We start from the raw sequence: 54939 nt of genomic DNA, 5'->3' as shown, positions 1-54939 counted from the left end.
GGGGGTGTGCCAAGGGAGATCCCGATCAGACGCCTGAACCATCTCAACTGGCACTTTACGTGTATACACTTTAATACGCCATGAGAAATGATTAAGACGGTGTCAGCGCGCTTCAAACTGAGTATTTCCTGGATTGTTTAAGAGCATTTGAACACAAATCCAACATGTGTCGTGATTGGTCAGCTGCGTCTAGGTGAGACAGTTAGCAGGAACGGCTGTGGACAGATGCACGTCCAGGAAAATTACAGTTTTCCACTTTGACATAATGCGGGTGATAATAAGACTGAGCGTACATATCAGTTCAGTTTGTATGCGCTGTCTCCTCCTTTGTCTAGGGACATCTGTTGTTTTCATGTTTGGGTAATGCGCTCAGAAAGATGCAAGAGATACTGAAATCCTGTAACAGACCAGATACTTCCCAAAAGCAAAAACAAAACTCCTTTGACAAGCGTTTTTTTTTTTTCCTTGAGAACTCCTCCACCTTAAATCTGTGATTACTTTAACCAGGTTTGGTTTATTGCAACATCCTGCAGCTGGTGGCACCGAGGACTTTAATCTCATCATTTTTCTTTCACGTTTTTTAGCGCCCGCGGACGATAATCCACTTTGTTCATGGTGACCGCAGCTGCCCTGCTCTTTATGAGAAATATTAACTTCTGACAGCTCGGAGCAAATGACAAGAACGATGCTCCGCAAACAGAAAATCAAATAACAGAGACAGCAGACGGTCGGTCCCCACCTGGCATCAAATTCACGCCATCTGCTTTCATTACCAGAGACTTGGGACATGTGTTGTTGTTCTCTCTCTCTGGGAACTTGACATTTTGAAGGGAGGTGAGGGAGGAGGATTGTCGCCTCACAGAGACTTCTCTTAAAAAAACATTTTAAAACTAGTTTTTCATTTTCTAGGCGTCTTTCTATAATATTTATTTTATTCATTCTCTCAAATTTCCCCTACAAATGTGTTTAAATGCCCTCCACCTGACAGGTGTGGCACATCAAGCTGCTGATTACACAGCGTCATTACTGCCCAGGTGAGTCTTGGGCTGGTCGCAATAAAAGGCCACTTTAAAATGTGCAGTTTTATTTTGAAAAAAGACATTTATTAGGTACTGACCTGAGAGTTTTTATTTTTATAAATTATTTTTATTTATTTAGATCCCCATTAACCACTACCAAGGTAGCCACTGCTCTTCCTGGGGTCCGCTCAAGTAAACATTACATCATAATGCAAGACAATAAAGGAACAAGAAAATGTAAAACAGCCAGTAAAACATTCGATGCAGCTCAAAAATCAATAACGTCATTAAAACAGCAGATAAAGTGACTGAAGAAACAAGTTCCTCATTAATGATCATGTGGTCAGCTGTTATGTAGCTCTGCAGAGTTGCTGGATGTTAGCAGGAAGTTGAACATGTTGTCGTGCACGCAGATCCCAGAGCCATATTGTTTCCGGTTGTCTGCGCCCGTCCCGTTCTCATGGACACCATGTCTCAGTAACACCTTGACAGAACTTCGTCAAATTTGGCACAAACATTCACTTGGACTCAAGGATGAACTGATTCAATTTTGGTGGTCAAAAGGTCAAAAGGTCAAAGTCACAGTGACCTCACAAAACGTGTTTTTTCAGCCTTGTGAAAGCGATATCTCTCCGTAACGTCTTGAGGGAATTTCTTCAAATTTGGGACAAAACATTCACTTGGATTCAAGGACGAACTCATTCGATTTTGGTCAAAGGTTAAAGGTCAGTGTGACCTCACCAAAACCCAAGACTTCACACAGCAATTATGACCGAATTTCACACAAATGGTTCATATTTTATACGACTCTACATGAACAGGGATGAAACCTGAAACTAGTCAGACAAGCTCGAGGTGGTGATTCGAGTTAAGTGTATTTTAATTTGTAAGTTACTCGCAGCAGGAGGAGCTTCACCCCACTTACCCTCGTCACCTCTATATATGTACATACTCTATGAGATGGGACATTAAAACTTGTATAAAACAAAAACATAGGTGAGCGTGGGCTGCCGTGTATCCTCTTCCTCACACAGACAAAACTTCACCTTTTTAACTCCTGTTTCATTTATTTACCTTTTTATTAACCTCTCACGGGACGAATGATTGACGCCTCATCGAATGTCTGCTGCTGTTGCTGTGTTGTCGTCGCAGGGCAGGAATGTAAATATCGTATTGTTCACGTCCACAACATGTGATTCGTGTTTCAGAGTTTCGTCTCGTGGCGTTGCGCGAGGTTTACTGGAGCATCAAACTGTAACCGCAGATTTCTGCAGCTCACCACTCTTAGTCTCCTCTCCCTGACTCACCACCATGTTTGTCTTTGTCTTATTTTCTCTCATCATATCTCACTGTCATCGTCCATGTTAGTTTTTATTGTTGTTTCTTTTCTTTCTTTTTTTTTGTGTCCTGGCACCAAAAGCACAGTTAACTTGTCCTTGTGAAGAATCCCTTTCTACATATGGTTATAATGTCAGCGAACGCCTCACGGTGGCTTCGCCGTAACTCACGGTTCAAAATACAACGTGGTCAGTGTAAATGAAGCGACCTTCAGGCGCCGCGTGTGTGTGCGTGCATCACGTATTTGTCTGCACGTGCGTGTGTGTGTGTGTATCTGTTCCAGTGTTTTGAGTAACGTGTCATAATATTTTTATGGGATGGAGATGCCAAGAAAGACAACAGTGGTGTAATCCCCCCCCCCCTCCCCTGTCAAACACACTTAAAACCTGGACAATGAGAGGTAAACTAGACAACGCTGTACAGCTCTCTTTGTGTGTGTGTGTGTGTGTGTGTGTGTGTGTGTGTGTGTGTGTGTGTGTGTTTGTTGGAGGCTACTTTTAGGGACAAATCTCAGACTAACAGGGACGAAAAGCCGCTTTCTCAACAGGGAGAAAGCTGATTTTCAGGCCAGTGGGTGGGGTCAAGGTGTCCAGGAAATGAATGCACATCTATGTAATGTCCCCAAAGGTGACCTGGAACAATGTGTAGTTGTGTGTGTGTGTGTGTGTGTGTGTGTGTGTACCAGTGTTTCCCCCGGTGATGACATGGTGGACCACCCTGTCGAGGCGCTGTCTGTGTCTGGACTGTTGTTATTGATTTCAGTGTTACTGTGCCAAATACGTTCAGCATGTTGTCTCCGAACCACTTCATTCTTTCCCAGAAACGGTTCTGGAAGAAACAAAAGGTGCATCTGTTTGTGCGTGTGCGCGTTGTTTGTATCAAACTCAATCTCGAGCCAGATAGAGAGATGAGAGGAGTGGAACGTCCGCTGTAATCAGTTCAAGACTGACCACTCCTGTCTGCTCGCGCACGCCGTAAACAAACTGCCCGTCAAGACCGACTTCTGCAGACACGCGCAAAGGTCTGGAAACGACGAGTTCTCTCTTTGCTTTGATCAAATACTTTTTCTTGCATTTGTAGTTGGATGAAATTCAACTCTTGATTGAGTATTTGTTCAGTTATGTTTTACCATATGGTAAAATATATAATATTGTTACTAAGGAACAAGTGGAAAACAGACTGTTTAGGAAATAATGGCGGGTTACCAGAGAAACGACTCAGAGATATTATATAGAAATGGTCACTATCTATGTAAATCAACCAATTACTTAATCATTTTGTTTCTCTTTTTGGGCCCCCACCAGCATCATACTACCAACAACTGCAGTTCCTCTAACGACCACTAGAGTCTGGCTCCAACAGTGAGTCAGTCCCCATAGACTCCCATGTTAAAATGTCCGACTTTACAGCAGAAATAAACACGTTTACAGCCTGGTACAAAAACAGTTTTGGTCTCTACAGCTAACTGTTTATATAACTCACCTGTTTACATTTTTATCAATGCTTAAAGTTATGGAGAATTGAGGGCGTGGCCTCTTTGAGTGACAGGTGGAAACAACTGTCTCCACCTTGAGAATCACTGACTTAATCTTCCCACCTGTAGCGATGCACCTGTCGCTGTGGAGATGCAGCTTCCATCACTGTGATCGGTCACGTGTTTGAAAGGGTTTTTTTTTTTTTTTAAATGAATAAACAGGTGTATTTATTTTATTTGAAAATCCGAGCATTTTGTTTCTACTTCCTCTTTTTCCGTGTTATATTACATTCCCTCCTCCTGTATTTCGTGCTTACCCACAATGCAACTCGACTGACATCACCTGAGGACAGCTCCCTCTGCAGACACTTAGAAAACGCCTGGAGACAAACTTTGATGTGCAATTTTGACTGTTACAAAAAAAAAATGTCCTTCAGAACAGACAGGTTTACCTGCCATGACCTGTGCTCCTGTCTCTCTCCACTGTCAAATAAAATCCCCCCAAAGAATAATCTTGAAATGCGGGACGATGCAGTCAGGGTGACTCCTCTCTTGCCGCCTCGTCGGCGTAACGTCAACACTTTTCCTCAGAGTGAACTGACGGTCATAAAATGGCCAAACTCACTAACTCTCAGCGCAGTTTCCCCCAATGCATAGCACCAATATTCGCTTACCCTCGCTGACCTGCCGCACAATAGCAGCGAGTTAATGTAAGAAGCCTCTGGGAAGCCGGGCAGAGGGGAGAGCGTGTTAATATGAGCTGAGTGCTGACAGCTTGAGGGGGTCGTACAGGCTCGTTACGTGAGGACAAACTGTGGGGGTTTGTGTCCAGCTTCCATAAAACAATATGAGCTTCTCTGTCATTCAGCCTCAATTTCTTCTTTAATAAATCTCTGTCTCTTTGCTGCCTTGTTACTTTTCTTTCTCTTTCTCTGTCACACAGTTTCGATCTGCTGAAAGTGCCCAGATCTTTTCATTCAGTAAAAGTAAAAGTTCAGAAGTATTGTCTTCAAAATGTACTTAAAACTCATTATGCATAACAATGTCTCCTGCCAGTGTTAAAGCTCATCTCAGTGTAGTTTTACATCTCCTCTCTGGAGCTCTAGTAACAACAGGTCAGTGAGCCAATCAGAAGAGAGGAGGAGGAGTCTGAACCTCTCTTCTGATTGGCTAAAGCAGATTTCAGGTAAAAACACTCAGAGAAACCAAATCCTGCAAGGTTTGGATGGTGGGTCCAGGTGGGCGGGGCTTGGTGAATGCTTTGTTGTGACATCACAAAGTTCCAGAAGTCCTGACGGCTGGTTTTAAGGCTCAGTTTCTGAATACAGGCTGTGTGCATTTCTCTGTGGACTGAGGCTTTGATACTTTCACAGTATTAATACAGAACCTAGACCTGATTTATAATAAAAAAGGACAATATAGGACCTTTAAATAATATTATACATTATCATATATCATAAAATAAGAAAGCAAGCTGTGGTCTCACTGAGGCAGGTCACTCACGGAAAAGTTTTAACCCTTTATTGCAACAATACACATTCAGTTTTCACACCTGTAGTTTGTAGTTTTGGGAAATGTTAAAGTACACGACTCAGCTTTTGAACGTATTCTGACATCACATACCTGCTACCATAAAAACCTGTGTTTGATCTTTTTTGCTTTCGCACCAGAATACAGACCAAGGCAGAGTTGGCTCCAGAGTTTGACTGACAGCTTTCAAACAAACGCAGCGTCACAGTTTGTTTTAACAGAAACGAGTCAAGTCCAGCAAATTTTATTTATATACAGTTGCACAATATCATGAATTTGCCTTTTCAGTCTGGTCAGAATTCAACATCATTAACCGTCGCTTTGACTCCCCAAAATAACCATATAACGGGGACAGAAACAGCCTGAGATGTTGTTTAGGAGGCTGAACAAGTGTTAAATGTAAAATGTAAAACATAACTGGAGCTCTGGAGCGTGCAGCTCAGTTTGAGTCTAATGGGTCTTCTCTTCTTACCGCCTGTGAACAGCCCTCTTCCCCCTCTCTTCTTCTTCTTCTCTCTGATCAACCAGTCTCGCCTCCTTCCCCCCCACCTTTCCTTCCCCTCTTCCTCCTCCTCCTCCTCCTCCTCCTTCGTTGTGGAGAGGGTAAACTTTCGCTGCGGCAAAGGAAAACATGGAAAAGGCAGCGCTGCCCTGTAGCTGTCATGATGTCATTGAGTCCCTCTACTCAGCTTAAGTTATCTGGAGCTGCTTTATGACTCCACTCTGTGTGTGTGCATGTGTGTTGAAGAGCGAGAAGGTAGAGAGATTATGTTTGTGTGTGTGTGTGTGTGTGTGTGTGTGTGTGTGTGTGTGTGTTTTACGACAGGCCTGGGGCTCAGTGTGCTTACCTAGCCTAATAAATCCTGACAAGCTCTCTACAATAAGCTGGATGAAGTTTCTCTTTTCTCTCACTCACACACTCCTTCCCTCGGCGGACGGCCTAACCTCTGCGCTCCGCTACATATTATACCTGCCACCTACTGTTTCCTCAACCTCTGGACAGGGGGAACACACACACACACACACACTCACACACACACACACACACTCACACACACACATCAGCACATTACACATGTTGACATGCAGGAGCATTCACACTTGCACTCGCCTGCTTGCACCCACAAACACACACACACACAGAGACACACACACACACACACACACACACATATATATATATATACACATATATATTAACGTATATGAAGTTATTCAAAGTGTAATATTTATTGACTGAGTGGGATTTGGACCCTGCTCTCCTCTTTTCACAGCCAAACCTCGGCTGTAATCACCAGACCAGGAGGAGAACTACTGTACGTGGCCACCGACTGATCCTCAAACCGGCTGAATCATCTGGTCCAACTCCGCCGTGACGCTCGAGGCCGTTTCGCAAAGTGACACAACCTCTTGGCTTGGAAATGTCCCATCAGTCTGAGGAGTCTGCAGGTCGACACTTATGATGCATCAGTCTTCTGGTAGAAAGCAACAGGGCTGGATGATGTTTAGACTCACGCAGCAGCAGCATGGGTGGAAACGTCGTCTGGTCGGTCACCATCTTCACCACCTCAACAACTACCGGATGATTTACATCACCTGCTCAGACTGGACGGATGTTTGCTGCCGCCGGACACACCACATATCGGTGATACGTTTCCACGCCCTGTTCTTCTTCTTTTCTTTATGTCTCGTTAAAGACGTGTCGTAGAGAAGCAGGAAGCCAGAGCTGGAGCCATATTGTCTTGGACACAATATCTCCGTAACACTTTGATGGAACTTGATTTTAATCACATTGATAAACGGTCCGGTGAACCGGTCGGTGAGTCACAGATTAACAGACTAACACTCACACGCTTCGACCAGTGAATCAGTTTCTTCGTCCCTGAAGTGCAGAACAAAAACGGTTTAAAGAGCTTTGCTCCTGCAGCCGTCACTCATGAATCAGTTGTAGTAACACTGCATGGAAGCAATTATTCATTTATTCATTTGTCTGTTTTTATTTATTTACCTCGGCCACATGTTGTTGTCTGTGTAACGCTGATGACTCTTTTTTTTTACCATGAACCAAATTTACCCGCAGGTACAAATAAAGCTAATTTTAACAATCAGTTCAAGGTGAAATATTGTTAACTGTCATCTTTTATCATGAATGAATGAGTGAATGAATAAAAACAAACTTTACCCTCCTTCCTCTTCTTCTCTTCCTCTTTTTCCTCTAACTCTTTGTTTCCCTCTCCTCTCTCACTCCTTCTCATTTCTCTCTCACCTCTGTATTTTTCTCTCACACAAATAAACTCTCTCTTGCTCCCCCTCTCGTCCTCTCTCTCTCCACACTCACACACACACACACACACAGAAAAGCAGTGAGAGATGAAGTCATTATCAGCTCTAATAGGTGACGTGCCAGCTATTTCCACAGCACTGCAGGGAAATAACATGACAGCAAAACAAACGACGCCATTAGTCATACTTAACACCCCCTGTAAATCAACTCTGTGCGTATGTGTGTGTGTTTTCAAGGGGGAGGTAGTGTGTGTGTGTGTGTGTGTGTGTGTGTGTGTGTGTGTGTGTGTGTGTGTGTGTTTTAACAGGTTATTTGCTCCATAACTGCAACCAGTGGAAAATATGAAGCCCACAGACGACTGACACTGTATGATGAGAGCAAAACTTCTCAAGCATTTACACACACACGCACACACACACACACACAAATAAACACACACGTACACAGTGTTGAGGAGTTTTACACTCCGCTCGTGTTTTGCTGAAAGCAGATTATTCACACGCTATGACCAATCCCTGTTAATATTTTCCACTACAGGGCTAAACCGGGCCACAGCCAGGCCGCAGTCACTCGGTAATTTGTCACACCTCGAGCTCCGAGCGCGCCAACCAACATCTATTAGGAGCTTAGTCACAGGGGCCGAGCAGCTCTAGTTATCATCTCACTTTCTACTACAGCGCCTGAACGCAGCGTCGGCTCATTGGCTTCGGGTCAGTGGGGAAATTATTATCTCGGGGTTATGTTACCGCGCGGTTCTCAAACGGTCCTTCGACTCCTGCGGCGAGTCAGGACGGATCGGAAGGTGCTGAACACACACTGATCGGCAGCCGAGCAGTCCCGGCTTTTAAAGTTCACAGGTTTGATTCCCGAGGGGGGGGGGGGGTCTGTGATTTGTTCTGGCTCGGGTTGCCACCTTTTATGTCAAGAAATAAAGGACTTAGCGAAATTACATCATTATCAAGGAGTAACATATCGTGTCACACATTGATTCAATACAGGGAATTTTGCTTTGGTGTTTTCGGTGCATGGCATTAAACACAAGAAAGAAGAAAAGAAATAAAAACAAAGACAAAAACAAGCAAGTACTGCAGGTCAGATAGCTTAAATATAAATACAAAAAAATTTAACAATAAAATACAATATTTACAATAACTAGAATCACCTCCTCGTGGTTGTCTGTGTTACATCCCCGTTTATCCAGAACTGCTGTGGAAAGTCTTGAGTTGTGGCTAACCAAGTGTTTTCTGAGGTCCTTGACCTTTGACCTTTGGTCACCAAAATCTAAGTTCGTCCTTGAGTCCAGGTGGACATTTGTGCCAAATTTGAAGGTGTTACTCAGATATCGTGTCCGCAGGAACGGGACAAACGGACGGACGGATGGACAACCCAAAAACAACATAAAAATGTGCAAAAACTGAATTTACAAACAAATTAATGCAAAACAATGTGCACCAACACACCGAGGCAGCCATCTTTAATCAAGACTCCACGTAAAGGGTCTGTGGTTCGATCCCCAGCTCCCCTTGTCCCTTGACACTGAACCCGGAGTTGCTGCTGCACCTTGTGTGGCAACTTCCTGCCGTCGGTGAATGTGACAGTGTCCAAACAACAGCTAGGTTACATAAACATTCAATAAATAAAGATTCAAATTCAAACATCATCACTGCCTACAGAAAAAAGGAAATATGAAAGCAACAACGGCTCCTTTATGGCAAATTCTACAGGTTTGGAAGGATTTCCTACAAGCTTCTTATTCTACAGGTTCTACAGTCGGTCAGTGGATCCAGCAGGTTGTTTCAGAGTCATCAGGTTCTGTAAATGTGGAACAATACAGCAACGAGTTGACATAAATAAAATATTCTTTTGAATGCATAAGTATTTTTTAAAAGCAAGTACTGCAGTGCTTTAACTTTCACTTGTATTGGAGTGATATCTGACCAGCAGGATCTGTCCTCCGGTAACGGAGCCGTGATCTCCGTCCACCTCTGGTCCTGGATAATCAACTGCAACCACTGACTTCTTTTAAACTCCACAGTGGAGTATTTACCACTTCATATCTCAGGCTCAGCGGGTTTCGTCCATCCTCCTGAAAGAAGTGGCGGTGCGGGGAGAGTCTGCACAGCTTTAGTCAGAGCGAGTGTTAATCCTGCGTAAACTCCCAGCAGCTGGAGCCGCATGTGCACCGACATAAAGCTGGAGAGCTGCTTAAGTGTAAAGAGTCTGATGGGACTGTCAATGAAAACCAGGCTGCAGCTATAAAATGCCAAGCAAACAACGAGCCACTCAGCACTGCCATGACCCCCTACATGCACACACACACACACACACACACACACACACACACATACACACACACACACACACTGGTAGCCATGCTACTCCCAACTAAACAATAAAAACTGAAACAACAGCATTGTTGCGTGTGTGTTGTGCGTGAAGGCATCAGCGTTGACAATGGAAAAGACAGACGCGTTGTGTTACAGCGAGGATGATTTGTCACAGTCTGACAAATGAAAGACTCTGACAGCTGAACAACAAGTGAAGAAGAAGAAGAAGAAGAAGAAGAATGTGTCCGAGCCAAAAGCGAGACAGAGCAGGAAGGAAGTGAGGAAACAGCTCTGCTCACTGTTCCCAGCCAAACACAGCAGAGCATCAGATACAAGACACGTGGCGTTGAACACGGGTGGAAACGACCTGCAGCACCTGAGGCCAAAACCTCAAGCGTCAACACGAAACGTGTCTGAAGGTGATGTCAGAACAGAAATATGTTCTCATCGCTCACGTCTGTCATCACAGGATCTAATTACTACGAGGATTAACGCCACTGTTGGACAATAAAGTCACAATATGAAAAACTTCAACGATTTTGAATTTGCAATTTTACGAGAAAAAAGTAATGTTTCAAGAAGAATGTTACATTTTGAGAATAAAGTTGAAATTTCACAACAAAGCTCTTAACAACACAACAAATATATTTAGAATTATTTATTTTAAGTGTTTGAACTGCTTTTGTATGATGTGGTTTATACAAATTTTGAATTTGAATTTGAAATTTTACGAGAAAAAAATAATATTTCAAGAAAAAAAGTTCATATATTTCAACATAAAGGCCTAATATTTAGAAAATAACGTTGTTATGTGAGTCATGATATAACATCTTCTTCGTCTACATCTACTGACGTGTAAAAAGTTAAACATGTATATATTCGTTTCCCTGACGTGGTCGTCTTTAAAGCCACAAACGTTGCAGGTTTTTCTGCGGCGCTCGTGTCTGAGGGTCGGACGCTGGTTTTGGCCGCTTCTGAAGCTTTAAGTGAGCAGCTACAGTGAGCGGACGCCCCGAGGGTGTGAGTGTGTGCAAGTGCAATTCATACGTGTATTTGTGTACATGCATATTTATATACGTGTGTGTGTGTGTGTGTGTGTGTGTGTGTGTGATTCCTGAGCTCTGGGAGTCTATAAAGCACGCTCTGGTCAGTCACTGGGTGATTATATGTTAGCACAAACTTTACAGAGGTGAAGTCACCTCTTCTGGATTTGTGTGTGTATGTGTGTGTGTGTGTGTGTGTGTACTACAACGTGTTGCCAACACCAACACTGTGCTGGCTGGACTGGTCAACCTGTTGGCTTGTCACTGGCTTCACCCCCTCCCTCCCTCACTCAATCCATCTCTCATCTCATTCTCTCTCTCTTTCTCCCTCTTTCATTCCTCCTCTTTCTTCTTCTCTCCCTTCATTTCTTGCTCTCTTACCTTTTACCCTCCAGTTTAACACAAGTTTACTCTGCAGTGAATCACACAATATTATTTTAGGACTTTATGGACACACACACTTTTTCATCCCATATACATTTCTACATGAGGATTGAATTTATGATCTAAGAATAAAATGGCGGACGGTAAAGACAGAGCGCTGTGTGAATAGGAAGCGGTTTTTAACACAAAAGCTGTGTCCCAGTTAACGTAGATGTGGCCCTTCGTGGCCGCCGTAAACCGCAAAGACTTTCGCTGAAGCGTCACCAGCTGTGCACGCCATCACTGTTACATCACAAAGCGCGGCTCCTGTCGCCTAGCAACCTTGACGACACGTGACTGTTTTTCACAGAAACTTGAGATCTTAAGGCCGTCGGTTCTGAACTGAGCTGAAACTCAACACTTGCATTTAAAAGTGTCATCCACAGGCGTTTGCCTTTATCACCGGGGCGCAATGAATCTTGGGAAAAGGAGGACGCATTAGAAGGAGCCTTCACAGTAGGACAGTCTAGTCGCTCCGCTGTGACGCAATCGACCTTCAAATGCAAACGCATTCAGGAATGAATTGGGACACAGCTGAAGTGTCTGCTCCATATTTAGGTTTGCTGTCGCTATAGGCAACCAAAGCTGCCGGTCACCTGCTTATTGCATCAGCTGCAATTGCGGTAATTTTACAGCTACATGAGAAAACACCTGTTTGCCAGAGGATTATCAGAAGGGTGCGGAGCAGCTGTGACGTGTCTCTTGTCTGGGACGTTGTAAAGCTCCAGCTGATTCTTCACGTTTATGGAACAATAAAAGATAAATAAAAAGTTAACTGAGGTTTTTGCTCAAGGTTAATCCAAAACCACGAGGAGCTGCCACCGTTCTGGCTGTGTGTGTGTGTGTGTGTGTCTTGAGTCAGATCATTTGGATGAAGTAAAACCTGATTGTAGCTGTGTTGTTCACTGTTTCCCTCTGTCATATTGGATGGTTTTTGATCATGATGATTAATTGTTTTTCCCCACAGGAACTGTAATGAACATGTTTCTGTCGTCAGCGAGGAGCTGGTGTTTGACCTCGAGGCTTCCAGCTGGAAACAGATCTGTCGTTGGCAGAGAATCACGGAGCACCTTGGCTGACTGACTGTTTGGTTCAAGCTACATGTCACACTGCATGTGTCTCCTGGTGGTTCGCTCGGTGCCTCGCATTGAGAACTTGCAGCTATTGGTGTGAGTGAGTGTGTGTGTGTGTGTGTGTGTGTGTGTGTGTGTGAATCGGTGAGTGAGAAGCACTAAAGATAAAATCACAATATAAATCCAGTCCAGCTCACTCCTGTGTGCTCTCCATTCCTATTTTTCATCCATATAAGTTAAAATCCTGGTTTCATTGTTGCAATCAAAACCAAAATGAGTTTCACATCTGATGTGATGTTTAATATCAGTTGTTCTTTTGAAGAATTCTCCAGGTGAACAGAATTGTTTCTGTCCCCTTTGGACGGAGCCGTGACTCAGAACTAATAGACCCGTTTAACCCCCCCCCCCCGACAGTCTTGGCTCAAACCCTGGGACTCGTTTGACATATTATTCAATATTATTTAATATTTCCCAAATATTAGGGGTTTTTTTTCTTTTCTTTTTTTGGACGTACCTTCGTCAAAGTGGAAAACAAAAGCTACGACTGAACAAGTAAAAACAAAGAAATGTTTTGTGGAAAAAAACTTGCTGCCTTCAAACAAGAAGCGTAAAGTCAAAGCAGAGCAGATCGTCTGTGGATGGAATCATCAACCTGCAGTTCATCAGTGAAGATTTCAAAACCTCCGATGATGTTAACCTTGAAAACAAAACTATTTCAGAGCTTTCGGGATGACTCATAACTCTGTTACTAATCCTCAATAATGTCTTTTGCTCTCAGTGCAAGAAGCACTTCATAAATGTGTGTTTTTTGGGGTTTTTTTTCATATGGTAGCTGAAGAGTTTCATTTTCAAATTAAATCCATCTTCAGTTGTTCGGTCAAAACACCTAATAAAACGTCATTACATCAGCCGCGGATTTCTAAACACTTTTTGGGGCATGAATCATCACTGGAGAAAAGCCGCTTCGTGCCATTAAAATCTCATTTTCACTGAGACTGAAACTGCACAGCTGTGATTTCAGCCTTTAGCCGAACGCTAACGTCAGCACGCTAACATGCTCACAGCGACACTGTTGATGTTTATGAACTTAAGTTTGTGAACAAGCTAATTATTTTTCCTAATTAGTACAAGGCACAGCACAAGTGCAGCTGAGGCTGATGGGAAAGTTTAGTTAAAAACTTTTAGAGAAAATTTAGAGAATCATAAATTATTACGAATCAGTCTGAGGGGACATGAATGATAAATCAGTCTGGATCAAAAATGTAATCTATGACATTTAGGTCCTTATATCCAGAAGGACGTTGCCATATATGTCGCCTATAAGGGGATTTATTATTATCACATCCTCTGGATCAATGAAGATATACGTTTAGAACATATACGACATATGCACAGTAAAATTTGTATATTAAAAATATCTGTATTTTAAACATGTCTATCTTCTCATTCTGGGAAAGTGGTCTCAGACTTTTATACATATATGATAATATCAACATTCACTGACAGGCTTATATACTGTATATTTACATATGTCTGCAATATGAGCATACATACATAAACATACATATTTGTATGGGCTACATATGTTTTTATTCTATATGCACATATATGGAAGTTTAATATACAGCATGTACATATTTTACATTTGCAGACAGTCCCTTGAACCACACTGCGAAAACTCCTCAAAAGTAATAACCATTATTTCATTTCCTCCCACACTTTTCTTGAATAAAATGCTCTGCTTTCACTTTTTTTTTCAATTTCATCACAACATAAAATAAACAAAGACTAAATATAGTTAGTTAGTAAAATATAGTCTAAACGTGAAAATATGACTCCTTCTGTAGAAGCCATGTTTACAGCTCCAATTCATATACATGCACATGTATGCTACCTATACACACACACACACACACACACACACTTTCTTCCCTTTCTGTCTTGCTCTCTGTTATACACACACACACACACACACACACACACACACACACGAGCTCGGGCACAGTTGGTTTGTTCAGTGTTTCCTGGCTGAGGGCAGGTCATGCCTAGGTGGGGAAACTGTGACATGTCAAAGACGCCCCTGATTATAGCCACTGCGGGAACACAGCCAAAGCTAACACACACACACACACACACACGCACACACACACACACACAGTATAAGCTATGAGTTGTGTGTGTGTGTGTGTGTGCCAGTGGTATAGAGACTCCTGGGAACTAAAAGCATCTGTCGTTCGGGGCTCAGCAACAAAGAGATCAGAGGCCGCCAGTGTGGCGAATCTGGCCAACACACTTCCAACCAAGAAGGAAAACAAAATCTGTGATGACCTTAGTAGTAAACTAAACAAATGGAAAACTTCAGTTACACTTGATGAACATGTGAACGTGTGTTTTGTCATGGTCGCCCTGACAACTCAGATGCTGATGAAGGTTGCTATAGTGGATGTGTGTGCTGCAGTTTTGCAAAGTGAAAACATGGCGGGCGGCGACCGAAAGTTTAGAGAAGAAGGTTAAAATATAACATTTTGATATTTAAATTCAAAATACGTACAATTCATAATAATGCAAAACAAAGCTGTGCCCACTTCTAGCTGATTGTATCTGCTGTTAATTGTTGTCAATTGTCTCTTTTACTGTACGTCTGTATATTTTGAGCTGATTGTACGATATTGTCACTTGTGTTGTCTGTTTGTTTTTTTCAACATTTACAAGATGGATTTGGTGCAAAACTCAGACGTTCATGTTCCCCAGAGGATGCATCCTCATGAAGGTGATCTCCTGATTTCTCCAGCATCATCAGCAAAGTTCTGACTCATCCAGTGAAATATCTCTTCATTTACAAGATGGACTGGTGCAAAACTTTGAACATTCGTTTTTCCCCAGAGGATGCATCCTGATGGATTTGGTGACTTTTCATCCAGCGACACTTTGAGGTTCGTTTGTGGTTTTTAATCGCTGTAAAAGTTGGTTCTGATAGTCGCGTTCCCCTCAGGATCGAACTGTCTCTGACTCTCCGTCTACAGGTCAAGTACTACCTGCACAATGAATGACATTCCCATCAGCCCCAGCTGCACTTTGACTTGCTAAACTACGATGGCGAACGTGGTAGAAATTATACCTGCTAAACATTAGCATGTTAGCATTGTCTAAAAACCCTCAATATTTACTCTAATACAAAATCAATACAGAGCAACACGGACAGAAGTTTCATGATGAAGTTGCCACAACATCATGGAGTGACAAATCGAATTTACTTAAGGCCTAAATGGTTTTTATATTTTTTGTCCAACAGCAAATCTCAAGTGACAACAACTTGAGTTCTGTTCATGACTTTCACCTCGGCGAAGCAGGAAGTCCAGGTTCCCCCGCTCTGCTTTTACCATGTCTGTTATTTCACTGTAATCAACAGCTGGCATTGTCGCTCACACTTATAAAATATTACAACAAACCTAAGGCCAAGACAAACCACTGAAAAAGCATTCTGATGTAGGAAATACTCACCGGAGGCTCGTGGGCTTCTCTCCATTCCTGCACGACTGACCTATTTGAGCATGTGAGCGACGTTGTGTTGGAGTTGTGTTGTTGCAGTCATGAATATCAAATCCAGCCTGACCCTCCAGACTTCATGTCTTATGAAAAATGAAAGTGTACATTGGCCTGAACTCAGGTGAAAAAAAAAAAACACGTACGCACATTTGTGCTTCAATATTTGAACTTCAGTATCACTTTATGTCGATCCACCTGTTTTTATCTGCACCCAGGGGGGATCTTAGACTCTCAGTTTACCGATGTCCCTTAAACGCCTCACATGCAGGGAATGGGTAGATGTTATAGCTGCAGCGCACTCCATCAGGGGTCCCACTAAGAGGGGTTTTTGGGGCAACAGCAGTGACTGTATAGTGTCTTTATGGGAAGTTTAAGGGGGTTTATAGCTGTCATTGCAAAATGTGCCAATATGAGGGGCCTTCGGGGGCCACTTTTCCCCTTTGGGGCCCCAAGCATTCGCCTGTATGCCTCTCCTGATGCTGAGTGTCTGTCTGCATCTTCACTTTACACATAAAATAACTGAAGTGGAAATGCTGGAAGTTTAAAAAAGAATTTAAATGTGTTTAGATGGTTGTTAAACTGAAAAAGCTGAAAAGTCGGTGCATTGAAAAAAGAAAAATGCGCAGTGGAAACTTTTTTTGTGACATTTTCACATGGTTTCCCATTGTTTGACCTTTGACTGGAGCTCTCGCCGTGTCCTCTTCTTCTTCTGTGGTGGTTCAGTGGCACTGAGCAGAGGATCAGTAGTGGATGGAAATGCATAAAATTAATTTATCCGTTGCTCGTTTGGTTAAAATGTATGTTACATCTGGAGGCAACAAGAAGCTGCAGTTCCTCTAATGACCACTAGAGTCTGTCCCCATAGACTCCCATGTTAAAATGTTTTTAAAACACACTGATCATCTGATTGTGTTCTTAAAGGAGACAAAGAAAAAGTGATGAGAGATCAACGAGCAAAATCATCGACAAGGATCCAAGCGATATTTCAAGGGGCACCCACCCGACCTTTGACCTCACCTCACCCACGACTTTATTCTGATCTCAACCCCTCGAAACCTGAAAAACACGCAGACACACGTGTGAGCTGGAACACGCACACACAGAGGAATACAGTAGAAATACTGTCATCTTAATGCTTTAGGGAAGTTTGAGGGGGCCATGAAACACACACACACACACTTACACACACACACACACACCTACACACACACACACACACCTACACACACACACACACACACACACAGGGCATTGCCAGGAAACACTTTAGTGTAACATAGAGCTTAACTTCATTGCCTTCTCACTCCTCTGGGTCATTCCTTCACCTCAAGGCCACATCTCTCTCTCTCCCTCTCTCTCCCTCTCTCTCTCCCTCTCTCTCACTCTCTCTCTCCCTCTCTCTCTCTCTCTCTCACTCTCTCTCTCTCATCCTGCAGATGGAAGCGTTTCCAAACCTTACTGTCGGCACATTACCGTCTCTACCTGTCTGCTGCTCCAAACCTTCTAGTGTTTCCTCTGGCCGGTGTTTTCCTAAGTAAGTGCTCACAAAGGATAAAATATCAGACCAGCTGCAGCCAGGGGTGAGTCGGGGGGGTCAGGGGGGTGAAGGGGGGGTTATGAAGTATATGATATAAAGAGCCGATTATAACCCTGATTTGGAAATGATGTCTCTTTGATTTTTTTTTTTTTTTTTGCAAAACATTTCGCAGAAGGAGAGCATGGAGCATGGATGGTCTAACATAAATAGGATTTTGGTCAGTTGCATTGTGGGAAATGTAGGCTCCAGCGGTTTTTCAACTTTCTGGTATCTGGAGTTTCTTTAAAACCCTTTAAAAAACATATTTTCTTACTAGTTTACAGAGAGCGGGAACACTGGAGTAAGATTTACCAGGTGGATACAAACACCACGTGACCTCTGGAGCTGTTTGCTAATGACTTCATTATATACCTGTTAAAAGGTGATGATGCTGTTTGATGATATTGTGCTGACGGCTTGTTTCTAATGAAAACAAGTCTTCAACATTCAGTTTGATTTTAAAGAATTGATTTCGCAAATGTTTTCTGAGGAAGGAATCACAGTCAACATGTTTGTTAGACCTTGTTATGTTTTGCAGGATGTGCGGATCCTGCTGCGTGATTGGCTGAAGCTAAAAGCTCACACTGGAAACGATGCACTGCTTTTTGCCTGTTTTGTTTGTTTTTAGTGTGCAGAGTAGAAAGAAAGGTTTTCTTTCCTTGTTTTTGCTTGAGAAAGTCAGAGAAAAGTTTGTCATATTTACGGTCTTTGATTTAGCAGCAGCCCTTTCATTCGCTCTGTTCTTTGCTTTATTCTTCTCCTCACTAATAAATAAATTTGCACATCTGGTTTATGATGATTCCCTTTCCCTTTCCCTGACACTGAATGTGAAGATGACAGAAAACCACACAGGACACACACACACACACACACACACACACACACACACACACACACACACTGTTTAATCAACAGGAGATCTCAGGGAAACGCTCTTTAACTCGTCTCCTGTTCAGTCCTGTCCTGCGCGATGAATCCTAAATAGAAGAAGGGGTATTATGTTTCATGAATACACACACCCTCACATAGAGCATGCGTGCACGTAGACACACACACACACACACACACACACACACACAGACTGAGCAGCTGTGGTGGTTAGATCATCAGTTTGTACAGCAGGCTGGTACCCTGTCCTGCGTCAGTAGGTGTTAGTGGTAACATTAGCCAGGGGGGCGAAGGAAGGAAGAGCCAGGGACTGAATGAGGAGGAGGAGGAGGAGGAGGAGGAGGAGGAGGAGGAGGATGGAGAGAGTAAAAGAGAAACAGAAAGAAAGAGTGAGGTGGAGTGTTAGCATAACCTAAGGCTTAAACGTGTCATTCCTGTTGTTGTTTTAGCCCCACCATTAAACACTCAGGAAATCAGGCTGTCTTAGCAGGAGACCCGCTCTGTCATCACACACTCACACACCATTTTCCCACCTCTTATATTTCCAGGTCTTTTTTTTTTTCTTCCTTTTTTTTTTTTTTTTTGCAGCCTTTTTAACACTCATCCTTCCTGTTATCTTCTCATCCACTCTGTTTGCCCTTCCTCCTCTCCTCCTCTCCTCTTTCTCTGCGTCTTTCACTTTCTCAGCATGTGGACAGGTTTGAAGACACCGGCTGACACAACAGGATGCAGACGGGGGTCGACCGTGCCAGACGTTATTATTAGTGGTTTTATTTGGCATCCGTCTCGACTTCGCTCGAAATTGAGTGATGTAAATTTCTGGAAAGCGCTTCAGCGAGGTCGTTTTTATTCTGGCACGCTGCGTTTTTAATCCTGCTGCATCGAGATCCCTGTGCCGCCGGTAAGTGATGTATGCAGAAGCCACGGAGGGGACCGACTTTGAAGAACAGAGATTGGTGTAAAGCTGGTTTATAACGCTTGTTCTGCAGAATTTAAACTCAAGCAGCTTTAATCTTGTTAGTTAATTAAGTGACGTCCATTTAGTTCCTTTCACTGACGTTGCAGCTGCTCCTTCGTTCCATTTATCTCTTTGCATTCACCCTCCAGCTTTTCCTGTCTGTGACCTTGTTGCCAACCTGCGACGCTTTCGTCTATAAATGACAACAGATTTGTTTCCAAAGGGACACAGTGCCGCCTGGATCACGTTTTGTTCTAACGAAATAATTGTATCTCATAAAATGTTGATATCAGTGTTAATTTCGTCAATTAAAACTGTGGCGAAAAATATTTGTTGATGACTAAAAATGAAAGTCTTGCACAAACTGTAGCCTATAGCTCCTGGTTAGTAAAACTGTATCCTCCATGTTGCCAAGATGGCTGCCGAGCGGTGAGACTTGCCTATAAGGGTTTTGATGGTGGGGTCATGCCAACCCACTGACCTACCAGGATGACCCCCCCCCCGCCCCCCCATCTGTCTCCATTTAAAAACTTTTACATCTAATCTGAGTGCACTTTTATTGTTTTCAAGACCCCCATTACCAAATGTTTAATGCAGCTCTTTTTAATTGTGAAGTTAAATTGCCTCTGAATCTGATCTAAAGCTGCAATCATCTGTTACAGGTCGATTTAATGGCTCCTGTACTTTGAGTGCTAATAACATTTGCCGTCTTAATGGCCCTGTCCCTCAAGAAACAACTCTTTCAAAGCGGGGGCCATGTGGAAACAAGGTGCTTACACGCTGCGGTGAGACGTTCACTGACTTTTTGTCCCGCGCAGGGAGCGGATGATGGAACAGACACACACCACATAAACACATACACATTTTACTATGTGTCTTTGAGGAGAGGCAGCGCCATCACTCACTTGCTTCTTGCATGTGTGTGTGTGTCTGTGTATGTGTCTGTGTGTGTCTGTGTGTGTGTGTGTGTGTGTGTGTGTGTGTGTGTGCAGGGTGAATATAAATACTTCCTTGACCTTTGTTTTCTTTTCACTTTTTCTCCTATGGGATACTGTTAAAAAGTGGACACACACACACACACACACACACACACACACACATATCTTCACACACACAGCGTAGTATTGCGGGCAGGATGGCGGGGTGGCAGCCATTATTTATGTCTGCTTTCTTTAGCGAGGTTTCTCACAGGAACAGGAGCCGAGCAGGAATCCAACGCTTCCTCTGAGCCCACCATTTATCACTCTTTATTAATACAAAAACACACACACACACACACACATAAATGCACAGGCCATGGACACAGTTGCAGACCAGACAAATACACAAACACACACACAAATATGCATACACACAAAAAAACAGACACCCTTATGCATGTCGGGTATGTATGGAGGATACACACAATATCACACACTGACACCAAGATACACAGTGACTTAAAGACACAGTATTATTTAGACGTGAAGCTTCAATTTCAGTTTCAATCTCATAAATGCAATATCCAAGTCAATGTGATGTATGTTCATATATTGAGTTTCCATATATGAAGTATATGTACATATAAAATAAAAACATATAAAAATTACACATAAAAACCTATTAGAAATTACGACAACTTCAAATGTTGATATATATATATATATATATATGTCTGGCACATACAGATGTATGTTCATGTTTATATATAGACATATATATATATATATATATATATAGATATATATCCATCACAAAGCCTGTAAATATATGTTGATATGATAAACAGAAGGATTCAAGAGTCTGACACCAGAATGAGAAGATACACGTTTAAAATGAATGAGACAAACATTTATAAACACAATTTTTATACGTATGTTGTTTTTTTCTTGCATAAATAAACAAAATATATATCGTTAATATATAATCTCACTATAAAAATTCCTCAAATAGATATGAGATAGATGTCGCTTTTTAAATACTCTCTCTCTCTCTCTCTCTCTCTCTCTCTCTCTCTCTCTCGCCCAGAAATGTTAATAATAATAATTAAAAACAAGACAACTACAACACCTTTCTTAATGAGGTAAAAACATTTAGCCTTTTTACAAGCTTCACATTGTTTGGATGCAATCAGTTGAAAATGGTTGAAACATGGTTTATGATTGGAGAACGAACATTTATGGATGTGCGTTTGCTTGGATTGAGTCACATGACACATGATGCTCCTGATATTTCTGTTTCTAGTATTTGACCATTTACAGTAAAGGCCAATAAAAAGGTACCACTGCGATTTAAATTTTGTCTGGAGGGTTTAAAACTCAACTCTTACACAGCTGAAATTTGATCTACTTGTCACATTTAAAGGTGGAAACAGAGGCGGACTGCTGGCGCTATTCAACGCTAGATCAAGGTCATGGATGGGAAATGTGTGTATGTGTGTGTGTGTCTATGTGTGTGTGTGTGTGTGTGTGTTGTCAGGTGAGGTCACTGCAGGGAGTACAGCATCTGACTGACTGCCGAGGAAATAGCAGTGGCTAGACCTGACGTTACCCCACTCAGCCGCGTCTCATAACTCACCACTGAAGTATTATTGTAACTGTTCAGGCTCAGCATCGATCTGAAGCCGCTGATTTCATTTCCTCGGAAACAAACATTCTGCCGGTCCAGAAAACTCAACTTGACCTTTTAGTTTTTCCCTTTTCACATCCTCTCGTTTTGTTTCTCTGTCGCAGAATCTCTCTGTTGACCTCTTTCTCTCGCTTGCTTTTCACTTCTACTCTTGCTGTCTCTCTTCTCTGTCCACACACACACACACACACACACACACACACACACACACACCTTTTTCATTAATCAACAGTGACTGACTGTGTCCACAAGCTGTGACTCTGGAATCAGAGGGTTGCACAGGCCGAATTAGAAAAACACAAAATAAAAACAGGAACTTTTACTGAGCGCCTGCACCGGCTCTTCTTTCATTCATGCCAGGAAAGTTCAATTTGACATAATTTGAGAAGGAGGGAAACTGGGTGAAGTAGTGAATTATTTCTCTGAACGTCAGTAAACTTTCTTTATGTTTTTTTTTCTTCTTCTTTCTCCTAAACAACAAATTCATTTTCTTCTCATGGCCAATATTTGGAAAATGTGCCGTGAGGGCCCCGTTCTCTAAACACGGTGTAATACCAGCCTGTTGTATATGTGTGCGTTGAAAATGACAAATGAGGCAATACATTACATTGCCTAAAAAAGCCAAACAATAATATAATAAATTATTTTATTTCTTATGGCATTGTTCCCCTTGTGCTGCTATTCTTTTGTGCTGCTGTGTCAAATTTGAATTTCCTCTATAAAAGTAAATTTTATCTTAAATACACGTGATGAAATGTTCCTATAGGAGCCCAGTTTTCATGTTAAGTGATGTTTTGCCGTATCACTCTGACATGTCATACCTCTCTCTAACGCCGGCCCCACCTTTACACCACCTTGTCTTGCTGTTCAACACTGTGTGCAAGAATGAAAAATATTACACACATGTGTAAGTTTGGGTGTTAAACCATATCTTAACTTGTATATTTGCCAGTGTTTTGTACATGTTGTCGGGTGAGGATGGGACCAACACTTCATCCTCTCAATCTCTCATCCTCTTTCATGTAGAAATACATTACATTCTGCGACTGTCGGCCTGGGGGCTTTAGCAGGAAGCAGTTGAATAGCTGGGTGGCTTTGAACAATTAGTGGAGGCAGCCATGCATGGCCCTGCTTACTCTGTAACCACAGAGTATCTGCATCCTGCTGAGCACATAGCCGACCATGTTAGTTTAATCTGCAGAAGATAATCACAGAGAGCTGTGTGTGTTAGTATAGATCTGATATTCATTAGAGGAAACAGTGATGTCTGAAGTGAATCTCACCTCTGGAGACTCTGCTTCCCAGGACAGGAGGTGTTATTAATATACTTAATCACAAGCTATGAGACACACGCATGTACCTGGGATGAACTGGTTAAGGTGAAAACCGGAAGGCTTTGTCAGCCCACCAGTCTCTGTGTACAGCTGCACACCTGGCGGGTCCTGAATGCAGCTGGAGGTGGCGCCTCTGTGTCTCCATATGTCCTGGATGCACACAGAGAGAGAGAGAGACAGTGAAAGGTTTCAAATTTTAATGTTAATTATTGTGTGTGAATTTAATACACACACAGCAGTGGTGTGAAAGCAGCTGTAAGAAGATAAACTCTGACTGAATTACACCTCATCCTAGAGGAACTCCCTGGTGGGAAGCACCTGTTGGGAAAGAATACTAGAGATGGCTGTAGGACAGATCAATCAGTTAGACATACAGTGCATTTAGAAAATACTCAGTCACTTTTTTATATTTTGTTATTTTGCAACCTCCAATATATGGTCCAATCTTCATGAAAATGGATTTGTTGCAGAACTATTAAATTAGACTGCATCAGTTTTGACTTTCTGTACCAAATAAACTGCATGTTTTTACAGTGTGATGTTGTGCTGCCCCCTACTAAATCTGAAACATAAGTTCCTTGTGGAACGAAATAAATCATTATATTATTACAGCAAATATGAGAATAAATGTATGTCACTATATTTGGTATGGTGTGGTACTATAGGCAAAATACTGTTAATTCCCCTTGAAACAATAATAGAGACACTTTAATTTTTAATTGAGGTACATGGAGATTATGGTTCTTGGTTTAAAATAGTTTAGTATAATACTTTGGGTCCGCAGCACACATTTAAGAGAATTAAATAAATTTAAATACAATTTAAATCCGCGGGATTAATAACCGCTTTCTGTTCAAGAGGAACCTTTCTTCGCTGAAGCCTGCTTTCCTGCCGGACGGGACCGGGTGCCGGACAGATTCCGTTGACATTGCTGAGGGGGAGGAGGTGGAGGAGGACTGCTGTTACCAAACCATAAGGTTTTTATTGAAGGCTGCCGCAGTTTGGTGGCAGCCCCGCTCCTCTCCTGTGACTTCCAGACATTTAGGAGCCATGTATCGGCGGCCGCTGCAGTCCGCCGTCAGAAGCCTGATTAACGGGACAGCGTCCAGAGCCGCCTACCGAAAGGTAATAACGTTACAGCTAACGTTAGCTTAGCCGCTAGTGTGATTTAAGCTAGGTAAACTAACGACACAATTCAAACTGTAACGACAGCTGCGGAGCTGATAACTGAAGGCAAACAATGAAAACGAAAGACAGAAAAGTTAAAAAAAAATTTGGTGTAAGTGTATCCTTGAGTTTGGGATATATCATCAAGCTAAAAATGTTAGTTTTAATAAGATTAGCTGCCTGTGAGGGTCATTACCTGGTTTGTGCAGGTGAACTTGACCGTTAACTGACGTCAATCCAACGGTAAGGGCCGCAGAAAGACTCTCTGGGCTTTGATGGAAATATGAAGTCACAGAAGTAGTTTTTACCTGAAGCACAGACAAACACCTGTAGACAGAAAATAACATATTCAAACCCACAGAACTTAAGTTGAAATTAGACCTGCAACGATTGACTATGATTGAGTAATTTATCAAGCAAGAAAAAACAAATATTCTCTGGTTTCAGCTTCTTAAATATGAGTTTGCTTGAATTGAAAAACTATGGTTGGTATTTTTGACAGTCAACATCTCATAGACTAAATAATAAATCTAAAGGTTAATTGATAAAGACAGTAATTCTTAGTTGTAGTCCTAGCTGACATATACACATTGACACCTTTCAGGTCTATTTGGTGGATTGATTAAGTACTAATGAAAGGTAGACACTGGTTTATGTTAATGTGAGAGTGGAACCAATGAAACTTGTTTATCGGCCTGTTTTTGTTTTGTTGTTGTTGTTTTCTTTAAACATATTTAAACCTAATCCATTTTATGACTTCATCATATTGATGCAAAAGTCATAGAGAAATCTAAAACTGCTTTAGTTCATTCCTGGTCATTCATTTGCAGCAATGATCTAATACATCCAGATATTACGTCATCATTCACCCATCATATGTCATATAAAATATCAGCCAACAAGCCGAATATTATTTTATAAACACATGAGAGAAACACATGATCAGTGTGTAGCTGTTCTCATTTGACTTTGAAATTTAATACAACACTGCTGCAGTTATCAGCATAGAAACATATTGTACAAGTGTGTAGCTCCTGGCATCTTCCCACTGTTTTATTTTTGTTATTAACTCAAGCCTTCAGCTGTCCTGCACACACACACACACACACACACACACACACACACACACACACACACACACACACAAAATATCAAAGAGGGAAAAGCTTTTTAAAAATTATACACATTAAGGAAGATTTGTCCAATGTTGCCCGATCATATGATCCCAGAGTCGTCTGCTTTGAAGTGTGCCATTATATCCTCTAGTCAGCGTTCATGAGATGCTGATGCATCTTTTTCCATTTGAAGAGAGGCACAACTAAAGCTTGACTGGCAATATGTAGGTCCCCAGGGAGCAGCCTGAACATGAGAGTCAGGATCAATGACTGTGCAACATACATTTTAAAGTATATTTAAAAAAAAAAAAACCCATCCACACATCCTCCGGCCGCAGGCAGGACCAAAACATGTGGCCGTGGGTTTCTGGGTCACAACCACATCTCAAGCAACTTTCACCTCCTCCTGCTAAAAGTCCCAACCTGCAGGTTTCAGAAGGAGTTGGTCTGGGGAATGTCAAAAACTTGGTCTGCTTTTGTTAGAAGTGCAGCCACACTTTTTTTACTTCCTTCCCAACTTCTGACCAGTTTTGTGTCAGGACAACATTAGAACCACAAACCTACAAATGTATGTTTATATTAACTTTATAATTTTCATGTCACACTGTGTATCTCACTCTCTCAGAGCTTAATCTCTCATCGTCCTCTCTCCTTCTTTTTGTCCTTCTCTCTGTCTCCATTCAGGCTTCAGATCAGGAAGCCTGCTTTGCTAGAGCTTTAGTAGCTTGCCAGCTGGCCAGAGTCTCCCCTCCCTGTTCAACACCATGTCGGACTCTGCACATCACCACACAGGTAACGTGACATGCAAACTAACACACAGAATTTGATATTTAAAAACCCCTGTGCGGGGCTGAATTTAGTGGCTGAAAAAGATATATATTTCAGTCTGAGAAACATATTGCTCATCAGGATCATCAATCTTTTACACAAAGCCTGCGTTACTAACTGGGAGTGTGGAGCTTACCAGAAACGAAAAGTCTGATGAAATATGCTCGAGCGGAAAAAGTAGGATTTAGTGTTTGTTGGTGTCGATCCAGTATGGATATTTAACTTTTTAGTCATTGTCTTATTTTAAGTCCAACGAGCTTGAGTACAGATTAAAAAGTGTCATGATTCTGTATTTTGCCAAAATGTAAGAAAATATGTTTGTCTTTAAATGTTGTTTTAAAAATTGTGGGTCGTCTTACACAGTTGTGAAGATAGGACTAAAGATTTATGTCTTCATAAAAACAGATATTCTTAAAGAATGCAGAGGCTGAACCACAATGATCAACGGTCCGGTCTACAGCAAATGGTTTTCAAATGCAGCCTCCATAGGATGTGACCCCTGAACTGAGACAAAGCCATAGACTTCTCCGGAGAGCATTGCATTATGGGTTGTTCGTAGCATCAATGTTGTGAGTTACTTCAGGTTTATTTGTAGTCTGTGTTTTAGAGTCATTTGACCTTAAATCTGATTAGCCCATTTTTAACCTACACGAGTTTCTGTTGGTTCATGTTTCACTGCAGCGGAGGAAAGAAATTCCTGCTGAGTGAAAACGAGTCCAAAGAATTTCCCACTGTCTTCACTGGAAAAAAACAGACCGAAACATCTGTGAAGCAGCTAAGAATGTCATGATAAGGACTCAAAGAGACAGACTGAAATGTTGCTAACAGGCAGAGAAAATCATTATAACCTGATACGAGGGAGAGTGAGTCTGTGACTGAGACTAGATCCACATGTGAAAGGCTTCGAGAGATGATGACTTTTACACTGGGGAATCATTTAGCACCAGTCTGACAGTGGTTTCTATCCCCAAAAAGAGGAAAAGAGGGGGTGATTAATGTTGTCCTGCATTTTGTCCACTACACTGCTTCCTCACTGCTCTGCATATTGAACACAGACAGATTTAAGATTCATTTTCAGTTCAGCAGAAAACATGCAATTTGCAAGACTGGTGATTGCAGGGATGTTAAATGTGAAGCAGCGGTGAGGGGTCGCTCAGGTCGCGGTGGCTGTAATGAAACTGTTAAGACAACACGCATCTTAGAATAGGTCACTATATTAATTTACTGAACAGCTGCACTCGCCCAGTAAAGGTCACGTTCCCCAGGTGTGTGTTGTCATGCTGTAGGTTTGTGTGTGTGTGTGTATGTGCTGTTGTTTTAATGAGGGTTATACAATATATATACACAGGGAATATTAAGGGTTGTTTTTCACTCCCACTTTTCCTGTCCTCCCTTGTTTTTCATCACTCTTTCCTTTCGTTCTCTTCTTCAAAAACACCATTCAGCTCATCTTTCCCTCCTTCCCTCATCCTCCCTTTCTCCCACACATTTCTTTCTGTTATCTCTCTCACCTCTGTCGCCCCCCCCCCCCTTTTTACCCCCTTACTCACTGTCTTTTATTCTGTTTCTCGTCCGGCAGCTCTGTAATGTGAAGGAGACGCCTCAGCACACGGAGGAGGAGGTGGGGGCCTTCACAAAGCTCATTGAGGCCATGGGCTTCACAGGACCTCTCAAATACAACAAATGGGTGAGTGACGGAGAGAAAAGGGACGACAAAGTGAGGGATCAGGTTGTAAAGTTAAGAACAAGTGATTGTGGGAAGAACGGAAAAAGGAAGAAAAGTATGATGGGTATATTCTTTTAATATGCACTGTATCTATTTCTACCTGCCTCAGACACCTCAGCCGACCAAACAGTTGCACCAAAGCTAAGTTTTTGTAAGATTATCCAAACATTAGCATTACGATGTCATGCTCGTGATTAATGACAGTAACCACAAGTAGTGGTAGTAATAGGAGGGTAGTGAGGTTTGGAGAGTTATGAGCCGAGTCCACACTGAGCCTAGGACCTGTACTGAACTGAGTGCAGTGTGAAAATGTTTAAATACAACAACAGCTGCACCTTTAGCCTCATTTAACCTGTTGGTTGAGTGCAAACATGTCACCAACACCCTGCAGGAACATCACAGGGCGGGAGGCTTTGAACCACAAAGCGAGCGATAAATATGAGAGAGATCGAAGTAAAGCACAGTAATCGATGTTGTGTAAATGTCATTTATAGAAAACACAGTAAATACAGCTGCTGCTGTGTGTGTGTGTGAAGGACGGTTATTTGACTCCAGTGTGTGTGTGTGTGGTGGTCAGAGGACGACAGAGGAGCTCCGACCTCCCAGCAGGGAGCTTAAGTTATGGGCTGTAAGCCAGGAATCTTCCTCACAGCATGTAAACACACACACACACACACACACACATACACACACACACACACACACACACACACAGACTCAAACACGGCCGAGCAAATCTGCTCTGCTTTTAAATGCACGTACACGCAGATAAAGTGTGGCTGCTGTTTCCAATCAGCAGCTTGATTTTTAATGTTAGTTGTTAAAATTGTCGAGGCCGTTGTGGCGCTGCAGGGAAAGGTCGTGACAAAGACAAAATGTGGCGTCCTGTAAAACCCTCTCCAGTCCTCTAATATTTAGAGAAAGAATCTCGGACACATACATTTAGATTTGTGATATTCACAAATCAACAACAACAATGAAAGACAAATACGCATGTTGATATTGTTCCAGGATTTGTCTGTGTTTTTTTTTTTTCTGGGTTTCATCCATTGCATCACACTGTTGCTCTGACTGTTTTCCAAGAATACCCACATCATTACAGTATAAATATTTACAGGCATGGCAAGGTTTGGTTATGTGGGAGGTTTTGGCGAAACAGTTAATGGAGGCGTACGTGCCAGGGAGAATGTGATGTTGTTGTCAAGTTGCAAAATGTTGGTGCTAAACAGCAGGTTGGCCTGAGCAGTTACACATCTCTGACCTCACACCCTGTTTGTTTCTGTTTGACTCCTTCTATAAGACACAAAACATCCTCAAACCCTGGGGGGGACTTGGTTTAAAACAAGTGTCTTTCTTTGTCTTTGACTCATGTGAAGCTCATTGAATTGTTTGAGGTGCGATGATTAAAGTTTCCTCGCCTTCATTTTACAGTGACACGTCTTCATTTGAAAACTATGGCAATGTATTTGTAGCTCACTAGTTTCCAATGACAAATGTTAGCATGGAAGGTAGCAACACTGCACTGAAGGAGTATGAAAGTCTTTTATCTCAAGCTTTTCAGCAAAGTGAAATAGTGTACAATTAATTATGAACCCTGAAATATCTAATTCAGTATATTTATGAAAGATGTTTATGATTTTTCTTTTTTCCCCTTTTGTCTCCACAGAAAATCAAGATCGCTGCCTTGCGCATGTACACATGCTGCGTAGAGAGAATCAATTATGACGAGTTCTTTGACAGTAAGTGGAGCTACGAGTCCCGTCTTCACACCAGCTCTGTTGCTAAAAAATGTGCAGCTCAAACCAACAACTCTTCCTCTGTACTCCAGCGGCTTGATGTTGCGTTGTCACAGAGGCTCAAGAGACACGTTTAATGAACAATGGTCAAAACTGACCTGATCTTTTATTTCACAGGATGGGTCAAGCTCCAATAATACTGGATCCTACATTTCCCACAATGCAACTCAATAGCATGTTTAATAAGACGTCCCTTGTCTTGTAAATTCCCCTCACCTTTGTTGAGAGAATTAGCGATCACGTCGACAGGTTATAAAGCACTTAAAGTGTTCATCATGAATACTGATGTCAGTGCGGCTGAGCTCCATTTCCTGTCAGCTGAGTGGATTTATATCCAGTATATGATAACACCTTTCAAAATAAGAGGAATGTTAATGGCAAACATGTTTCTGAAGGCAAGAGAGAAAGTGTTACAATAATACTGAATATACACACTGAGAAAAGCTGGAAAATCACTTACACACACACACACACACACATATGCACACACACTCTCTCTTCAGTATTAGTCCAGATCCAAACACTGACCATTAAGGCGTTGGTATTTGTCCCGGTCCAAATGGAGTTGATGAGCGCTCAGGGACACTGTCACAACCTGCCTGACACATTTATTAGACACTTTACTACCTGGCACACACAGATAGACACATAACACACACTTATATTACTCACACACACACACACACACACACACACACTTGGAGCCTGCTGCATTATCACACTGCATTTTACATTGTGGTAAAAATGAGCCTGATCCTGGTTCACAGGCCGATTTAAACACATGGCTGTGGCTTTATATCAGGACTCATCCTGGATATCTTGTCTTCAGAGTGTTAAGAGAAAGTATGGCTGCAATTGATGATTATTTTCATTATTGATCCATCTGTATTCTCTCAATTAATTGATTAATTTCTTGTCTTTAAAATGCTAAGAAAGCTGCCCATGAAACCAGACCTGATGTCTTCAGATCTCTTGTTTTATTTGCCCGTTTCAGGATTTTGATTTGGTCCGTTGCCAGAATAAATGAGACATTTTACAAAAGCATAATAATGACTGCTGAGAAACTGAAAAAGTAAAGAATGTAACTGAGACAAACAAATAACCAGCTACAACCAAAGCAGTGAATACAAAGGTTACAGCTGCTTCATGTGCAAGTGCTTTTATATGGCACGATGTTGTAGTGCTGCAACTAATCATTAATTGATGATGGAAGTGGTTGCAGTGAAATGACGAATAGTTGCAGCTCTGCAGAGTCTGTGGGAAAAGACGGGAACAAGAGTTTCCATGTGAGTGTTGTGTGAATCCTGTGTCGTAACACTTATTCATGTTTTGTGTTTGTTTCAGAATGCACCCTCCCTGACACACTCAACTCCTGGTTCTTGGTCGCACAGCTGCATGTGTGGTGTGTTAAAGACACACACACACACACACACACACACACTTCTTTCTCAGATGTCATGTTGATGTCTTTTTTTTCTCATCAGTCCTGCTTCTGTGTCTCATCAACATGGCGCATGTATGCAGTGTGTTATCTCTACGACTCTTGTGAATATAAACCTGATACTTCCACCACATGGAGCAGATGATGTTTTCTGCATAAATCTGAATTTTAATGATAGAGAACCGATTTCCCAGAAATGACTGTAACACTTGAAGTTCAGATTGATACCATGTACTGATGTAACACGCAAAGACAAACATCTGGTATGAAAACTCATTAGCTCAATTAGGAGGAAATCATTTTTTCTTGTGAACATAATAACTCACGAACAACACATAGTAGAAACTTCATATTTACACCACAGAGTTCTCATGTCTTGGCAGTCCACATGCCTCTTGTCCCCTCGTCTTACTTGATCCCCTCCTCCGTCAGGATGTGTTTGGTGCGGATGCGTCAGGAGGGCAGAGCAGGAAAGTACATGTGCCGTTACATTGTCCACTCCATGTGGGAGGATGTGGAGCAGAGGAGCAAAATCATGGGGGTAAGTTCTCTGTGTGTGTGTTTAGATGTGCATGTCCCTGTGAAGATTTATGTTCATCGTCAGAAAAGTCAGCAGGACTAAGACCACAAGATCACATAACCCTTACACCACAAACACATGTTGGACATTCATTGCATTCCATGTTCAGTATAGCTCGATGCACAGCACGCCTATGATAACACACAGGGTTTCCTAATTATAGGACCCTGGACTGGGGGATACGTTACCCTTTGAGCGAGCGAGAGAAGAAGCTCGCTCTCTCTCAGGTACCCTCGTGTCTCTGTTGGGGCCGGAAGCTCCAGTTACAACCATGAAAAGTAGCAGCTGAGAAACCGAACGAAGCGACGTGTTGCATCTGTATCGATCTCCTCCGCTCTGTTTATTCACAGCGCTGCAGCTACACGCAGCAAAGTCAGCTGGTCGGAGTGTGTGTGAATATTTAATTGTTCAGTTCGTTTTAGATTCTGCCACAAAACATTTTATTCAAGTTTCGGGTTTTGCTGACGGACTAGCTCTCAAATTTTATGAACTAGAGCCACAACTAACAAATATTTATATAATAATTTAGTAATTATTTTCTCTCGATGAATCGTTTTGTGTATAAAAACATCAAATCATTTCACAGTGATGTAAAACAGAAAAGCAGTAACTACAACTGTCACAATGTAGAAGCTGGAAACAACTGAGAAATTGCTTGAACGATTAATTGATTGCAAAAATAGTGACTGATTATTTATTTTTCTGTTGATAAATTAAACTTGACTAATAAACATAATTGTTTCAGCTAGAACGAACCACAAAAACAAAAACCAATCAGACATTTGGAATCTTAAAATGCTGAAAATAACCAGTCACACAGGGAAAACTATTGTTTTGTTGTATTAATACAGACCTCTGGTTCGTCAGGGTTATAGCACAGATATTTCATTAGTCATTAATTGTGTGATTGCAGCTGTAGAGAAACATCATGTTTTATCCATTGTTAGTTGCCACAGCAGCTCAGTTTTCTCTCAAGTAGCAGTGTTTTTCTAAAAAGCCACAAATGTGAAACAACCAGCTTCCAAACTGGTTCTCTGCCCGAAAACAACTAAATGTCATTCTCTTAAATAAATATTCATTATTTCAGAAACATTTCCGCTTGGGGCTGATGCAACAGGGCATTAAGTTTTATCCGTGCCATTGCATGCTACATGGGATGCAGGTTTTGTTTATTTAAAGTTTTACATCAGCATAATTGTGCCAACAGTTCTCAAGCAGAAAGTGGAGCCAAATCCCCGGAGTGTGGGTCTGGCCGCGGTCACCGTGTCCACAGAGTTGCTCCTCTATTCTCTGTCAGTGGAGCAGCTCCAGGAAGTGTCGCTCATTGACATCACAGACTTAAATCTTGGCCTCGCTCACGTGTAGCTTTCAGAGAGAGTTTCTCTTACTCAGATTAAACTCGAATTAACTCCCAAAGTTCATCGAGTGTGTTATGTGTTCGACTTGTTCAAATTTGATTGACTTGGATTAAGAGGAATAAAAGTCAAAAAAATAATTTGTGCTGAAATTTCCATAAAAATCCATCAAGCCAATATACAGTATATATCAATACCAGTATATCTGTGGTAATATTTATTGATCAGAGGAGACCCCAGCAAACGCTTGTACAACAGTATGTGACAATGTGCTAAATCGCCTCTTATTCTTTCCTTAATTACATGAATTCATTTTCGTCTTTGGGCTCGGGGAGAACAACAAGTCAGAAAGGTTCAAGTGAGGTCACGAGTCATTGGTGTCCAGTTTGGAGTGTTTTTCTGATTTCGTCAGAGTCCACACCTCATCACGTCACATCATCCATGTCACTCACGTTCACCTGTAAAATCCGCACGGTGGCAGGTAAACACCAGAAAAAGTCACAGGTACATATCTGTGATGTCAGTGGATCCGGATGGTTGAAGCTGGAGCCGGAGTTCACCGAGCTTTAAACCGGGAGGTCTTTAGTTTTAGCTCATTTAGCTGGTCGTGTGACAGAAAGAGGTCAGAGATGAGAAATTACAGTGCGGTTTGTGAGGTCACTCTTGGTGTGTGTGCACGCATGCATTGGGCGGAGCACAGAGGGGGGGGACATGTGTGTGAACGTGTGTGTGTGTGTTGGGGGGTGTTGCGTGTTTTCACAGCTGCATATGTGAACTTTTGTCAGCATGTGTACGTACACTTGCTTACATATGTGCTCGCACAAGCAAACACACGTACATGAGAATTACAATTTTACTCAATTTGACCTCAACGAAAAACCTAATGTTTTTAATCTACACACTTTGACTCTGTAATTCATGGTCAATGTGACGGACACAAAACACGTACAGCGCCACACAGAGGTTTATTCTGTGGCCCTGCTGTGAAGAAAGCATCTGAACTTCATCCGTTAGATAATTTCCTCGGACCGTCCAAATTTCTTTAAGCCACAGAGAAGCTCCGCGCTCCAGATGTGTGCAGCTGTTTTTCTCAAAGGCGTCTCAAGCACCCAGGTTTAAGGTTTCATCCTTGACACTGAAGCAGAGCTGCATCAATTAGTTGATTAATCTATCACCAGAAAATTAGCAACTATTTACATAATCAATTAACCCTAAATTCGAGCAAAAATACCAAACATGGTTTTTTCTCTATGAAACATTTTTCTTTTTTTTCTGATGTTTTAAGGCCCAAAAAATTCAGTTCAGTTAATCAGTTAATTGAGAAAATAACAAGCAGATTGATTGATAATGAAAATAGTCAGTGAAGGTCGAGAGAACGTGGCAACAAGATCTGAGTCGGGCGAAAACGTGCACTTGAAAACATCATATTACATCAAATACATAAATGTATCTCAAAATGATCACAATCTGCAACAGGTGAGCGACCTGAACGCCACAGCCCAAAGCACCTGTATATCTATATCAACAGAAAACAGTGAATTAATAATAATTGATCACAGATGTCGACAACTGGGATACAAAACCATCTGAGACAGAACCCCGAAGAGAAAAGACAAAATATGATCAATAACAAAATAAGTGTAGAGTGACAAATGAGAAATTAAAGAAAAAATATTTGTGAAAAAATATTAATGTCCTGGAAAGAGAATTAAATAGGAAAATAAAAAAAGCAACAAGGTGGGCCTGTGTGTGCATATTTGTGCATGTGCGTGCATGTGTGTGCGCGTCAAGCTGAAGAACCAGGCGCAGCTTCCTAATCGAGCTCCACATCAGCAGCTCATGTATTTGTACAACCAGGACCAGTGATTGGAGTCGCTCTCGGGTTTCATGCTAATTGTGGTCAGGAGCAGTAAAAACACTGCTCATTTTCTCCATGTTCATAATTAACTGCTGCAACCAGCTGAAACCAAGCGAACCCCACAATGACTGAGCTGTCCCCGGTCTCAGCGCCAGCTTAATGAACTCACCGCCGCAGCTCGGCTTCATCCTCAGGACAGATGGCTGCAGGAGCTCAGGTCATTACATCCAACTGTTCACATGCAGGACTTTCACATTAACCACTGCAAGGCCAGCTTTGTTGAGCAGTGTGTAGACACTTGATTGGAGAAGAACCGACATGAAATTTTACACGGATATTCACGGTCCCGGCCGATGAATCTTGATAGATTTTACTCTTGTTGCCACCCTGACTTTGACTGGTGTGGTTTTGAGGATAATGTCTGGGCAGTGGGCAACTACTGAATAAATTACTATGAATTTTGAGACTCACATTCATGTTCACCTCGGGATGAATTGTAAATGAATTTCCCAGTTGTGGGATAAATAAAGTTAATCTAATCTAACTTTTTCATCAGGCGGCATCAACGGGTCAACGTTTCATTTTCTGCTGTGCTTTGGTTTTCTGCCTGACAGAACTGCTAGCGCGGCTGTGGACTCGTAGTCTTGTTGTAAAATGAATTGTACTAATAAAAGCAGAATATAAATGTGGGCTAATTGGCCAGTTGTGTTATTACCCAAAACTACAGCTCCTCAGAAACAGGTGGTTGCTGCAGACTGTTGGATTGACCTCAGTATCTGACCGCAGTGTTTCTGTTTCCTCTCTCTCTTTCTTCTCCGATGCAGATTGATGCCATCCACAGAAAGGAAGCTATGAAGGTGATGACAGAGACTTTCTATGCTGCAATATTTGGATATGATGAGGTGAGATGCTTTCTATATATATATGCTTTCTATATATGCTTTCTATATATATATACATATACATATACACACACACACACACACACACACAGAGAGAGGAAGCAGCTACTAACATGCTGACACAGACACAGGCTTGAATCCTGTCCAGTGTTTATGTTCAACAGTTTTGTCTGGATCCAGCTGTGTCACAGTCTGCTGGAGACCGTCTGCGTCTCTCCGCTGCGTTCATGGCAGTTTGTCTCTCTAAGGGATGGAAATCATTTCTGGATGCATATAAACGCTTATTTTTATTGGCAGTTGATGTGAAATGAATATTTAATGACTGACCCACGAGGGACAGAGAGACAGAGGGAGAGACACATCACTTTCTTTTTTCTCATCTTTTGAGTTGCATCACAGTCAGCCCAGTTTCCTGCTGTCCGTGATCGCCTCCTCTGCACTTGAATGCAGCGTAATTCAATTTACATATTTTTCCGCTGCTAAAGGAGTGAGTATAAAATAGTGATTTAAATCATGGCTCATAAATACTACATGTTGACCAGGAGTCACTCTGAAGCTGCTGGTGCAACATAATGTCATGACAGCTGTGCTCTGTGATTGGTTATACTCACATTTAAAACATGTGAACACAGGAGGCAAAAGCTCATTTTCAACAGTTGTTAAAGCAAGTCAAATGCAGCCATAAAGCATCTGTTGCCACGTGTACATGAGCTGCATGTATGTGGCCAAACAACTCTGATCTATAGAAGACACGTGTCTGCTGAAGAACTGCTTCTCTGGAGACAATCAAACTGGGAGTGGGAGCAGAATCAACACATCTGGATCCTGTGGGACACCCAGTGTTAAACTAATGTGGCGAAGAAACAAATCTCTTATTTTAAAACAGATTTTATTTGACTTGTCTCCCATTTCTACGAAACAATCACCCACAAACAGCATCACAGAGCCGACTGATTTTTTTACCTGGAGACATTACTGCTCACTGATGTATGATCATGTGAGTCTCTGGTTTCACAGAACAAATTATGTAATGATGCAGGATCAATAATACAGTGTGTGTGCGTGTGTGTGTGTGTGTGTGTGCAGGGAATCCTGTCTGATGACCCTGTGCTGGCTGCAGCTCTGTGGAGAATCCTGTTCAATCGCCAGTGTGAAGACCCCAAACAGCTGGAGCTCATGGTGGAGTACGTACGCAAACAGGTGTGTTTACACTCGCCTCCGACTATATTTGTGTTCGTGACTCAGGTCTGCAAATACATGTGATGTATTTGTATTTAGAAACTTTATTTAAACCAGCTTCACATCCTCTTCCTCGCTGCTGTCTGTGGAGGACGGACACACGAGGTGTAGCTGTGGTTTATTTGCACATTCAAATGATGAAATATGTACAAGAGAAGAAAGCAGTGATTCGACAGAGCAAGGAGAAAAGGTTTCCTCTTGAGCAGTGGTGGGAAGTAACTAAGTACATTTACTCACTATAAATGAACAAGTTTCTTTATATTTTTACTGCACCATATTTCAGAGGGAAATGTACCTTTAACTCCACTACATTTATTTGACAGTTGTAGTTTCAGAGTTAAATTTTGCATTAAAGGGCCTTTGACATCCCTGAATAGAGCTTTTCTCTGAGAGTGCAAACAGACTTCTCTTGATTGACATCTTTATCACTACTCTCAGTGTTGTACCTGTAAAGGTGGGACAAATTATACCAATTACACCTTTGACAGTTTATTAGTAGATAGAAGTAATGAGCTCCACGTGACTTCAACCAGAGCACAGGTCTGATTAGCTGTAATGACTGGAAGAGTCTGGTTGGAGACTTTTGATCATGTTTCCACCAAAAGAGACATTTCCCCTCTGAAGCTTCTTTTCAAATAGTTTCATTAAAGTAAGTAGTTTTTATTAAAAAAAAAGAAAGAGGGGGAAAAAAAGCAAAGACTAGAGGAAAGTAGAGCTGAACAGTTAATAGAAATATTATCCATATCCCAAAATGCTAAAGTGCAATATCACAGCAGGAGCTGCAATTTTTCAAATTGAAAACAACAGGCCATAAATAAAACATAATGATGCTACAGAGACACTAAATCATATTCTCCAGACGTCAGTGAAAATGAGAACAGACCACTTCAAGTGAAATCCTGACTCATCGTAACCGCGGAGGAATTTATTTATTTTTTTTAGTACATCGATCAGCTTTAGAGGAAAGTCCAAAATAATGAACATAAAATGATGTATCACATCCTTTTAATCATCTCACGACGCTGCAGCAGCTGCAACAGAAACATGCTGCTTACACACAGTGGTAATTATATAATGTCAGATAGAATCAGAAATCATATATTTATATATTTCCTACTGATACTTTAATAATTCCTCTGTAAAGACTTTAAATCATGAACTTTTGGATGTAAAAAAAGTAAAAATCCAACACTCTGTTTTCCCCTGTTCTGCCCAACCCCCCCCCCCCCAGCACTTCTCCTCACCCGTTAACCTGCTCACCTCTTCCTTTCTCTCCTCTCTGTATATTTTCTTTCCCTCTGTGAGATTGAAAACACTCTCCTGGTCTCAGAAACACCTGCACCTCCATCTGCTACTGGGGCCATATGCTGCAGGACCTCCTCTCTCCCTCCACCTCCCCTTTCTTTCATCCCGACTCTGCAGCTTTTCCTTTAATGACTCCGTCTCTCTGTTTACGTCAGACTTCCTCTTCCAGCTTCGCTGCACTCTTTACTTTTTATTTTCTGGTCTCACTGACACGTCCGTCGACTCTGCTGCAGCTTTTCCTCCTCTCATGAGCTCAGAGGGAACACGCTGCTGCTGCATCACACCAACAAGAGCTGACTGCTACACACACACACACACACACACACACACACACACACACACACAGATGCAGGTGTGTTAAAGGTCATGGGTGCAGTGTCCAACTCAATCAGCTTACAAAGTGTCCCCCAGAGTGTGTGTGTGTTTGTTTATGTCTGCTGGTCTAAGAGTCAGTAGAAGTAACACACACACACACACACACACACACACACACACACACACACACACCTCCAGGGAAAGTAAACAGTAAACAAGTTTGTCAGGTTTAGTGTCACATCTTCACACATACACAGTTTTAACATTGAGGGTGGCAGAACTACATCTATGCATTAACTCCACCTTCTGCATTTTATAACAGCTCTGCTGCAGACACTATGTTTTCAGGTCGTCCCATCCAAGGTCAAAGGTCACCGTGACCTCACGAAACATGTTTTCGGCCATAACTCCAGAATTTATACGCTAATTATGAGACAACTTAACACAAATGTCTAACAGGACAAAACAATATTTTATATCCCCAAGGTCAAAGGTCAACTTCTCTGTGACATCATAATGTTCTGCAAAAAAACACTTCTGGTCATTGTTCAAAGCTGTAACTCGGGAACAGAGGGAGAGACCGTGACCGTGTTTCCTGCGTCTTGATTGGTGGAGGCACGATTGTGGTTTATGTCGTCTTAGTTTTGTTTCTTTGTTTCCTGTCTGATGCTGAATATCAGCAGTGTATACATTATAAATGATTTTCAGTGGCTTCAGTTTGAATCAAACTTAGTGTTAATTTTACTATTTAAATCTGAATTCTTTCTAATCCCCCGTTGAATGTCGTCAGGTTGTTCTTTCAGCATTTACAAGTATCTTAAGTCTAAAATAACTAATGCGTTCGTTGGCTGAGAAACAGGAAGATTGATCATGTCTGTAGAGAGGAGTCACGACTCTGTTGGTCCGTGTTGAACTACAGAAACACAGTCTGCTCGCTGTCGTGCAGTGATGTCACAGAGTGATGTGTCTTTTCTCTCACAAATAATCTTTGTCTGGATAAAGACGCCAGCTGCAGTAACCAGAGAACAAGACGACTTTTCAATTCAGCTGCCACAAAAATTATGTTAATTTTTACCAAAATCATCCAACGGTTCACAAAGAAAGTAAAAAATGTTTTGCTCCAATTAATCGTCTGACGACCTCCTCAGATTTCTCTCACAACCACCTCGGGTTGGGAACTACTACTTTAAACTATTGAGCTCTATATAAAGTCGTTCATACAGGCTCCACGTCAGACCGCTATGACAGTAACGATGTCTCAGTGTTAATCTAATCATGTCAGAGTCGGATATAATTTCCTTGCAGAGTCAGCACTTCTAATACAAGCAGATGATACCTCTGTACTTTGTTCAGTGCAGTACTTTTTACTTGTCAAGCAGTATTTTTACATTGTTGTACTGACTCTTCACTCCTCCGCTGCAGATGCAGTACATTGACGCTCTGGACGGCGAGGACCTCCTGCTGACCGGCGAGGTGAAGTGGCGCCCCCTGGTGGAGGAGAACGCACAGAGCATCCTGAAGGTGGTCACACCCACGTACAACGACACCGGACTGTGAGACGAAGGGACGGACTCCTGTTTCCTCTCATCCAAAGTCCTTCCCCTCATGTCCTCCTCTCTCACGTGTTGACTTCCTTTCTCCTCCCTAGAAACATGTAACATTTTCCCTCATCTCTCTCTCTCTCTCTCTCTCTCTCCCTCTCCCCTCTCCTCTCTCCCCTGTCATATAAGGTGGGATTTTAAATTTGACGTAAGGTCTGTAGCTTTCTCAAATGCTCCTTTACTTCTCTTTTCTCCCAAAACTCTTCTCCACCACTTCTTCCTCCTCCTCCTCCTCCTCCTCCTCCTCCTCCTCCGCCTGAACGATTTGTCCACCAGAAGTCTGTTTGAGGAGGAGCGGTATAAACAGGGTAGACAGTCAGGGATTATTTTTCATTTTTACACACATACCCGTGCTCGTTCACCCGTCAATCAGCAAAGCAACCAGTTCACAACCATGGAAACGCCGTGCATCGCCATCCTCCGCCGCCGTCGTCGTCGTCCTGTCGGTTTCGAGAGCCTCCGCCGATTCCTCTCTGCAAACCGAGAGAACAAGATACTCTGTATTTATATTTTTCTCACTTTTTTTCCACGAATGCCGCGCTGTATTTATAACATATTTTGTATACCTCTGTGTTTACACTTTTCCTCCTGCAGAGGCGTCAGCTGAGACTTCTGTCACTGCTCCTTCACTGTGCGTTCAATAAAGTTTCACTCTGAGTAGGTGAAGTTAGACGACATGAAAATCATGGTTCTAGGAAACAAATGCAAGAAGATTTGACGGGTTACTGGACTTCCTCTCTTTGTGCCGGAGGTCTGTAGTTAAACGTCTCTGCTCCCGAAACATCCACAGTCTGCGTTTCTCTGTTTGTCTGGCTCCCATGATGCTCTCTGACCGAAACAGGAAGCTGAGCCCTCAAAGACTCAGACGTCACCACTGTATTAAAAACAATAAGGTTTTTTTTTGTTTGTTTGTTTTTAAAAAGTAAATAAAATGTTCTCTGGATGTATAAAACTGCTGAGCCTTGTTTCGTTCATGTTCTACTTTTTGTGACCTCCACTGTCCAGGTGCAATATAAACTTAGTTGTAGACGTCTCCTTGCAACCTCACCTTCAAACAGCAGTTAACGGTTGCCAGGGGAAACGCCCGCCCACAAGCCTGAAGCTTAGTCACAAGCCAAGTTTAAATTTAGCACAAATTTTGAACAAATTTCCTAAAATTCATCAAAAGAAAATGTGAATTAACGAACATTTCCACCAACTAGTGTCGTGTGGATATTAGCAGCTGGTTATTTGAGCTTGTGGAGCTAATTCTTCAGTCGCTGCCATTAAACCACTGCAGAAGAAGACACAGGGAGATGAGGTCATTAAAAGGAAAAAAGATCCAGTCGAAGCTCGAACGATGGAAAACCTGATGGAAATCTGACATTTCTCTTCAGTCTTGCTGATGGCTTTAATTTTTGATTAATTACCCGTTTTAAACACAAACCTCAATACGTCACATTCACATGTTTTTTCTGCAGGAAAAAAAAAAACCCCAAAGATCCACTTTGAAAAACAAAGACCTGGTTCCAGACAGAGTTTTGAGTCACAGGTTAAAATCACTCCACCTCGTCTGGAGACACAAATCCAGTGTGAGTGAAGCTTTAGAGACTGTTTTAGTACGTTCTCCGTCTCTAGAGTCTCGCCTGAGGTTTTTATCTTTGACTCTCATGATGCTCTTTCTCCTGAGTCTCCTGGACTTCATGATAATCACTTGGCTTATAACTGTAATAATGTGTTATTCATGCACCGTTGTATTATATAATGTGAGCTGCAGGATGAAATGAAGGCACCGTGTTCCGCCGCCTGCTCTTCTGCATGTGGCCAGCTGATGGCGCCCACACTCCACTGGTTTTATTTTAATATGGAGCACAACAGCCAGTTGATCCTGATGCAGCTTCTGCAAGACTTTTACGTTCTTTATCATTTCAAGTTCGTCCAACACAGACGGTTTAAAAGGCGGGAAAGTCCGTGACAGGTGACGTGGCACAGAGACATGAGGGGAGTTACTCAGTAGAAACCAGTGACCGGATTGTTGGTTGGATTCATCCACCTCAGGGGTTTTTAATACATTGAATTTTTTGACTATTTATTATTATATATAGTTTTATTTTTTTTTCCATCCTACACACATGATCTCCATTTAACTTCATTACTGCACCACTGATTATTTAGACGTGTCAGGTGGAAACATGGAAACATTTCTCTAGCTCTGGAGCTGCGCACGTGAAGATGATGTGAAGTGAAACATCGGCTCTGGTGTCTTTGGTTTGTTGTCGCTCTCTGGAAAAAAAAAAAACCCTCCGACTTTCATCTGGGTCTCAGGACGTGACGGGCTCCTCTCCGTCCTCCATCCTCCGTCCTCCATCCTCCGTCCTCCATCCTCTCCATCCTCTCCGTCCTCTCACCGGCAGCGGCGGCTGAAAGAGGAAACGCTCAGACTGAGTCATGACGTCACAGAGGAGCGTCTGTGTGTTTTTTTTTAATGTTCTTTTCCACTCATCTCCCAACGCTCCCGTCCTTTCCTTTACACACCCTGTTTCTTTGTTTTCCATCTTTATACTCGGCTTGTGTTTATACTTTTTAAAGTGATGTGATCGTCAGAGAGGAAATTTAACAATAACAGCCTCAGACATCAGACATCAGGCGGAGCTGCTGGAGCTCAAATGAGGTTTTGACTCGTGGCCGAAATTTTACATTTTTCTAAGTTTGACAGAAGATTTAAAACATTATATTTAAACAGAGTGAACAATGATGGAGCAAAGATGAATGCAAACAGGAAAAGTTTTACCACTCTTCTCCTCCTCCTCCTCTCCTTCTCCGCTCAATAAGCTGCAGCCTGTGAAATGGTTCATGGCTGTAAATGAAGTGTGAATACATCACGACCTTGTGCAACAGCCAGTATCATTTAGTTTAACCAGATTAAATTGACATTTTGACTTTTCTTTACTGGATATCTGTGTAATGATCAACATAAATCGCTTGTAACAGACCATAATATTAGAACACTAAGGTCACGTTCAGGCTGGCGTTGAAATACTCGCCTCCTGCTTTATTTTAAATGACGTTGCTATGGCGACGCGGTGATGCAGAGAGCTCCAGTCGCCCCGGAAAAAAGAGGCCGTCCTCCCGTAAAGAAAACGAGCCCACGGGTCGTCTGTGCCGCAGGTTATTACGTACGGTGGCCGTGAGAGAAAACAGACTAAACACTAATTTAAGAAAACGTCTTCATCAGTTCGACAACACGTGATGCAAATACTGACATCACAAACAAACAAACAAACAAACAATCGATGATGATGTTTTCTGCATTTGCGTTCTCTTAAGATGCAGTGCGTTGAGCTCTCAGGGCCGCCGTAATTACGACCCATAGTTACGTTTTGTTGCTAGGCGACACCTAGTGGTCGTAGTAATTATGACAGGTGACGTAGTATAAAGAGAGACAAAGTAACCATTAGGAACTTCAAAGGTAAAGTGGATTATAAAGTTTCCAATGTAAATGAAGGAACAGAATACAATATACATGTAGCGTCTCTTTCTCTGTCTCTGTCTCTGTACTGTAATTAATATTCATTTAATTTTTCCAGTGTCACATGAGTTTCAGATTCACAGTCAGGAGGTTTACAGGCCAAAAAAGATTTCATGGCTTCATGTATTATTTGCTCTGTTCTCTGCTGCTGTGTGTGAAGCTCCGTGAAAAGAGGCTGTTTAGTGGGTTAACAAGCTATTGTATCCATTCATAAGGAAACCAGTTTTTCCAAAGTGACAGTGTTGTTCCCAGCCTTGTCTCACTGTGTGTGTGTGTGTGTGTGTGTGTGTGTGTGTGTGTGTGTGTGTGTGTGTGTGTGTGTGTGTACTTCTATCTTTGTGAGGACCAGTCTGGTTCTCTCTTTCTGACACACCTTCAAAACAGTATGAGGGTTAAGATTTTGTTTTAGGCTTCAGGAAAGGGTTAGGTTAGGGTTGGGGTTAGGAATTCAGTTGTGATGGTTAAGGTGTGTGTGTGTGTGTGTGTGTGTGTGTGTGTGTGTGTGTGTGTGTGTGTGTGTGTGTGTTTGATCTGATAACTTTCACGCTTCTTCCTGACTCAGTTCAGATCAGGTTTCATCCCATCAGAATTTCCACAGATGCTCCTGCAAATGTATGTGAGTACACAACACACACACACACACACACACATTTATTTTATACACAAGTCTTTGCAGCAGACTGCAGGATAATCCTAACAGTAAAAATCACTGTTCAAAAACTAAACTCACTTCAGTCTAATTCAGGCTAATATTTCAACGCTATTCCGAATGTGTTAGAATTCAGGATTTGATAAAGCTCGTGTTCCCTTTGGATTGACTGAATATTGTGGGTGTAGAATTTTCCAATTAAGGGAGGGATATATCAACATTATCCGGGGTTTAGGAGGGTTCGTCTCAGTTTGCCTGTTTCGTGCGTTGTACACGAACCAATTAGACGATAGTTTGCCAGGCTGGAGTGGAGATGCAGGGACAAGAGAAAATGCCATGATGCACAGAAACATTTTAATTGGAGTTAATTGGAGTTGTACGGCTGCATGTACATGAGAATATAATGATATTTATTCATAGAGCACGTTTCAAAATCCACGTTACACAGTTCTTGACAAGGGCAGCAAAATAAGATGCATTAGACATAAAATGAAGAGGTTTCAAAGAGGAAAAAAAACAGTTAAAACAATTAGGTGTATAAAAACCAGGAAAAGCTCTCAGATAAATATGTTTTAAGAAGGGACTTAAAGGAGGTCACAGACTCAGACTCTGACCTGATTTCCTCGGGCAGATCGCTCCAGAGCCTCAGGGGCCACGACTGCAAACGCTCTGTCCCCTTTAATGTCGGCCGGGCCTCTGGAACAGACGGACGACCTTCACCTGAGGTCTCAAGGTGCGTCCTGATGTCAGAGAGGTCAGAGACACAGCTGGGAGAGAGGCCACAGAGGGCTTTAAAAGGGATCAATAAAATCTTAAAGTCTATTTACAGAGACAGAGGCAGAAACAGGAGTGATGTGATCATGACTTAGTGGAATATAGATATTAGTGAAATATTCTCTGGTTTGGTCCCAATGATCTTCACATGAGAGGACGACACTTTAAAAACCGCTCTGATGAAAATCAAGTTTTTAACCTTGTTAACATCCATACGGTGTTTTTTAAATTATACACGACATATGATGAGTGAAATAGTCAGTCGATTAGCGGGGGAGAGTTAGCATTAGCACAACCGCTAATGCTTTGTCAGCCACTGCCAGTAACAATGTAACAAACAACGTAAACAAATAAAAGATGCTAACCACGCTAACGGTTCTGACCCGTCTGCTAGTCTCTGGTTCTGGTCTCAACAGACTCCTCATCTGAGTCTGGGTCTGACTGAGGCTCCAACATGTGGCTGAGTCTCTGTGATGTTTCGTCCTCTCACCATCTTAATGGTCTTTGCTCTCTCACCTGACCACCTGGAGCCAGGAGGTGGTGGGCGGAGCTCAAGGCCTGATCCAGGAAGTAAGAATAGATGAGCTTCCAGTCCCAGTTTTTTGTCTTTTTTACAATGTTTATGTGTGAAAACCAAGTTAAACAAAATATTAATCATTACAGAGGATTTTACTGAGTTTAATACATTTGTGGAGAGGAACCTTTAGCATTTTAGCATGCTAACATTTGCTAATTAGCACTAAACACAAAGTACAGTTGAGGCTGATGGGATTGTCTTTGCTCTTGTAGATATTTGGTCATAAACCAAAGTACTGGACAAATTTCAATGTTGACCTGATGATGAAAAATATAAGAATCAAAGACATTTAAATTTATCCTGTTGGGACACTGAATCTGTGATAAACTTCACAACAATCCACCCAATAGAAGAATTCTCCACTGATTTAGCATCACACTGAAAAACCAAAAGCCTCGACCACAGTGGCGCCAGAGGAAAAGTCAAGACGATCCACAAAGTCACTACGTTAAATCCTTGTCAGTCCATCCGCTAGCTGTTTGGATATTTGAGTCTTGGACCGTCAGTGAAACCACTCGGCCCGCCTGCCTCAGTGGAAAAACTCTCAGTTTGCATTCAGAACTAAAAGCGTTTGTCCCAGTAGGAGAGAACTGGGTCACCCACCAGGTTTCATTATGCAGGATCCCCGGTGACAGAAGCAGCTGCTGACATCTGGGTCACACACAAGTTGTGACCTGGTGCTCTGCAGCAGAGCAGAGAGCAGGATGTTCAGACAGCTCTCAGTGTCGTCGGTGCATGATCAACAAGATGTGCACATATTATCATTCTGCATGAAATGATTTGAACTGCAACGCGGATAAAGGACAGTTCTAATAATGTGATTGATGTTCATTAGCTGGAAAACGTTTGGCTGCAGAACGAATGATGAAGTTAACTAAAAAATATTCACATTGTTTTCCACATAAAAATCTGTGCTTTTTATTTTTTATTTTGTTTTTCTTCTCCGCATTTTAGTTGTATCAAAAAAATGATGAAGAAAATATAAATGCAGACAAAGAGAAACGAGTCACGTCTGACGTTTAAATCTAATGTTTGTTATTAAATTGAGCTGCAGATTTTCTCTTCAGTGTTTTTATATGTATTTATTCCAGCAGTCGTTTATAAATCTGAAGATGTTTTTCACTGTGCTTTTAAATGTGTTTCTGCTCCAGGTGACACATTGATGCTTCACACCCATAACACACACACACACACACACACACACACACACACACGTAAAGGAATCACACCACAAACCGTTTGTCCTGTTCAGTGGATCACGTGAGAAAACTCTTTTACTGAACCTGCTGCAACAAGAATCCTGCAGCTGACATAACATGTTTTTTCTATTTTAGTCTGTTTAGTTTTTCTTATAACTTCCTTTTCTCTCTCTAAGTCTCTTTCTCACTTTGTTTTCTTCCCTTCGATAAACTGAAAGTTTCCGTGGCTCGTACAGACCGTTGTTATGCAGCCATCAGGTTCTTTACCTGAATATTTCTATTTCATGCTCCTTCATACAAGAATTTAGAAGTAAATATTGAACCTTCTCCTCCACTGCATTAGTTACTTTTCAGATTAAAACTTATCATATAACAATCTTATATTATACAATGTATTGATATAGATTTTCTCTTGTGACTCCTTCAAATGTCTGAGTCGTTAGTGAGTGATTTGAATAAATCTCTGAGGTCTTAATAATTAAAAAATAAAATTAAACTTTTTTTCCACAAAAAAGAGAAACGAAAGGAATTCAGTCCAAAATAAATTAATTAATTAAAAAAACTTTTCCTCTTTTCTCTCCATTTAATCATCTGATGACCCCTCATATTTATCTGGTGACCCCTTGCAGGGGCCCGACCCCTGGGTTGGGAACCACTGGACTAAACTAGCTTCAAGTCTGTAATATAAACAGGAAATGAGCACAAGTTTAAGTAAGTAGGACGTATTTATAAGTAGTTAAATCCAGCTCCACCTGCAGCAGCTACAACAGTAAAATGCAGCTGAAGCCTTGATGCATCAATATTATTCTAATAATATCATATAATAATATAATAATACATTTCACACTTTTCATACTTAGGTACATGTAGCTGAAAATACTTCTGTACTTTTATTTACTATAAATGCTGGAGTTTTACTTGTAATGGAGTATTTTTACTTTGTTGTTCTGGTATTTTTACTTCAGTATCACTGACGTTTCATTAAAGAAGCGTCTCTGCAGCAGGTGTGTGCTCTGTGTGAGTGTCCATGCCCTCCCTGCAGGGCTTCACCTCCACGGCTGCTCACCTGCCAACGCCATCACACCTACAGCTCGTCCAAACGCTCCGTGCGGTCGTTCTGTTACACAATCTGCATTTCCCACATCGCTGCTCAGCGTGCACGGCAAACCAGCAGAGTTCTGATCCGATGAGAAGGAAAAGTCTTGGATTTTCCACATTTCTGTTTGAGACAGAGACAGATCTCTGTTTTTATAATGTTTCATGAATTATAAAAGAAAAAGAAAAAGCCACGTGTGTGTGCCGAAGTGTCGGAGTTGTTTTCACTCTCTGTGCACATTCGACATTCAGGTCACACTCAGATCTGTTGTTACACGCTCGGAGTCGGTTGGAACCTGGGAGCGTTTTGGTTTTTTTTCTTTTTCTTTTGCTGGATCCACAGAGCTGCTCAAACTACATCACCTTCTCAGTCAGAGTGACAGTCTCGTTGGTTGGTTACCATGGTGACGACAGAGACCACCCCCAGCAGAGAGTCACAGGTTCAGTGCCCTCAAGTTCCCGCTCCTTTTAACGCGTCTCAGAGTGAGTTGGAGCCACACGAGAGACGACCTTCACAAACACAAACACACACAGCGCGTGAATATTAGAGCTGAGTAAAGTCAAAAATAACAAAGGCTCAACACCTGAGAAGAGGGCGGGGCTTCAGTCGGGACACAGGTGTCAGTCAGTCAGCTGGATAAACCCACAGACTTTGGTGCTGCCATGAGGTAAACATTTTAACAACTATTAGATGGGATAAACAGATGTTCGTGTTCCCCGCAGTCTGATCTCTAATAAGTTTAAAGGTGCTACATGTACGTTTTTTCGCTATTGCTACATGGCTAACGTTAGCATTAACAGCTGTTTACTTGAAACAGCATCAAACTTCATTCTTTTACTCACCAAGACTACTCGTCTCCAGCGGTGGAAAAGCAACGCCAACGTTAACTCTTCTCTTTTACTGAAGTTAGCATGCTAACCAGCTAGCCCCAGCCTGTCTCGTCGCTTTCAGATAGCAACTCACTGAAGCCTCCAATCTGCCGTGGAGGTGTAGCGCAGCTCAGAGGATTTATTATAACCTCCTGAAGCGCTTTTGACCTACTCCCAGCAAGAAACCACGTTCAGCTGCAGAGGAAACTTACTAATAGCCCCTTTAATAAATTTTAATTTGTCCCATACTTTGTTTTATGACCAAAAACCTGCAAAACTAATGATATTCCCATCAGCCTCTGCTGTACTTTGTGTTTTGTGCTAATTAAGCAAATATTACCAGGCTAGCGCATTAAACTGAGATGGTGAACAGGGTAAATATTATATTTAATGTCATGTTTTTTTATGTTTTACCTTAAAAAACCTGGACAAATAAAACAAACGTAGCCTTTCAAATAAACATGACAACTGTTTTCCACACAGCCAGAGTCAGTCCGAAAGACCAGAAACAGACCAGAGTCCCAAACACTTGAGTGTTTTCCAACAGTGACGTCCGCATGTAAGAAACAATTAAAGTAAGCTGCACTGAAACATCACATCTGCCAAATGACATTATAAAACATTATATGACAGCTGTGAGGCTGCCAGTGTTTGCTTACAGTGTAATAACTGCTTTAATATTCTGATCATTTTCACTCCGCTGGGACTTTTTTTTTTTTTTTAGCACAGTTTATTCAGAAAGCAGCTCATGACTCAGTCTGTGCATCATACATTTTCCACAGAGCTCAAGTCTCATGTTTTCTGCTCAGCTTGTGGAAATGAGTTTAAGCTGCAGTTTATTTTATTCTCCTGTTATTCTTTCTTTCTTTCTTTCTTTCTTTTATTTCTTTCTTTCTTTCTTTCTCCAGCACAAACTCCATAGTCGCCTGTGGACCTTAAACGCCTCAGAGGCCTCTCTCTCTCTCTCTCTCTCTCTCTCTCTCTCTCTCTCTCTCTGGACTGTAGAGTCTCTTTCTTCTCTCCATCTCTGTCCTCTCTTTTGTTGTTTTGTCGTCGCTCGGTTTGATTACTTTTTTCTGTTTTACAGTCTCCTCAGGAATGATGTTCATGTTGAACGACTCTGAAGCAAACGTCCAGTGGCAGAGCAGGAATTCATTCCTTTTATTTGGCGTGGTGGAAAGTTAGGGTGTGGATGTGTGTGTGTATTGTGCCTGAATGTCATGCTGGGAACTAAAGCTTGCATCTGGGCCACTGATTGATGTTAGCTTTTCTTTTTCTTTTAGCCATGCTAGTGGCGTGACTCTAGGTGTGGCAGTATTGGTTGGTCTGTCGGCCAGTGCATCACTTCCTGGTCCAGACTAGAGTATTTCAACAACTTGCAGTGAAATTATGTACAGATACTAGAATACTACTGACTTATGATCCTCTGATTCACCACCAGCAGACTGATATTTTTGCTTGTACTGAAATATCTTGGCAACTAAAATAAGATAAGATAAGATAAGATAAGTTGTGCCTTTATTAATCCTCCACAGAGGAAATTCAAATTTGAAACAGCAGCACGAAAAGAAAAACAGCACAAGAGGAAAATGTGATAAGAAATAGAATAACAATAGAAACAGAATCTAAGATTAATAAGATAAAATAGAGGTACTATATACAATATAAAAAATGTACTGTGGTTCACATAATGCACCTTGAACACACCGTAAGAGCTTGTGCCGCTTTGTCCCTTAAGAAAAAAAAAGGTCCTTTTCTTTACTCTCGTTTTCCTCGCTATCGTTATTGTACTAAAAGCATGACCTTCGCAGTGAAACAAAAACGACAGGCTTCAGTAAATATTTAAAAAATGCTTAAACATAAGGCGAACACATTATGTTTGACCATACTTAAGTTCATCTGCAGCCTCAGTTGTACTTTTCTGTTATCGTCATCACTGTGGTGACTAATCAAATACGTGCATGTGCACACTTCCTGTAAATAACAGTTGTTTACCTTTTACCTTGTTTACCTTACCTGTTCCTGTACCTCTTGTTGTTGCTGTGCAGGGGTTGTAAAAGTTTATACTGTGAATATTAGAAACATTTAAACGCATTAATGTGTAACTCCAGCTGGACTTCCTGGATCATGTTTCAGGTCTCACCGGTACCTTAAACACACCAGCACTAACCCCCTGTGTAGATTTAACACAGGTTGTTTTCACTGTGAATGCAACACAGTCTCGTTAAAACTGTAACCCCCATCTAATCTAATCTTAGCCAAATGTTTAACCCCGACTGTACAGGATTCTTAAGGAGCTACGTAAGAGCAGCAATACATCTCAAGTGAAATCACCAAGCTGTGTTTGTAACTGCAGCGACTGACACCTTGTTTCCCGCTAATATGATCGTGATGACACCGATGAACTCAACATTATAGGCCAGGAAGTAGTTTGTCCCTTCGTCTCTCACACGTGTGATACCTCAGATGTCATAACTTAATTATGAGTCAACGAATAAACTTTTTATTGCCATGTGCAAAAGATGTGAGAGTCTTTGGTGATTAGAAACCAGATTGTTGGCGAGATCTGATTGGTTACAGAAAACACCTGAGGTCAGCTGATCACAAGAAGTGGGTGAGAGAGCGAGAGAGAATGGTGAATGGGAGAGGCGTAGAGATGGCCTTCCTGACTGAACCTACGCCAGGCTTCATTTGTATGAAACTGTGATGTTCTTAGTCCCTCAGTGAATGGGCAAAGTCCATGATACAGTACGTGGGTTTGAATCATTCACAGTTACTATTGTTCCCACAAAACCATGACATTGAACGGAAACCACACTCACTTCAACTTAATGTGCGATGTTCTTGAATTCAGTGATTCAGTGAAGGTTTCTGCTGTGTCAGCCTCTTGTTGTGTCACAGGGAGTAGGTTTTTACTGGAGAATCAGAACTGAGTCTGGATGTCCCGATAACGGAGCCTTTGTGAGGTTTATTTTAATTTCAACCTTTTATTTTGTCCGTGGAGAACAAATTGTCTTCTGACAATGGTCGAGTCTCGCATTCTGTGGTATGAGCTGTAACCTTTAGCTGCTAAACCAGCACCACTTCATCAATGCACTTCTGTCAGAGTGTCAGAGCCGTGGGTGGACAGTGACTGTGAACGTCTGTCTGCGCTCAAGCACAAGACGTTAACTCGAAGCTAAAGACATTACAGTGGGAGTTTAAGATTTTTACTGTCACTACAGAGCCTACAGCTACAGAAATAGTTCTGGGAAATATGCTTCACTGTCTCTCTGACTGTTAGATATCACTCACATGTTATGTACAGTCAATATGAAGCTACAGCCAGCAGCTTAGCTTAGCATAAAGACTGGGAACAGAGGGGAAACACCTAGCCTGGCTCTGTCCAAGCTAGCTACCACCAATTCCCACCAACCAGCTCCTCTAAAGCTTGTTGATTAATATGTAATATCTGAAGGATGAACTGAACTGCAGTATAATAATACTTTTGGTTTTACATGTGGTGACTGTGAGAGGAAGTTGTTTTCAGGTGTTTTCTTACCTTTAGCAGAGCCAGACTAGCAGGTTCCCCCTGCTGATGCTAACCAGCCCCTAGCTAGCTTATCTTGTCAATTATCTCAACATGTACTTGATGTATTGGTACAAAATTTGGTACAGATGTTTATACTTCCCAGCCACCGTAACATTGTCGTTGTGAGGCAGCTGACATGCTAGCATTAGCATTTAGCTTAAAGGACTGTTGTGCCTAAGCACAGCATCACATGACTGCTAGCATGGCTACAAGTCAGGGCTACGCAAACATCCTCTGACGCAGTGCGAGCAAAGCCGATCACAATTCATCTTGAAGGAACGTTTAACTTTAAAATGTTGATTGACGCGTTCTCTTGCTTCCCGGTTTTCCATGATGTATTTTTATGACGTCACCAAGACATAAAAAAGAATAACATGCAGTAGGTGACAGCCACTGCTGTTTTTCATGTTCCTTTCCTACACTGTGCAGGTCGGGATGAAAACTTTACTGCTGCAGGGTTTATTTATTATCTATTTCCTTCAAACACTTTCATTGGCAAAGAATACAGGTGTCATATCTTCATGTTCCTTGCAATCTCAGCCGTCATGTAACAATCACCGACAGTGCAGCATTGTGAAAGGAAGCAGCAAACACAAACACTGCATTTTCTTAGTGTTTGGATCCTGCTGTGGAAGAACCCCCGCTGTTCTCAGTATGAATGAACACTGCAGGCGTTAATGGCTGTTCCTGAGTGTGTGTGTGTGTGTGTGTGTGTGTGTGTGTGTGTGTGTGTGTGTGTGTGAGTGTAAACCTCCCTCCCGTTTTTGCAACGCTGCCAGGCAATTACTGTCACTAACAATAATTCCTCATGAAACTTCCGTGAATAAATAAGGGATAAATAATGTTCATTAACGTCTACTGAAAACCTCTGGCGGTCAACAACAGGAAGTCAGATCTGGAGCGTCTGTTGTTTACCTGTGAAAGGTCTGTTTGTCCTCAGGAAAGAGGTTTCCCCCGAGACTCTGAGTCCTGACGTTTAATCTGAAAACCAGGGGACTGAATGTCACAAATGAAATCCCACACTGACTTATAACATCTCTCCTTGTGCATTTATTTTGTCTGTTATTTAAAAATAAAAAAGCTGAAGTTAACCCTAATGTTTGATAGTTAATGCTTAAGCCAAGAGCAAATCATCTAACTTGCTCTAGTTAAACTACTCCTACATCAGAGTCTGCGTTAATCAGGCGCCTCAGAAATATTCTCCTACAGTCGCACTGAAAGTTGATCTGAAGTTAGTGATGAGACTTAAACACTGGAAGATGACTTATTGAAAAGAGTGTGACATCGCTGTCACATGAGGGAAGGTTACGTTGTGACTGATAAGATCCTGAACATGAATTTCTGCCCGTCCTGACTAAAATGCAACCCCGACCTTTAATAAAGTAGAAATTATTTTACTCTTAGGCCTAAAAGTAAAAAAGTTAGTTAGCTTAACATCTACCAAATGTGTCTCGTTAACCGGTTTCTTATAAATGCAGTTTGTTATAAACTCTATAATCTGAAAAGCTTCCCCTGTTTGTTTCACAGTCCCCGATTGTTTCCAGCTGGCAGAGGACACAGATCAGTGTTTCCTTTATGAAAAGCAGCCATTCACAGCTCAGCCGGCTGTCTCATGTTCACACTGTTTCAGCTCCAGAACGACTGCCAGCGCCGGAGCCGCGGCCTCCCTGTTCGTTATGTAACAGACTCCATTCACTTCACCGTGACGTCCGTGTGTGTGTTCGTTGTTGTGCTAAGGTGTGCGCGGATCCCTCATACCTCCACTTCAACAACAACACACACGCTTATCCAGAATACCTGTTTCCTTTTAAAGAACATATAACACACACAATGTGGCCATTTGGCCGCAGAATAGAGTTACAGGAGCTGGGAGAGGCATTGTGTGTCAGTGTGTGTGTGTGTGTGTGTGTGTGTGTGTGTGTGTGTGTGTGAGTGAGAGACAGAGAGAGAGAGAGAGAGAGAGTGGTGGCAGGTTTAACCTGATCTGTCAGGTAGCAAAGGAGGATGCCTCTCTGGTGCATGTCACACAAAGACACCCCCCCCCACTC

At 41.9% G+C, this 54939-nt stretch overlaps 1 protein-coding gene and 1 long non-coding RNA gene across 2 annotated transcripts; one reads left to right on the top strand and one right to left on the bottom strand.

The window, feature by feature from the left end:
• Positions 1-24336: 24336 nt before the first annotated feature.
• On the top strand, positions 24337-41600 carry uqcc1 (ubiquinol-cytochrome c reductase complex assembly factor 1). The gene is made up of 9 exons (XM_023393266.2): positions 24337-24545; positions 26387-26494; positions 28110-28217; positions 29923-29995; positions 31397-31454; positions 31926-32034; positions 36111-36188; positions 37275-37388; positions 40470-41600. Exons 1-9 carry the CDS (start codon positions 24471-24473, stop codon positions 40602-40604), a joined length of 858 nt encoding a protein of 285 aa, XP_023249034.1. The 5' UTR covers positions 24337-24470; the 3' UTR covers positions 40605-41600.
• Positions 41601-44170: 2570 nt separating this feature from the next.
• Positions 44171-48991, bottom strand: LOC147817608 (uncharacterized). Its single transcript, XR_015436222.1, has 3 exons — positions 48422-48991; positions 45420-45572; positions 44171-44760 (listed from the first exon to the last, which is right to left on the bottom strand). It is a non-coding gene; the product is annotated as an uncharacterized LOC147817608 (long non-coding RNA).
• Positions 48992-54939: the final 5948 nt, after the last annotated feature.

Source organism: Seriola lalandi, unplaced genomic scaffold, assembly GCF_002814215.2.
Source record: "Seriola lalandi dorsalis isolate HSWRI2012SDOR001 ecotype SW California unplaced genomic scaffold, Sedor1 jcf7180002054932, whole genome shotgun sequence".
NCBI lineage: Eukaryota > Metazoa > Chordata > Actinopteri > Carangiformes > Carangidae > Seriola > Seriola lalandi.
The sequence above is the reverse complement of the archived record's forward strand: the minus strand, read 5'-3'. Positions and strand labels throughout refer to the sequence as shown.

What these genes read in the sequence shown, in the direction of transcription:
- uqcc1 (XM_023393266.2), top strand. Translation starts at nt 24,471, where the DNA reads ATGTATCGGCGGCCGCTGCAGTCCGCCGTCAGAAGCCTGATTAACGGG. An exon ending in CTCTCAAATACAACAAATGG is followed by an intron (nt 28,218 to 29,922) that starts GTGAGTGACGGA and finishes TTGTCTCCACAG; the next exon opens with AAAATCAAGATCGCTGCCTT. An exon ending in CAATATTTGGATATGATGAG is followed by an intron (nt 36,189 to 37,274) that starts GTGAGATGCTTT and finishes GTGTGTGTGCAG; the next exon opens with GGAATCCTGTCTGATGACCC.